The sequence below is a fragment of the Nomascus leucogenys genome, chromosome 16 (genome assembly GCF_006542625.1).
Source record: "Nomascus leucogenys isolate Asia chromosome 16, Asia_NLE_v1, whole genome shotgun sequence".
Lineage (NCBI taxonomy): Eukaryota > Metazoa > Chordata > Mammalia > Primates > Hylobatidae > Nomascus > Nomascus leucogenys.
This window is the reverse complement of record NC_044396.1, coordinates 2885807-2957895: the sequence shown is the minus strand read 5'-3', so window position 1 is coordinate 2957895 and position 72089 is coordinate 2885807. Positions and strand designations below refer to the sequence as shown.

Below are 72089 nucleotides of genomic sequence, written 5' to 3'. Positions count from 1 at the left end.
CAGAATAGATGAAACCATATTCCAGGTAGACCAACACCAAGGACCAGGAACAGAGAAATAAGTGAGCATTGTGTTCAAAAAACCTGTTGGGGTCCATGGGAAGACAGATTCCATGACTTATATTTACCCTTATTATGTCATTCTGTTATTCTGGTTTTTTGTTTGTTTGTTTTTGTCTTGAGACAGGGTCACATTATGTTGTCCAGGCTGGTCTCAAACTCCTGGGTTCAAGTAAGTGATGCTCCTGCCTTGGTCATCCAAAACAGGTGTGAACCACTACTCCCGACCTCATATGATTCTAATATCAGCAAACATGAAATTGACACCATTTTGAAACATTCAAATTTGCGGGCTTTCCCAAAGCATTGTATTTAGGGCTAACATCCTTCTGTATTCTACTCTTTAAGTCTCACCTCCCAGGTCTCATTTTGTAAAGGACGGAACTACTGCCGTTCATGAAAGTTAGTTAATGTCTAAGCAGAAGTTGCTAAGAAGATTTCTTTGTCGATTTGTCTGTCATTTTTATTGCACAGTTGTGTACAAAATGGTTGACAACATGATTGAGCACAAGCCAGGCAAAAACAAAAATATTTGTTGAATGGGTGAATAAATGATGCGATTTTACAGTGTTTGCATAAGAAAGTGTTTGCCCCTAAAGCTTCAAATCCCCCTAAATAAATATCATCAAAACACAATAGCAATTATCTAGTATCATTCCTTGTTATTTGAAGGATTAATTAGCTACAAAATGCTACACTGATGTTTCAAATACAGGAAAAATACTGTGCATCCGATTATGGTTTGCAGTGCTCTTTTCCAGCTTAAAAAATAGTATTTTTAACTGGCCTTTAAAATCATATTTTGCAGGCCACAGATTGGTGTTAGTTTACATACAAGCCAGACATCCAATGCTGACTTCAGAGGTTAACTATTGAAGGGTCAGTCAATAGAAGCCTGCATGTAAGAACATTATAATAAAAAGCAAGTCACGGAGATCATATTCTCATTAGGAAAACTTCCATCTCTTTAAAACTTCTGTGAAACATTGTTTGAAGTAACCTGTGAAGTCATAATGGGGAAAAACAAACCAGGCTTTGGCTGACATTTACAGCAAAATCGAATTCTTCATCATAACTGGAGGGTGTATAATGAGTGGGTGTTTTAGGGTAGACAATGGAGGGAGTTCTTCAAGTCTGTTTTACATGAGTTAATGTTGGCCGGTAATGTCCTTATTGCTGCCACTGTTTTGTTAAGAAGGAAGAATGTGGTGTAAATCCCCTTAAAATTAAAAATAAGGCACCAACCCTCCCACCGCCCACCATGAGTTCATTCCACTAAAATGACTTCTTTTAGAATAGTTAAAGAAGGTCTGAGACCCATACCTTTCTCTACCCAATTACTGGAAGTCTTTCATTTTTTTCCTCTGTGGGCTTCATGGTGACAGCCCTAGAGTGGAATGTGGATGACTTTGCTATAACCTAAGTAATGAATCATACCAACTTTGTGAATAATGCCTACACTTAATATGAGGCAGAGGCAAACAAGTCAAGAAAACTAGTGTAAAGATAATTTTGACTAAATCAGACGAGGTTATTTACCATGAGTATTTGAAATCAAATGCATCCCAGAATCCAAGGTGAAAAGTGTGTGCCGTCCCCAGATCTGCAGTTAGAGTTGGAATCCAAAACGAGTCCTTGTATTTCTAAATCAATGCAGTTGTTATGTACTTCATTTTAGCAAGTGTCATGTTAGTTCCAATTAGGAGATCATAAGCTGGTACTGAAAACATGAGAGACAGTGATCAATGGTTTTTGGAGTGAAAAACAAAATCCTTTATACCGCAAGCTGCCATTTGAAAGCCACCCCTGAAGAAGCAGCCAAAGGACACAGTAAAGAAAAGCAACTGCCTTTCAAAACAAATGCAATAAATCTCATCCAGTGCATTTTAAAGAGCTAAAAAAGCTTAATAATGATCTCTGCAGTAATTCAAATTTTACCAATTTTAGGCAAAAATACTTTGATGCTAAAGTAAATAGTGTATTACATTTACAAAACTTATGTAACAAAACCAGCGATATGTGCATCCTGGCCTTCATCTGAAATGTAGTCTCTAGGGGCAACTCTGGCTTTAAATACTTAGCCCACTCTACTTTCAATAATGATTATAAAAATACAAAGTAAATGTCTGGAGATGAACAGTAATTTATTTCTGGTTTCTAGTTTTCATCTTTTTCAGACTTGGATGGGTTTATTGATTCTTGAGCTCTTATAATTCTAGGAACTATAAAGAACACGAAAAAGTGGTCAAGAAGCCAAAGGAGAGAATGTAAGCTACTCCCTCTGTGCCGTGTTCTCTGTTTCACTCTGTCCTTGTGGGCATTTTTATCAACCTGAAGGGGGTATTTGCATGTTAGGTTGTCTTAGGGAGCCTTAGACCATCTCATTTAATAGGTTCATAAGTCCTCTACAACAGCAGTCCCCAACCTTTTTGGCACCAGAGACTGGTTTTGTGGAAGACAATTTTTTCATGGATGCTGGGTTGGGAATGGTTTCAGGATGAAACTGTTCCACCTCTGATCATCAGGAATTAGATTCTCATAAAGAGTGTGCAACGTAGATCCCTCACATGCACAGTTCACAATATGGTTTGCCCTCCTGTGAGAATCTAATACCACTGCTGATCTGACCAGGGGCGGAGCTCAGGCAGTAATGCTTGGCTGCCACTCACCTCCTGCTGTGTGGCCTGGTTCCTAACAGGCTACCTAACTGGTACCAGTCTGTGGCCTGGGATTTGGGGACCCCTGCTCCAGAACAACCATCACTAACAATGATGATCATTTATTGGGCCCTTAATCTGTTCCAAGAAACGTCTAAGCAGTATATATGCATTGTTGCATTTATTTTTGTAAGAACTCTAAGATGTGGATCTTATTATTATCCTCAGTTGATGATAAGAAAATAGTATTAGAAATCCTGGCCGGGCGTGGTGGCTCACGCCTGTAATCCCAGCACTTTGGGGGGCCGAGGCGGGTGGATCACGAGGTCAGGAGATGGAGACCATCCTGGCTAACATGGTGAAACCCCGTCTCTACTAAAAATACAAAAACTTAGCCAGGCGTGGTGGCGGGCACCTGTAATCCCAGCTACTCGGGAGGCTGAGGCAGGAGAATGGTGTGAACCCAGGAGGCAGAGCTTGCAGTGAGCCGAGATCCTGCCACTGCACTCCAGCTTGGGCGACAGAGCAAGACTCTGTCAACAACGACAACAAAAAAATCCTAAGTAAATTATCCAAGTAAATAACCTAGGTGATGAACTCAAACCCAGGTCCATCTGATTTGAGAGTCCACAGCTTTAACTACTACAAGATATTGTCTACATACTGCTACAGTATTTGATTGCTAAAGGTAAACACAAGAATGATGCATGAGAAAAGTTTAATTTAAACCCAAGGCTGTATTTGGGGAGATAAAGATAATCGACTTGACTAGGGTGAAAGTGGTATGTAGTAATATCTAGAAGAAAGAGCAAAAGGAAAAAGAAAAGCGTTGGCATCTAAGATAGAAAATGATTAATTTAACATGTAGGACTGTAAAAACTGGTCATAATTTGCACTGGAAATCACCACAAGGAACATAATGAGGAATCTAACGAAGTTACTTCCTGATCTGCTGGCCCCAGGCTCCAGAAGATAATGAGCTAATGCCTTTGGAGGCTGATACCCCAATCCCCCCAGGGAGAAACCACTTCTAAATGTGAAGTGGGATGCAGGTAGCCTCCACCTAAAGGATATTAGATTAGAAAAAAGACACTAAAAGCAAAGATAATCAGTACAAATAGGACTAGATGAATTCAAGTGTGAATGGAATTGAGAACTAGAGCAAGTTGCTGGAGAGAGAGCAGCTTAAAGTGGAAATCACTGTGAAATAGTCAAATCCCGGGACTCAGAAATGCTAGAAAAATGTGTTACAGATTGTCATTTAGCCACTTCTATTAAAGCTGAAGAGTAGTTCTAGGGATTAGAACAGAGTCATTTCTATGCTGTTTAAACTAATTTATTCTTTATACGAACCAGAATAAGTAAGAAAGTGGATTGGAAAGAATGGTTTCGAGAAACTTCCTGAGTGAGCACATTTCTCAGCACTGTGGGCTATGATAAAATGAATGAGTCATAGTCTATCTTCAAGAGGTTCCCACTCCAGTGAGAAAGATATGGCCAGATACACAAATCACTCTTCAGGACATAATGGAGAAAGGCACAGAGAGGCAAAAGGTGTAACAGATGTTCAGAATTCCTTGCCAAGGTGATAGGAAGGTGACATTAAAGGACTGATATTTTAGGTGTGCTTGAAAGAGAGTGAAGGATTCAGGTGATGGAGATAACAAGAGAACTTCCAGGAAGAATAAATCAATAAAGACTGGAACACCAGAAAGTGCAGGTATCTTGAGGGAATTGGAGACTGTCTGTGTGTGTTGGGGGTGACAGCGGAGTGGGGAGGTTAGACAGGGTCTCACTCTGTCACCCAGGCTGCAGTGTGGTGGCACGATCTTGACTCACTGCAGCCTCAACCTCCCTGGGCACAGGTGATTCTCCCTCTTCAGCCTCCCGGGTAGTTGGGACTACAGGCACGCACCACCACACCTGGCTAATTTTTGTATTTTTTTTGTAGAGACAGGATTTTGCCATATTACCCAGGCTGGTCTGCAACTCCTGGCCTCAAACGATCTGCCTGCCTTGGCCTCCCAAAGTGCTGGGATTACAGGCATGAGCCACTGTGCCCAGCCAGGAATGGAGATTCTAAGAATATAAAATACATGTGGGAAAAAGCAATTAAGATTGAAAAAGCAGAATGGGAATTATCTGAAAGGGTCTTAAATGCTAACTTAAGGAATTTGGACTTCCTCTGGCAAATAATAGTCTGAAATCTTTCCATAGAAGCAACAAGTTTTGCAGAGAACAGCAGAATACAAATCATACTTGCAGCTAATTAAAGTAACAAAGACTTGTGCTTTTCAAATAAAAAACTCAATGTTGGATATTTTGATCTGCATGAGTGTGAGAAATTTAAACATATCTCAGTGTATGAAAAGTAGGGAATACTGAGCAGCAACCAGGTTAGGTTTTTTAGAAATTTAAGTTGAAAAATACATCAGTGAAACCTGAAATGCGTTACATAATATGTAAAATTCAGTGTCATGTAAAGTGTAGGTTTAGAGAATGATGAAAAATATTTGGTAATGAATGCCCCCCCCAAAAAAAGGTGAAGGAATTTGTTTTTCATTTAGTTATAGGAAACTAGGATATATTATTGAGTAGCAAGAATGTCAAAGTAAACACAAGTAAAGTTGTAGCCCAAATTGGATCTTCACAGTGTATGTGAAGAAAAAACAAGCAGCTCTATTTTAGAAGCGTCTATGAGTGTATGGGGGTGTTCATATGTGTATGTAAATATACACACCCACAAAGCACATTTCTCCATATGCCGGGATTGCTTTATTATGTAATAATCATCTTTCTGCAGACAAACAGCATGCAGGAAATGGAAGTCAGATGTTTAAATTAAGTCCAGCCAAGGAAAGACTTCCATAAGCAATTATTTTGACCAATTATACATAAGACAATATTGTCACCTACAAGATAAGACTTGAAGTTCAGTGATTTAAAAAATTATATACTCATACAAGTCAAGAAACTAACTTGAGAGTTTTCTTCATCATTGCCCTAAGGAAACTATCATCAGTATTGTCATTTAAAATTTTATGTAGTAACAACTGTAAATAAACATTTTTTATTTATATTGAAGATGTAATGTGAGCTTTGCAATAACCACTTTATAGTTTAAAACCAGGGACCTATAATTGAATTTAAACCTGAACTAACATTCTTCAAATTGAAGTTCAAATCTTGCAAATGCTTAATTCAGAAATAGCTCAATTTCCTTCTTCAGATTTGTTAGGAATGCAAAAGATGAGAGTATGTATAAATTCCCATCAGTAGCACCTTATTTTTCTGTAGCAATATTATATTGTCCTCATGTATCCTCAAGAACTGTAACTTAAGCTAATGCAACTCAGTCTTTAGCCAAGCAACTTGAGATGTGAAAGGTACATTGGTTTCATGTATAACTCATTGTCTCCATACGTTAGGGGACACTGTTCTGTCCTAGTCCATATAGAGAGAAAGTAGACAGACCAAAGCCTAGGCATGGCAGACCACAGACCACTAGAAAGTGGCAATGTCAACTAGCAAGAAAAGCTGCGGTTGAGCAGTCAAGGGACCTATCTTATGAGAAGGAAAACCAGTATAATACAGTGAAAGACAATGTGACTCTGATCTAGAGTCAGTGTGAGTACCTGTTCTGGTTTACTCAACACAGTCTCAGTTTTAACCCTAAGTACCCACGCCCCTGAAAAAAAAACCCCTTCCTGGATTTCAGCAATAGGTGTGGAAGTTTGGGAGAAAAACGTAATACATATAAAAAGGTGCAAATGATAGGGGCTGCAGCATAAGAGTTTATAGTATCAAATGGACAAAAGCACATGTAGAAAAGAATCTGGGCATAAGCATAGTGAAAAAGGGATGTGAAAGCACACATGGAGACTGAATTTTGAAAGCTCAAAATGAGTCAGGCAAATACTTTTAAATTAACATTTTTTTGTCTCCCCCAAAGATACAATACTAAGTCAAAAATGGCTTGGGCATAACATCCCAATGAACAGAGATTGTCATAGCATTCCCTTGATTGCTCTATGAAATTGCGTAAAGTTATGTTTACTGATTCAGAGATTGCAATGAAAATATCTTATGAGCAAGGCTGGGCGCGATGGCTCATGCCTGTAATCCCAGTGTGTTGGGAGGCAGAGGCAGGAGGATGGTTTGAGTCCAGGAGTTCAAAACCAACCTAGTCAACATAGCAAGACCCCCATCTCTACAAAAATTAAAAAATTAGCTAAGCATGGTGGCACATACCTGCAGTCTTAGCTACTGGAGGAGCTGCAGCAGGAGGATGACTTGATCCCAGGGTTTCGAGGCTGCAGTGAGCTATATTCACGCCACTGCACTCCAGCCTGGGTGATAGGGCAAGACCCTGTTGCAAAATAAATACATAAATAATATAAAAATCTTATGAGCAAACTGAAGGGCATATTTCAACAATGGATGTGTTGGCCCCTTACAGCACAGCTCAGATTGTGTCATACCAACAATCAATTGTCTTACCAACAATCAGGTTTTCTGCAGTTACACCAAGTGATATGTTAGATCACAGCAACAAACAACAAGAAAAAATGTTTCTTTTAGTTATTTTACTTTGATTTGAACAATGGAGTTTCTAATCATCTTGATTTCTGTAAAGATTTTAGTGAAGTAGCAGAAAAGCTAAAACAACTGATAGTTCATCCAAATACAAACTAAACTTTGCTCATCTACCCGCATATTTGACAGATACTGCAAACAAAAATTTTGGCAGTTTCCATGTAGTTTATAAAGTTTTCTTGCCAAAGAAAATTAAATCTTAATTAATTACAAAATTTAATCTATGAAGTGTTGTATGCAAGATACACAGAACATTGCAGGTAAAATCTGCAGTGCTAATACAACACTTTAAAAGGGTTGTGATTTGCTTACCTGTGATATTAAAGTTTACATAATGAAAATTTCCCATCATTTCTTTAAACTGCATAGAAACAATACAATTTTGACTCAATAGAAATGGAAGGAGATAGCCTCGCTGTTCATGGGCTTACCGGAAGGCTTGTGGCTAGACATAGAGAAGATGTTAAAATGTGGACATGCTGTAAAATTATATTTTCAAAATATGAGCAAGAATAATGTCATTCGCTAATTTAGAAACACATTGAGAGTGAGAACGCAGAAAAAGATTGTAGTGAAAAGTCAATTTATACGCTATATCTTCAAAGCCATGTGTTGATATCTGAAGACAGCATAAGGAGCTTAAAGCAGACTTCACCTGTGTTATTCAATATTGCCTGTAGGTTGCTAAAGTCATGCAGTAAAGCATTGCTTGTTTCGAGGAAAAATAGACTGCTTCAGAACACATACAAAAAATATCTATCACTAGCAAAGGGCAGCCAAAATAAATAGAACTCTCAATTTCTTTACTAAAACTCCAACTTCAATTTTACAAGTTCAAATCATCGATATAATTTTAAACCATTTTCCCTGAGAAAGAAAAGTCTAACTTAGGATGACATTCAGTGTGGCTCCTAGTGTTTAAAAATAACGAACGTTTTAGAAAGAGAGAGCCTATGTGATGAGTTTGTAAATGCAAAGGACCAACAAAAGCTGATCCCAAAACGAGCTGGAGACACAAAGTAGAAGGACATTTTTGGAGACCTGGGAACTAATTTTAGGCAAGTCTAAATACCTGCTGATGCTATTAGGTCAGCTCCTAAGTATTTCATGCTCAAATACTTTTTTGAGAGGCTATTTAACTTGATGTCATCACATTGGAAGCACATCAGGAATCAGTGTAATCAGGGCTTGATAAGAACAGAGCTGCAAGTCAAAGGGCATTTTATTTTTTATTGGATTCAATTTTACCATTACATGAAAGATAATAAAAATGTCCTGGGCTGCAAGCAGTTCACAGAGGCAATATTAAGAGAGAAAACTGAAATAGAAATATCCTATTGTATCATGAGTTTAAAAAGTTATTAAATATTATTATACTTTTCTCATACATATTATTTACTAGTAAATCCTACTACTAATTACTACCCATTGCCACTGTTAACTACTATAATTGTTGCTTTGTTTAAATCATAGCATTAATATAATAGAAAAGAAAATAATAAGACATAATATATAATTTCAAATAAATACCCATTTTAATAACACACATGGGCATAATTCCTTATTATATATTATATTGTTATGTTCTTTTTGTTTGGTATGGCCAGGTCTCAGACCAGCTCTCTAAGAAGTTAGTCACCCTATACCTAAGTCTGAATTCTGGTTCTCCCAAGCAGTGTAGCCTTGGGTACGTCACTTAACATTCTTCAGCCCAATACGCCTCATCTTACAAAATAATTATAAACAGTAATAAGCTTTGAGACACTGTCATGATGGAAATGATCAGTGCATGTTAGCTCTTTCACTATGCTTGTCCCACCTGAAACTGTCAATCCATGGTCAGGTCTTCGAATAGATTCTATTTTCCTTTATAAGTTCTTGTCTTTTGTTGGTTCTGTGGCCTCAGGATCCTGTTACTTGGACCTATTGCAGCCCTTCTTTCTCAAGGCCTTATAAGGCCCTGGGTGCAGGATGTAAGTGTAAGCTAAGTCATTTCTGAATCCTTCTCTGGTCAATTCTTGAGTCCATTTGCACAGTTAAATTGCCTAATTCAAGAGATTCTTTATTTAAAAAAAAAAAATTTCAGAGTACTTTTCATTCATTATCAGTTGCTTTCAGGAAAATCCCTATAATCTACTTCTGATTCCACCACTGCTGTAAACCAAAGCCGGGTACGAGGGCTACCTACACATCACAAGAGAGAGAGCACTGAGGCCTGGGAGGTGCTGAATGGCTTCTCTTCAGGAAAAGCAGTGATTTGAAGGAAGACTTTTTGAAATACGGCCTTTTGTTTCTTGCCCTAAGTCAGCCAGCAAGAAATATTTCTAAGAGGAGAAACAGGAAAATACCAAATAGAGAGCTTGTCAGTTTGTTTCCTAAAGGGATAATTTTCTAGTGGCGTCATGCCAGGAAGCTGGTTGTTCCCATAGTCCTTTCCCACCCCCCTAAACACAGTTACAGACTATGTGTAGGGTCAGTACAAACTGTGTGATCAGACACAGAAGCCAAACTGGAGAGAATGTGATGTTCGGTTTGTGGTCAGTGTGACCATGAGGCCAGACTGATTGCTGGTGCCAGGAGGCTCAATGTGGTGTAATCAGAGGGAGACAAGGATGTGACCAATATAATCATCTGCTTTATGACTCTCAGGCCAACATGGGGTCTGTAGAGGATGAGGTGGCCTGAAACCTCTCTGCAGGGAGGATGTGGACAGAAAAAAACAACCAAACTTTGGACATCAGAGTGCACTGCATAATAATAGAATCCACAGAAAAAATAACCGGAACAAAAAAATATAATGCAAAAAATGGCTAGAAAGAAAAGAGTACCTTATACATTACCAACACATGCACTCCTCCAAATTTAGACATGAACACGTAAATGGAAAATCCTGGGATGCAGGGATGTAGGGAAATCCTTAGATGTAAGTCACCCTTCAGTAAGAAAAGGCACTTTCCTCCGGAAGCCTTGGCACAAGGTTTCATGAGACCAATAGTTACAAGGCTCACTGGCCAGGAAATGAACATATGTTAAATTATGTGTCCTTGATGACTTAAATCCTGAGGCCTTAGGATGTGAAGTTTTGAGATGGGAAATAAGGATGTAGAGTCTCAGTCTATGACAGACAAGATGATTACTCTTGGCTCCTGGCGCAAGCCGCTGCCTTAAGTATTCTGTTGGTGGTGGGGAGGGTAGGGGACAAGGATGGGGAGGTATGTAGGGGATTTTAAAAAGTCAAACATCAGGAGTTGGGATTTAAGGAATCCAAGCATGGAACACCTTTGTTTGAATTTAGTCATGAAAAAGAAGAGTTATGTTTGAATAAAATCTTGTAATGGAGTTTCAAACTCCAGAGGACTAACATTGTCAGATAGTGTAGGGTGAGCGATATGGTTTGGCTCTGTGTCCCTAACCAAATCTAATCTTGTAGCTCCCACAATTCCCACATGTTGTGGGAGGGACCTGGTGGGAGATGATTGAATCATGGGGGTGGGTCTTTCTCGTGCTGTTCTCATGATAGTGAATGGGTCTCATGAGATCTGATGGTTTTAAAAATGGGGGTTTCCCTGCACAAACTCTCTCTTTGCCTGCTGTCATCTATGTAAGATGTGACTTGCTACTCCTTGCCTTCCACCATGATTGTGAGGCCTCCCTAGCCATGTGGGACTGTAAGTCCAATAAACCTTTTTCCTGCACAAATTACCCAGTCTCGGGTATGTCTTTATCAGCAGCATGAAAACGGACTAATACAGTGAGTTTCTGAAAGTGACAACATGTGGCAGCAGCAAGAGGCAGGTGTAGTAATAGGTTAATAAACAACCACAACGCTAGCCTGAACTGAGTGTGGAAGGCAGTTGACTACTTCATTTTCCAATTTGGGACGTATAAGACTTTAGGCTTCATGAAAACTCCAGGGAGACAGGGAGCGACTGGAATTCTTGCCATCAAGGTTAGGTATTGAATCAATGAATTAAACTGCAAATTAGTAGAGGCAAAACTATACTTTCACCCCATGTTATAGAGTATACATTCAGCTTGCAACAAGAATTACTTATTTATAGAGGAATGTACATTTCTATCAAGCTAGGTTTTAGATATTCCTAGAACCTCCTAGTACATTCCACTAGAATATAATTTCCAGGAGGGTAAAGAATTCCATGCCATATTCTCAAAACTTGAGAATGTCACAGGCTGTTAATGAGTATTTATTGTATAAGTGAATAAAAGGTATATTGATTATAATATTTTGAGCTTCTTAAATACTGATTAAATTGATGGATCATTACAAGGTATGGAGAAAAATGCAAACACATGACTTATTTTGTTTTCATAGCAGAAATAGTTAAATATTTTAGATTCATCTAGGTGTAAGTTAGAAAATTAAACATAAATGAATTGAATTTATATAAACATTCCTTGGGTGCTTATATCATGTGAGATACTGGGCTAAGAATTTAATTGAATGAGCAAGTTTCTGTTCTTAAGCAATCTTGTGAAGAAATGCAACCTAAGGAGACTTTACTGTTCACTTAAACAGAGAGGTATCCGGACAGTGTTCTGCAGAGACTGATGTAAAGCACATGTAAATGAAGGAGCCTAGGACAGGCTCCATGGAAATATGACTTAGCTGACTTTTTTTTTTTTTTTTTTTTGAGATGGAGTCTCGCTCTGTCCCCCAGGCTGGAGTGCATTGGCACAATCTAGGATCACTGCAACCTCCACCTCCCAGGTTCATGCCATTCCCCTGCTTCAGCCTCCCGAGTAGCTGGGACTACAGGTGCCCACCACCACGCCCGACTTAGCTGACTTTTAAACCATGTGACAAAAAATAGTCAGCAAAGAACAGAAAAAGATTTAAGCAAGGACAAGATATATTCAAATCATAGATAGACCGAGCACCTAGTGTTTTAGTTTGATGTGGCTAGAGAAAAGTGTGCAAGAAGGGCATCAGTCAGAAGAGAACCCTTGGAGATTCCATGTCTGTATAATCATATATCTATATATGATTACATATAAGTTGTACATCATGTAGATGTTGTACATCATATATATTATACATCATTACATCATATATATATGTTGCATATCATTACATCATACATATATATCAGTCGTTCCTCAGTACCTGTGGGGGATCTGTTTTAGAACCACCACCACCCCACCTTGGATATCAAAATCCTCAGATGCTCAAGTCCCTTATATAAAAGGGCAAAGTGTTTGCATATAACCTACACACATCCTGTCGTATACTTCATTATCTCTACATTACATATAATACCTAATACAATGTAAATGCTATGTAAATAGTTGTTATACTGTATTGTTTAGGGAGTAATGACAAGGAAAAAGGCATATATATGTTCAGTACAGATGCAACCATCCATTTTTTTCCTCAATATTTTCAATTCATGGTTGTTTGAATTCACAGATATAGAGGACTTGTGTGTGTGTGAGCACAATTTATTATAGAGATTTGACCTTATGCACGTGTGGACAATAATGAAGTCATGTCTGCAGTGCTGCTGTCTTTACTGGCAGAGGGTTTTTTATCTTTTCTGTCACTGGAGCCCCACTGTTCCATCCTGCGAACTGTGCAAAGGGCTGCACTTGTGTGTAGGAGTGCACAGGTGACCTTGTACATGCCCACCCAGGCCACATGCACTGAGGCTTGCACCACAGCTTATGTGAGGCTTTGCAGGAATCCCTGTATCCTGAACACAAGAGGATAAGAGGCTTGTGAGGAGCTGCTCTGTGGCCCTCTCCCCATCACTGCCGTTTCTTCCCTGGGAGGCTGCCATGAAATGCTTTCTCAGCACCTCTGGCGGCCTGAAGGTATGCACCATTCTTTTTCACCTTCTCAGGATATAGCTGCACACCACACAACAACTCAGCTGTAGCCAAGAATTGGCTCCTCCATGAGGAAGTATGCCCCACCTTTGTGTGGCACTCATCAGCTCTTTTTGTTTTGGTGTCATCCTTTTCTGTATGTAGGACAAGGACCAGGGAGCTGGCACCTTTGGCTACTCTTCTTGCTACTTGCTACATATGTAAGTAGTAGACAATCTAAATCTGAAAGTGCCTTCTTGTATCTTTACTAGCCAAATCAATCAGCTCATATTAACTCATTTAATCCTGAAAATTAAATAGTGCTTTTTATACACGTGAGTAAACTGAGATCCAAATGTTGCATAGGTCATCCTGCTAAGTGGTAGAACCCCAATTTAAACCAAGATAGTCTTACCATGGAGCCTGCACTCAACCCCTGCACTAAGCTGCCTTTTATGGTTATGCAAATATTATAAAAAAGAAAGGAAATCCACGAGGCTATCATCAAAGACACAGATAATAACAAGCATTGACAAGGATGTGGAGAAGCTGGAATCTTCATACACTGTTGGGAGGAAGTTAAAATGGTGCAGCCACTTTGTAAAAGAGCTAGGCGATTCCTTAAAAGAACTTGACAATTCCACTCCTAGGTATCTACCCAAAGGAAATGAAAATGTATGCTCACATGAAAATTTGTATGTGAATATTTATAGCAGCATTATTCATAACAGCCTAAAAAGTGGACAGCCTAAATGTCCATCAGCTGACAAATGGATAAATAAAATATGGTATATCCATGTAACAAAATATTATTCAGCCATAAAAAGAATAAAGTACTGACACGTGCTACAACAAGGATGGACGTTGAAAACACTATCCTTAAGTGAAAAAAGATCCCATATTGTGTAATGCCACTAATATAAAATGTTCAAAACAGGCAAATTTACAGAAACAGAAAATAGGTAATAGTTTGTGTAGGCTTGGGAGAAAAGCTGTTAGGGGAAATGGAGGTTGACTGCTACGGGGTGTGGGAGTTTTTCTTAGAAAGATGAAAATGAAAGTGTGAAAGTTGATTGTGGTGATGGTTGTACACTCTGTGAATATACTAAAAATAAATTGTACATTTTCAATGAATGAATTGTATGGTATGTGAATTATATCTCATAAAGCTGTTACAAAAAAGAAGTCTACGTGAGATTTAATACCTTAACATTTTTACTTTTTACATTTAAATATTATATCCATTTGGAATTTATTTTGATGTAAAATGTGATATAAGGAGTTTGCCTTTGTCTAGCCAGTTTTTCTTACATCATGTATTGAATAATACAATTTTATCATGCAGATTTGAAATTCCACTTTTATTGTTTTGTAAACTACCAGACCTGTATATTGACTCAATGTTGTAGCTTGATGTGTTTGTCTATTCCTGTGTCAGTACCATATGTTTCAATAACGACCATTTTCTGATATATTTAAACTTCTCTCTCTTTACTCCTTTTTCAGATTTATTGACTTTTTAAATATTTTCTTTTTAACATTTTCAAATTTTAAAAGATAATATTTAGTTTGCATCAAAAATAGTATTTGTATTAGGTTCACACTGAATTGAGAGAATTAATAAACTATAAAATTTGCATTTATGCTCATTTTATTTATTCCAGTTTTCATTTATATCCCTTAGTAGAATCTTTTAATACTAAATAATCTATCTTTGTTATTTCTGAGGCTTTGATGTATGACATCTTTTCTTCCATTAGTCTGATTCCATTTGTGTACAAAACAATGCTGCCTAATTTGGGTGTTTTAATTTGATAAACAACCACTCTACTGAATTATCTTATTTCTTTTTTTTTGAGACGCAGTCTTGCTCTGTCGCCCAGGCTGGAGTGCAGCACGCGATCTCGGCTCACTGCAAGCTCCGCCTCCTGGGTTCACACCATTCTCCTGCCTCAGCCTCTGGAGTAGCTGGGACTACAGGTGCCCGCCACCACGGCTGGCTAATTTTTTGTATTTTTAGTAGAGACGGGGTTTTATCGTGTTAGCCAGGATGGTCTCGATCGCCTGACCTCGTGATCCGCTTGCCTCGGCCTCCCAAAGTGCTAGGATTACAGGCGTGAGCCACCACGCCCAGCCTATCTTACTTCTTAATGTTTCTAGTTGTTTATTTTTAATTATAGTCAAACCATCTGCAAAAAATGGTATTTTGATTATTCCTTTCCAATATTTGTGCTCTTATTTCTTCTCTCATTTATTTCCATTGGCCAGCAGTTTTATTTTTGTAATGTGGTATCCTTGTCTTATCCCTCCCATTAATAAAAGTCTTTGTCATATCATTGTATTCTCACTTCAGTTTTTGGGATGAGATATACAAGTTTTTAGTTACATCAAGGAAACATATTCCTGTTTTTCTCTATCACTATTGTGGGTGTGGAGAGGCACAAAGGTACTTTTAACATATTGTTGAATTGTATCTGTATTTCTTTATTTGTGTTGATACTTACAGTATATTTGCCTATAATTTTCCACTGTTGTGGAATCTTTTTTAATGTCTTTGTATTTCATATTGGCCAACCCTTAGAAAATGATTTGAACTTATTTATTCCTTTATTCTTTCAGCAGAAATGATTTTACCACTTAGCATAAAGTATGCCAAACTTTATTGTAGGTGCTAAGGATATGGACAGAGGTTAACAAAACAGTCATGCCCTCTCTTGTGGTTGAAATAGACAATTAACAATCAAATGTGTGCATATATATTTACATGTATATAGTCACGTGTCTCTTAACGACAGGGATATGTTCTGAGAAATGCATCGTTAAGTGATTTTGTCATTATGCAAACATCATAGAGTGTACTGACACACAAACCTAGATGGTCTGGGCTACTGTACACACCTAGGCTACGTGGCATGGCCTATTGCTCCTAGGTCACAAACCTGCACAGCATATCACTGTACTGAATACTGTAGGCAACTGTAACACAATGGTAAGTATTTGTGCATCTAAATTTATCAAAACACAGAAAAGAAACAATAAAAATACAGTATAAAATATTGAAAGATACACCTGTATAGAGCACTTACCATGAATGGAGCTTGCAAGACTGGAAGTTGCTCTGGGTGAGTGAGTGGGTGAGTGAGTGAGTGAGTGAGTGAGTGGGTGAGTGAGTGGGTGAGTGAGTGAGTGGGTGAGTGAGTGGGTGAGTGAGTGAGTGAGTGGGTGAGTGAGTGAGTGAGTGGGTGAGTGGGTGAGTGAGTGAGTGAGTGGGTGAGTGAGTGAGTGAGTGGGTGAGTGGTGAGTGAGTGAGTGGGTGAGGGTGAGTGAGTGAGTGAGTGGTGAGTGGGTGAGTGAGTGGGTGGGTGAGTGAGTGAGTGGTGAGTAATGTGAAGGCCTAGGACACGACTGTGCACTGCTGTAGTCTTCACGAACACTGTACACTTAGGCTATGCTAAATTTAGAAAATATTTTTCTTTCTTTAATAAGAAATTAACCTTAGCTTATTGTAACTTTTTAACTTTATAAGCTTATTAACTTTTTCCAACTTTTGACTCTTGTAATAACTTAAAACATGAAAACATTGTACAGCTACACAAAAATATCTCCTTTCTTTATATCCTTATTTCATAAGCAGTTTATTTTTTAATTTTTTTTTTTTTTTTACTTTTTAAACATTGTTGTTAAAAACTAAGATGCAAACACACCCATTAGCCTAGGCCTACCCAGGGCCAGGATCATCAATGTCACTGTCTTCCACCTCCACATCCTGTCTCACTGGAAGGTCTCTAGGAGCAATAATATGGATGAGCTGTCCTCTCCTGGGGTAACGATGCCTTCTTCTGGAACACGTTCTGAAGGACCTGCCTGAGGCTGTTTTTCAGTTAATTTTTTTAAAAGAACATTTTTTGAGATTTTGTGATTTTCCCCACAAAATTCCCTCTGTGATTTCCCCACTCTATCAGGGCTCCTCGAGACCCTTTTACCTGGCCCTCTGCTAAAAAGCTGAGGTTCTGACTTCTCCATGCTTTTGGAGTCTGCCAAACTGGGTCTACCTTGGGAGTAGAGAGGCTAGAGAACGGGGAGCAAGAAAAATAATGAGGATTGTTTTCTTCACTCTTTGGAACACAGGGTCCCCTGGTGAGAGGAAAGGGTTTTTTTTCTCACAGTTTCAGGTGACTGTATGGTGACAATGGTGTAAGAGTGCCCCTGATCATGACTGGGGTTTGCCTGGAGCCAGACAAGAGAGTTTTTATCGAAAATTTTAAAAAGTTTCCCTGCACACACCCTGCCATCTCTGTCCCACAGAGGTCCTTCTTTCTGACATATGGCCAAAACAAGGAGGGTGGGGTTCTCTTGAATTTTGTCTGCTCATTACCACTGTACAGTTCAGAGATTTGAGCTGCTCAGCCAGAAGATAACAGTGAAAATAGATAACTGAAACAGGAAATTCACCACTGCATAGGTAATTATTCTAGTGTTTATTTTGGTCCCCAATTTACTTGTTACTATTTATTTTCAGGGCCCTCAGATAGTTGCTCTGTGTATTCTACCTTGGGTTTTTATTTGTAATTAGTGGCATAGGTAGAAGCAGTGTGCTTAGACCATTTTAGCCAGAACTAGAGCTGCACTGAGACGGAGCCCACACTCATCCCCAGCCAATAACTTTTTATTGAAGAGGGTTTTTTTTATTATTATTATACTTTAAGTTCTTGGGTACATGTGCACAATGTGCAGGTTTGTTACATAATTATACATGTGCCATGTTGGTTTGCTACACCCATCAACTCGTCATTTACATTAGCTATTTCTCCTAATGCTATCCCTTCCCCAGCCCCCCACCTGCAACAGGCCCCAGTGTGTGATGTTCCCCTCCTTGTGTCCATGTGTTCTCATTCTTCAACTCCCACTTATGAGTGAAAACATGCGGTGTTTGGTTTTCCCTTCTTGTGTTACTTTGCTGAGAATGATGGTTTCCAGTTTCATCCATGTCCCTACAAAGGACATGAACTCATCATTTTTTATGGCTGCATAGTATTCCATGGTATATATGTGCCACATTTTCTTAATCCAGTCTATCGTTGGACATTTGGGTTGGTTCCAATACTTTGCTATTGTGAATAGTGCTGCAATAAACATGTGTGTGCATGTGTCTTTATAGTAGAATGATTTATAATCCTTTGGGTATATACCCAGTAATGGGATTGGTGGGTCAAATGGTATTTCTAGTTCTAGATCCTTGAGGAATCGCCACACTGACTTCCACAATGGTTGAACTAGTTTACAGTCCCACTAACAGTGTAAAAGTGTTCCTATTTCTCCACATCCTCTCCAGCACCTGTTGTTTCCTGACTTTTTAATGATCACCATTCTAACTGGTGTGAGATGGTATCTCATTGTGGTTTTGATTTGCATTTCTAAAGAGGTTATTTTATAACAAGAGGGCAGAATCATAATGCCTTTTCAGGTATGTTTCTGTTATACCTCATAGATGGTGTTGCTTGCTGGGCTATAACCTCCAGCAAGCAAGTACTCGTAGAGTGCCACACACGAAAATGCCATTTGGTAACTGCATTTTCATAAGAATCACATAATGGTCCTCTGTCAAGACAGACATATCACTAGTTTGAGCCTCCTTCCATTTTTGTGTGGCCATGCATAAACTGCTTTCTAGTCTTCTATTTTCTCTACAGGTAACAAAGAAATGGTTGTGTGGAAGAAGATGAGTAATTTCAAATAAAAAAGAAAAAATACCATTAACCCAACTTTTACACTATTTTTATTCGGTATCCTAATATGTTACCTGTAGATAAGTTGGAAATTTTTAATGGTAACCAAACTTTCAAAGGCAAAACTAAAATATGTAGCACCATAAAAAATAGTAAGAAATTACTTCCATTATAATTTGTCCATGAAACTTTTGTAAACAGAATATCATTTTTGTATATATCTATTCTGAATGGATGTGTGCATACACTCATTAATGCTAGGGTTGCAACTTGTGAGCCTGAGGGCAAGAAAAAAATCTCAGATCAACAATAGAAATGAACAACCATATCTTTGGTGTGGAAAGTAGAGAATAAGAAGTTAATCAGAGAGGAGACAGAGAGTGAAGAAGATAACTCAATTTTCTTTAGAAGCTGAAAAAAATACGAAGATTTTGGGAAAATTAGGTAAAAATAGCAGCATATAAGAACCAGAGATGGGAAATGAAAAATCAGCCTTAGCAACAATTTTCTTGAGATCAAGAGGAACTCAATCAAAACTTGCCATTATACCTGAGGTGGAATAAGTGTGGCATTAGGGGACAAAGCTTTCTTAGAGATCTTTGGAGAGAAGGACCAATGGTAGGGAAAACATAAAATCATGAAAATATGTTGGCAATCTGAACCAGGTAAGTACTTCAATGTTCTTCTAGGCTCTGACTATGTAGAGTACAATAATGTTTTCTGCATAAGGCAAGTGGCCTAAGATGATGTTTCAACTCCAGACATATTACATACGGTATAGGGGTAGTGGGGTGGAAAGGATGGAGGAGGGAGCTGGGCTGTAATTTCCAGCAAGCGAGTACTCAAAGGGTGGTGGCTGCAGAGGGGCAGGAAAAACAGGGGCCCTGGATTCCTTGTACCTGCACATCTTCCTTTAAAATGTTTATGAATAATAGAACAGTAGTGGGAGATTATAAACACTTTCTACTTTCATCTTGCTTTTAAGTGTTACTTCTTCTTTTAAATTTAAAACTCTAGCATTAACTGGGAGAGGATGATCAGAGAACTCTGTGTAACTTTGGTTATATCTATAACACTATGTTTTTCAAATTATACACATTTTACAAGAAGATCAATGACTGAAAATAGGCTATAGGTAGTCTTCCACATATAACACTTTATTAACTATTACAGGAATGCTTTCCACTTTGATAATGGAATATTAAATAATGTAATTGTTAGTAATTATTAGTAACAATAGCTGTTAGGATTTAGAATTTGAGGTCTTATTAAAAGATTTTCTAAAAATGGAGGCTCTAAGAGATGAATCTGTAGCCATAAGCTAAAGCAAAAAGAGTATGATGGGATGGCCATATATTGGGAAATTCATGGTAAATTACTACCAAGCAAAATAGTGCAACTAGGAAGATGCGTTATTTTTTTCTATCAAAACTATGCTTTGTTCTGCATTGCAACATGGAATATCTCATTGTCAAGAAAACAAAGGCCACTGGGTTTGTCCCAGCTGTGTACTTAACAAAGCCCCACAGCTGCTTTTTTAAAAGATCTTTTGTGGTAAACCATTTAGAAGGGAGTGAAGGAGAGAGAGAAAGAGAGAGAGAGATATTTTTACAAAACATTCTGATTCATGCTCTCCCCAATCCTTTCTCCACCTCAGACAATCTTAGTCCATTATCAGAAGGTAAAGAAACCAAAGTTTTGCAACTAGAATTTTAATAAAGGTTGTGGACTTTTGAGTCCATCAGTAAGGCAAAGATAGAGCCAGAAGGGAAGGAACAGAAGTGAAGCACCTGAGCAGTCCTTCTCCTGGACTTCCTCCACATCCCTCCTCCCACAGTCAGAAACTTGGTTTGTCAGCACTGATAACTGTTAGAGCGGCCACTGTGACCCAGCCTGGTGGTGGAGGGGGGTGAGGTGGGGTCAAAAGAGCCCACTCATGTGTCAGTGGGAATTGATACAGTGACCGCTGCCTCATTCCTATGATCTTGGCTACCAGAGATATCCCAGAATTTTTGGGCTATTCAAGATTGTTGACCACACAACATCCAAAGAGTAATAAAACAAAAAAAATAAATACCCTAAGAGTTTCAAAATGTTGATGAGAAGATCCATAGAAATGTTAGACAATTACCTTGTCACTAACACTGGCATTGCTATATAGCTTTTAATATAAACCAAAAGCCAGTAATATTCCAGAATATTCCAAATGGTCCTGACAGTTTGGTCCCCCACCCCGCATCCCCCAAGAGAACCCCTTGAAGCAGGTTTCCTGTTGCTGCTCCTTTCGCTCTTTGACTAAACTGTGAAATATGAGCTCAGTGATTTCTGGTCCATGCTGTTTATTTCATGCTTTCACATTGAAAACAATAATTTCCTGACCCTCTCTCTCCTCTTTCATCCTTATGTGAGGGTGAATAAAATAAAGACTTTGGCAATCTTGGATCTGAATCTACCTCCAGAAGACCAAGAGTACTAGATTTTATAAAATATGCAGGAGCTTTACCTCTGCTTTTTGCAAACAGCTTTGCTAGTCCTATTGAAAAATGTGGCTGACATCATCTTTTGCCTTATATTTATGCTAGGCAGTACTTTCTTTGAAGGACCTAGAAACTTAAATAGTCAGAACATGGGGATTTCAAATAAACCTGATTATTTCCCCCACATACTGGTAGCTCCTTCTGGCCTGTATAGCACCCTACTGAACCTCCAGTAGAAGGTGGTCAAAATCTTGAAGACAGGTGCAACAAATCACAGAACCTCTCTCTTTTTGCTATGTAGGCAACTCTGTTTGGCAAATGGCAATGGCAGAGGAGTAAAAGTGGGAGAAAAATGAAAGTAATGGCTGAAATACGTCAAAAAAATTGTTCGTGTCCTTTTCCTCCTCACTTTCCTTGACAATCAAAATGTGGGCTCATGTAACTTCTTTTTAATCTCAATAGCAATTGTATAATGTCTCAAGACAGAGTTTAAAATTCCTTTTTACATGAAGGAACATAAATTAATTAACAGATATCCTATTCTCAGAGGAATCAAAAATATTAATACCTGGTGCTGGGAAAACTGGCTAGCCATATGTAGAAAGCTGAAACTGGATCCCTTCCTTACACCTTATACAAAAATTAATTCAAGATGGATTAAAGACTTACATGTTAGACCTAAAACCATAAAAACCCTAGAAGAAAGCCTAGGCAATACCATTCAGGACATAGGCATGGGCAAGGACTTCATGTCTAAAACACCAAAAGCAATGGCAACAAAAGCCAAAATTGACAAATGGGATCTAATTAAACTAAAGAGCTTCTGCACAGCAAAAGAAACTACCATCAGAGTGAACAGGCAACCTACAAAATGGGAGAAAATTTTTGCAACCTACTCATCTGACAAAGGGCTAATATCCAGAATCTACAATGAACTCAAACAAATTTACAAGTAAAAAACAAACAACCCCATCAAAAAGTGGGCAAAGGACATGAATAGACACTTCTCAAAAGAAGACATTTATGCAGCCAAAAAACACATGAAAAAACGCTCATCATCACTGGCCATCAGAGAAATGCAAATCAAAACTACAATGAGATACCATCTCACACCAGTTAGAATAGTGATCATTAAAAAGTCAGGAAACAACAGGTGCTGGAGAGGATGTGGAGAAATAGGAACACTTTTACACTGTTGGTGGGACTGTAAACTAGTTGAACCATTGGGGAAGTCAGTGTGGCGATTCCTCAGGGATCTAGAACTAGAAATACCATTTGGCCCAGCCATCCCATTACTGGGTATATACCCAAAGGACTATAAACCATGCTACTATAAAGACACATGCACATGTGTGTTTATTGTGGCACTACTCACAATAGCAAAGACTTGGAACCAAACCAAATGTCCAACAACAACAGACTGGATTAAGAAAATGTGGCACATACACACCATGGGATACTATGCAGCCATAAAAAATGATGAGTTCATGTCCTTTGTAGGGACATGGATGAAACTGGAAATCATCATTCTCAGTCAACTATCGCAAGGACAAAAAACCAAACACCGCATGTTCTCACTCATAGGTGGGAATTGAACAATGAGAACACATGGACACAGGAAGGGGAACATCACACTCCGGGGACTGTTGTGGAGTGGAGGGAGTGGGGAGGGATAGCATTAGGAGATATACCTAATGCTAAATGACGAGTTAATGGGTGCAACACACCAGCATGGCACATGGATACATATGTAACAAACCTGCACATTGTGCACATGTACCCTAAAACTTAAAGTATAATAATAATAAAAAAAAACACCATTCCAAATATTTTGTATGTTTATTTTAGAACCTTATCCATAAAGTAATACGATAGCAAAATTCACAGAAAAATTACTTACAAATGTATGACTGAATTTATTTTAAAATGAGGCTTGTAAAAAATAGAATATTACTTCTTTACCGAATTAGTTTGATTTCTTTCTAGATGGAGAAAGTTGGCATGTGTTTCCTGCTTATATTTAAAATTGTGGAAGCTAAATAGAATTTTCTAAATTACTTACCAATGTGAGTTATCCATTTTTTATCATCAAAAACACTTTTGTTTTGCACAGTTTTTGTCTTGCATGATATAACTACCTAAGCTTTATATAGACTTTAAATTGGAAAGGTGACAACAATGACTTATAAGATTGATTGAGCCATTATTTTACTCACAATTTATGTAACATTATGTATACAGAATTTCAGGAAACTGCAGAGGAATCGGGCATACATCCTTTCTTCAACAAACTAAGAGACTAGTAAAGGAGAAGACATTTACGTAAATAACTTTGGTAGAAAATGAAAGAATACATGACTAGAAAAATGATACACACACTGTTATATTTGTGAAGGGCTCATAAGCAAATGGTTTCTTTTAAATGGTTTTCACATGTGATTTATTGAGGAAAGGCCACTTTAAAATAGAATTATATAATTGGAAAAGAAGAGTTAGTCATGTTCACTCCGTAGGGAGGTAATTTGAACGACTAAATCTTTTAAACCATATATAGAACCTCAATAACATATGTGCCCATCTAAAGTTTTATATAAAAACCATATCTATATTTTATAAACAACTCTAAAACTTACAAATAAAATTCCTCAAAGAAGAGTTTCAACAAAATATATCTTTTAGATATCTATAAGAAAAAAATTGTATTAATTTGAATAGATATATATTATAGGAGAGAAGGTTTTTTAATTGCAAAACACTTAGGATAAAGAAAGACTTCATATGGGAGCAATACTTTCAGTGAGTGGTAAAATTGTGTACAATCTAAGCATAAAAAGATAGAGAAAGGTAGTCCTGAAGAACGTAAACAGCGAAGACATGGTGCAAGGAAGTATGGGCGTGTGTGGAAATGCTGTATACGTGTGTTTGTACCTGAAGGGGAATATAATAGATTCAGTATAAAGGTTGAGATCACATTGTAGAAGGGGTATGCTATTCCTGGGATGGCAGTGGTAAACCATTAAAGTGTTTGCACAGATGAGTACATGATATTGGAGTTGTTCCTTAGGGAATAGTAAACTAACTGCAGTATTTTAAATGCAGGAGAGTGTGGGGACTTATGAAAACGTTACTATACTAGTCCAGGTGGAGACTGATGAGTAAACATTGAGTGACTAAATAAAAGTCATAGCAGTAGGAAGAGAAAGAAATGGATGATTACATGACTGTATCCTAGTGACAAAAGTACATGAGACCATGGGAAAAACTTTACCTCCTCCACTTATTTTCCCTAGAAATATAAAAACGATCCCTGTTTTGGAAGACGTTTGAACAAATACTGAGCCACCTCGAATGATGGACCAAGTGAATCTCGAAAACAGCTGTCATGATCATACCACATTGATTTGAGTTTCTTCTTGTTCTTGCAGAAAAAGTTCAAAGTCATGTACTCAGAGTACTTTCAACAGTATTGTGCAAGTGTCAAGTTGACTAAATGCACATATTTCCATCTGATGTCAAACATGCTGCCAAACCTTAATTTTACAATGAGACTACAGTTTGCCAGACAGAAAATCAGAGCACCACAGCTCCTCTGAATTCCAGGGTGCCAGTTGACCTGGGGACACTTACTTGTCCCAGTGCTGGAATTACAGAGTGCTCCACTAGGGCCATTTGGTTCACATAAGCCTGTGTATGTGACCTGATATTTTTATGTCAGTGATTTACTTCACTGTCTCTTCAAATTAAGTTTCAGGGAACCTACTTTTCTTTATGTCAGTTGTTCTTGCTGAAGTCTAAATAAAGGAAATTTAACCTAGTCAAACTATAGACTGAAAATAAACAAGAAAGGGGAGAAGCAAGCAGCCTACGTTATTGGAATTCCAAGGGCTTTTTTAGTTTGGCCAACACTACTTCTATTAGGGAGCCTCCACTGGGATCGTTGGTAAATGTATAAACAAAAGCCAAGTACTATCAAGTAATTGTCTGGCAATATCAGAATATTTCCATCTTATTTAAGAAGAAAGCACCCATTGGTGTCAGTGAGCATAACAGAACAGTGAGGAAATTCACATTGGCATGGAATGGCTTTTCCCCATTAAGCCATAAAGAGCAGGCTGAGTTACGCTCATGTCTTGCCAAACACGTTTCAGCTGAAGTTAAGAAAGTGGAAAATGCTTCGGTATTTCATTGTTTAATGAAGAACACCAGATATACAGAGAGACATGCAAAAGGCAGGAATTTATTGACTGACAAACATGCTCAAATGGAAATAGGGAACCAGAGGACTGGCCAGAGAATAGATTTTCCTGTAATAGTTTGCAACTGAAAGTTCCTGGAAAAGACCACCCTCCCAGAGAATGGAGAGCTACTCATGTGTGCATGGCAGAGGTAATCTGAATAGCCCAAATTTTCAAACAAGACAATTTAGGAAATTATATGACTGGAATTTTAAAGCCTGTGATTCTACTCCTTATATCACAAAGCAGTATATTTCTTATCCTGTAATCTTTTATGTATGAAGTTCCACAAAAAATGTTTAATGAAAATTGTTCTTTTTTTAACTTTTGAGATCTTCTCATTAATTTGAAGTAACTGGGAGGTTTGTGAATTATCAAACTGTCTGCATCATAGAATGTTTCTAAACCAGTTATCATATAGAAAGAAAGAGAGACAGAGAGAGAATCCCTCACTTGAGGGAAGAAAAAAGAGAACTAATTTAGCAGTATTTTTCAAATATAATTAATTTACATCTCAGAGTAGTCCATTGTGGTTGACTTTTTTTCACCCCATTTTGTATATGGGAAAGAGAGACTGAGAGGGTTAAATAAATCATCCAAGGTCACACAGATAGAAGAAGCTCAAAAGTGAGCTATTTTTCACTCAGAGATCTCTGACTTTTCTGGACCCCTAGTGTTCCCCACCACAAGGTCAGCATGCCAAAAGCTGATAAGAAAAGCTTATCAATTCAAATTAGCCTAATGATTGGATGCGATTTATTTCTTGCGTTATTCCAATGGTTATATGCAAGTGGACAGCATGTTTCACAATTTATATTATTCTGTGTTTGAAGATATCTTTTCCAGTCCTGTCACAGCTTAGCTTTGTGACCTTAGTCAAGTTACTTAATCTCTCTGAGATTCACTTTCTTCACGTGTGAAATGGAGGCAATAAAATCGACCTCATGGATGATTATATTCAGTGAGCTAATCTACGTAAACAGTAAGCATGGTGTCTGTCATATAGTGATGATCAGCCAAGGCTAGTGATTATAACCAGCTAGGTTATACGACCTTAACAAACAGCCACCAAAATATCAGAGTTTAATTTATCATTGACTTTGATATCAATCATTGGTCAGCTAAGCTCTAAATTCAGCTTACTCAAGGTCCCAAGATGAAGGAAATTTCATTTCAATATGACACATGCTTCCTTGGTCAGTAAGGGAAATAAAAATAATGACTCATACACTGGTTCTTAAAACTTTCACCTGAAAATGAAACATGATACTTCTGCTCACATTTCACTAGTCAAAGAAGGTTATATGACTCTACCAAATTCACAGGCGGTCGATGTGCCCAATCACAATAATGATTTAAAATAATTTATACCATTAGCTTGCAAAAAGGAATGCAAACCTAAATCCTCTTTAGTAAGCATTATTTAGTCAAATCATTATTAATAAAATCTTATCATCTTAGCAAATGCAAAATCTTTTACTATCCAAATTTATTCATTTCCAAGTTCAATTACCAAAGGATTAGAACTGAAACATCAGTACTGGAAATCAAAAGAGACACTGCCCTAAAGTGAAAACATTCTTTCTCCTACATACTCTTCATGCAGATATCCCAGGTATAAGAATTTTTCTATATTTCCCTCTCTCCCTCTCTCTCTACCTCTTCCATTTCTATCTCTTCCCTCTTCTTCTCTCCCCTTGCATACATTATACATACATATGTGTGTGCATATATATATATACACATTTTTTCATTTTTTAATTGTTCAAAAGTTGGAGATATAATGCCCCATTACCTCTAACTATTTTAGTATACATTTTTACACACACAAAAGCATGCTCTTATATAATTAAAGTATAATCATAAACATGAGGAAATCAACACCAATAAAATAATACCATCCAGTTCATAGAGCCCATTCAGATTATGTGGATTGCATCAATGATATTATTTATAAGCTCTTTCCCTTCTGGTTCAGGATCCAATCATTTAGTTGTCACATCCCTTTAACCTCCTAAATTGTAACAGTTCCTCAGGTTTTATTTTTTCCCTGAATTTCATGATGTGAACATTTTCTGAGGCATATAAACCAGTTACTTTGTAGAACATTCCTCATTTGGGGTTTGCTTGATATTTCCTAGATTCAGATTATGCATTTTTTGGCAGGAGCACTGCAGAAGATCCTGTATTCTTCTCATTATATTATTCCAATAGATGCATGTGAAGTTGGTTTTACCACTTGGTTAGCCAAGTGTCTGCCAGATTTCTACAATTTAAGAATAATTAATGATGTTTTTGCATTTCAAATATTTTAATAAGTACTTAATGAAAAGATACTTTATAACTATTTAATTATTCTACTCCCTATCAAACATTCACAAGAGGGTTTGACTATATTTTGATAATTTTTGTCTGAATCAGTTGTTACCATGAGGTAGTCAAAGCCAGTCGTTTTTCAAATCAATCATTTCTTATTAGTTGGCATACTACCCTCAGATAGAGCTTTTTCCTTCACTTATTCATTCATTCACTCAGATCAGCATGTACTTATAGACTCCTATTTTCCAATTGGTTATAATCCTTTACTATCTTACTTTTTTCAATGCTAATTTTTTTCTAGATTTGGCTAATAAAAGCACCCCTTAGCTGGTTTCTTGATATATCCCCATCATTCTTTAAGCAATTCCTGGTTTTTTCACACAAAAAGGTGTTCAAGGTTCTTGTACATTTTTTTTTTTTTGCTCTGAATCTGAGATCAGTTGTTTCTCCAGGAGTCCCTGGTTCCTTTTGTGGGGAAATAATATTTAGAAAACAACATCTGGCTTCTCAGTTTGCTCACTGCTACTGTGGTGTCATTGCTTTCTAGTCTGTCTCCGAGAATAGAGGATAGAACCAGGAAACACGCTCCACACCCACACACATACACACAGACACATATACCCACATACACACTTACAAATTTACTCACCTGTGCATCTTTTTCTATATCCACTTTATCTATCTATCTATCTATCTAATAAAAATTGTGAATTCACACCAATACCATCAATTCCAGCTCAACTTCAAATAGTCTATCCTGTTTCCTTCACCTCACTTCTTCTTATATATTGTACACCAGGGTCCATTATTCCTGCCCCAGATCCTTGAGGTGCCTAAAGACTCTGTTTTTATCATAAAACAATTTGCAAATTATAGTAAGAATTGAAATATTTCTTTCATGGTATGGTCTAACTTTATTCACAACAAAAACAAGTAATAAATTTATGGAATAACCACTGAGCTGGAGATGGCAGAAGACTTTCAGGTATAAATAATGATTTTTGTGCCCACAAATTTACAAAATAGCACAGGAAGTAGTTTCTTAGTAAAACTTTTGGTCCTTTTGTTCCAGAGTTACACATAATAAGGTCTACATTAAAATGTGGAGAATATATGAAGTTTTCTTATCAGCACTGAATTGATTTCACTAATTTTTTATATTTGTATGTATGTAAAACAAATCTACAATGGGACTTTTGATTCCAGTCAAGATGGAGTAGACTTCACTCCTCCCAGGTTCTCTCTTGAAAAATTACAAAAACTCCAGATATACTACAACAAGCAAGTATAGAAAGACACTGAAAAGTGAAAAGACAATAAACTAGGGACCTCAGGACTTGAGGAGCAACACAGTGGTGAGTCATCTCAGTTTTCATAATTGCCTCCTATATATCCTAGACAGAACACTGCAGAAGCCTTCGACTGCAAACTGCCAACAGACACTCAAAACAACACACAGGATTTCTAGAGTATTCTATTCCCCCTCACCAAGGTGTAAGGAAAAGGTAACCTATCAGCAGAAAACATTTTTGGCCCAACTACATCCAACCATTAACAGGAAATCCTTCTTCAATCCGCATGATTTCAGTGGGAATAAGCAAGGAAGTCATCTTCCACCTTTCCCCTCCACCCTGTGAAAACAAGCAGTGATGCAACCTTTCCTCCACTGGGTGATACCACTCTTTCTATGCAGGGACCTGAACCTCCACCCCCACTCAACATAAGAGTGGAAAACGTGTTGCAAGTCAGGACTAGTTAACATTCCTGGCGTCAGCCAACTCAGGAGGGAGCTGACCACCTGTGCATATCCAGCAGCAACAAGACTGAATGCAGAGGTACAGTGCCATGCTACTCCACTTTCCCCCACCATGGTGTCAGCAGGGCATGGTGGGAAGCTGAGCCTTCATCTCCATCAGGTATCAATGAGGCAGAACAAAGTGGTGGGAGGCAGGATCAATTAGCACTCCACTTACCACTGGTGTGATCAGAAACTAGTGGTGAGCTAAATTTCTAACCCACTTCTGCAGCAACAAACGGGTAAAGCTAAGTATAAATATCTATCTGACTCTCACATGCACACTACACATCAACAGGGCAATTGCTTCAAAAAAAAAAAAGGATAAATAGAATCCTTAGTTTCATAATCTAATACCCAAAATGTCCAGCATACAGTAAGAAACTCACAGGAAAATTGCAACTTGAATGAGAAAAGACAACAGACACCTGCACCCAAGTGAATCAGATGTTGGAATTAAGTGACAAGGATTTTAAAGCAGTAATTACAAAAATACTTCATGTAGCAATGACAAATTCCCCTGACACAAATTTAAGAAACAAAAAGTCTGAGTGGAGAAATAACAGTTATACAGAAAGAACCAAATGGAAATTATAGAACTAAAAAATTAAACAATAATACAACCTGATGGTTGGGCTTAGTCATAGAATGGAGATGACAGATCGAATCAGTGAATTTGAAAACAGATCTATAGAATTTTTCCACTCTTAACTATAGAGAGAAAACAGACTGAGAAAAAATTAACAGAATATCAAGAACCTGTGAAACAATACCAAAAGATCTAGCATGCATATTATCAAAGGCCCAGAAGGAGATTTAAAAAAAGAACATTATTGAAAAAGTATTCCATGAAATGATGACTGAAAAGTTCTCAAATTTGCAGAGTAGAGTTTTGCAGTCCTTGGGTTTTCAGAAATTAAGTATAGTCTACTTACTAAGGGCTTTGAAGGCTCTTGCTCTTGTTTAACCTAAATTTCTAGAAGATAAGCAGGGTAAGTGGGGAGATTGGTAGGAGGAAGATGGCGAGGACGGTAAGTGGGGGGAGAAGTAGTATGGGCTTTGTGTTTTCAAACTGTCACTTTATTTTTACATTATTGGATATGGGGAATAATGTGACTGAAGTAGAATAGATTAGGCATATATAAAAGTATAGGTTGAGTAGGGTTATAATATCTATAATCGTAGGAATGACAAGGTTGTTATTTTTTGTAAATTCTTGAATGATAATTCATTTAGGTAGAAAACTGGTTAATGTGGGTAGGCACTTCAGGATTTACACTTCAGGAAATTTAGCAAACTTCAAATAGGATAAAGTTAGACAAATATGCCAAGATACGTCACAATTAAATTTTCAAAATGTAAAAACCAAGAAAAACCTTGAAAGCACCCAGAGAGAAACAACACGTTACCTATTACAGAACAAAAGACAACAGATTTCTCATCTAAAACCATGGAGGCTAAAAGGAAGTGGTACAACATCTTTCAAGTACAAAAAGAGAAACATTGTCAGCTAAGACTTCTAAATCAGGAGAAAATACCCTTCAGGAATGTGGAAAAATCAAAACATTCTAAGAAGAAAAACCAAGGTAATGTATTTCTAATACGTCTACCCTAAAATAGCTAATGTAAGTTCTTTAAACAGGCAATAATGGCTACTGTGGACCATTGCTTCTTTTTGCCCTGTAGAAAGATTCATTGGAAGAATAATACACATACACTTTGTATTGAATAATGATGTTATTTGGAAATCCTGGCTAAGATTTTTTTTGGGGGGATCAATGCTGAACATTTCAAAGGATGATACACCAAGCTGGAAAGTATGAGTTGTAGGTCTAGTCCTGGTTTCCCACTGCTGGTCTGTGACAGAAATGTGGTCCTACGGTGGAGCCTCAGCATAAATGCTCACAGAAGGAGATCCAAAGACAGATGACAGAGCCTCTCAGTATTTAACTCTATCCTTGAGTTGATATGGCACCAGGTAGAAATCTTCTCTAATTTCCCCCAACAAGAGAAGGAATATTACTTAAAAATATATCTTGGAGTACTCTTCTAGACAGAATGTCAGTGATCTGAGATCTTCTGAAGGTCAGTCCAGGACTATTCTCCTGGCAAGAAAAGGAGAGTTTGATCCATCAATTTTGTTCAAAAAGTTCAGGGGTGAGGGTGGAAGAATAGTAGTTTGGGGTGTGGAGGTGTGATTTAAGGGGAAAAAATAACTTTTCCATTATTCTTCTGTCTGAATATTCAAAGTCTGGAACACATCAAAAGCAGTTAAAAATAAAATGGATTGTTATACTTATCTGTCATCCCAATGCAGTTTCCATATTATTTAAAATAGCAAGTTATCTTTGGGTGACATTAGCCTTAGTGATGTGAATTGCAGTTTTCTTTATGATGTCAGGGCTTAACTATTTAGTAAGTAGGAGGAAAACTATCTAACAGAATGCACCTTAATAGGAAGAAAATCAGCTGAACTGAATAAACTGACGTTTACATTCCCTCAGTCTCTATTTTTCATCTAATATTACTATCATGCTATTAGAGCCTCAGCCAAAAATTGGGTTTTATTCTTTCTGGCCGTGTGATTTCCTTTCAGTAAGAAATGTTCAGACTAAGACACATTAATAAGTGCAAATAAATTTAGCTGGCATTTGCTTGGCTGATTCTCAAAGAGGATCAAGAAAGGAAATGGAGAACACCAATGATAAACTATTCAACAGAGCATTTTGAAATTGGCAATGTTGCAAGAATAGTATTTTATGGTGGTTAAGATACATAATATGTTTTATAGAATGTTCAGAAAAAAAATAAAATGATCAAACCACACCCTTTCAGGTATAGATGGAATGGCAAGAGATTTATTTGATACATAGTAAATATATGAAAATGATTTCAATTTATTTCAAGAAGAGTGCAGATAAGATTTGTTGAGGAAAAGATCTTTATAAGGCACGTTAAAATATTTGGAGTTAGATTAGATTTCATTTGTGATGTAAGAAAAAAATACATAGTATCTTTTTCATATTTAAAGGAGTTATTTAATATCAGTAGGTCGACTGCTGCTCTAGTGTCTCACAATTGTCAAACTTGTATTATGCATGGGGATTGCAAGTGCTTTATTAAATGACTTGTTAATATTATCCTCCCTCAAAAAGGATTTGTGGTGAGAAACGACTGCCACTGCAAGTGAACTAGAAGACACCCGCCCTGAAATTCTGCTGCTCATTAGTATGACGAGGCTTGCATTAGAATAAGCACACTAAGAAAAATTAACAAATTCCAATTTCGTATTTCTCATCCATGTGGAAAAAATAAAATATAAGCCTGAATTTCAAATGTGTTTGGTGGAGGGATGTTTTAGAATGACCAGTATTTTTATTTGTTTTGATTTTTAATTTGATATGGCTTTTCCACTTTGTTTTGTTCTGTTTAAATTCCTTAGGTCTTCTGCCAGTCACAATACTAGAGTCCTAAATAAGCTAACTGACATGATTTCCAGGTTGCCCAAATAGGGAATTAGGGTTAGGGTTGCCCAAACAGGGAAATAGGGAAAAAGTGAGATGCTTAAATAATTTGATTAGTGTAGGTTATTTTCCATATCAAGTAACTTAGGTCAAGTTAAGGAAATTTCACAAGCATGAACTACTAGAATTTTAGAGGAAGTGAATGCAGTGAACCACCAAATCTCAAGGGTCTGTTTTAACCTCAGAAGTAATTCTATCTTGATAATTAATCAGTGACATAGTTTAGAATTCAAAAGAAAATAGCCTGTTTTGCCAGGAGTGTCTGTAGATGTTTAAATTCAAATAAACAGAAATAGCAAATGACCCAAAGACAGTAGTCTTCAAGAGCTTCTTTGGAATTCAGAAAAATATTTCCTTTAAACAGTGCTGTATTTAGACTAGCCATTTCACCTTGGAATTTGAGTTAATGAAGAAATGATGAGTTTAACTGTTCTCCTGGTTTATCTGAGTCCTTTGGATTTTCTGAACTAGAAAGAAACAATGTGATGTGGTACTGGACCCAAAGGTTTACTCTTTTCTCTATTTAATGTGACTCAGCCTGTTTTCAGGAAGAGTGATCTTGGATATGGAAAGCCTATCTTCAGGTCAGGTATTGTGAGCTACTCGCTTCATGACTTTACAAGTCTTTTAACATATTCTGTTTTCTTTTTATAACATTAAAGTGAACTAAATTATTACCATCCCAGTTATACAAATTGGTCAAACATGGCCCAGCAGTGCTATCTGGTCATTTTTCACACTTGCAAATGAAAAACTCATTGTTAATAGATCAATATCATGACCAAATCAATGGTTTTGAGGTCTTAGAAGAAAATTACAGGCTATGGAGTGGGTTGCCCGTGGGGTTTGAATAATGTACTCTATGGAATTACTAATTGTGTGGGGAATATTTGCTGAATGAAGTAATGAATGAACAACTCTTGTCCACAGAAGTAAATCCAACTATAGATGCCAGAGCTGCAAGGAAAGCTACTCACCCGAAGGTCAATGTCTTTTTTACACAAAATGCCAGTTAGAAGTGAACTTGTGTTTCCAATATTAGAGAACTTTATATAAGTTATGGCATTATCTCCTTAAGATCTTATTAACATAGATATTAGAGATAATAGACTTAGTTTATTTCTTATGCTTACTTTTTTAATATTGCAAACAGGAAAAAGTGAATGAGGTATTACAAGGGATCAACCATTCTAATGCCTGGGTTTTGATAACATAGATTGTATGTTCAAGTGGATTCTTAAAGGTCATACAAGAGCTACATAGGATATTTCTTATTTCTCTTAAAACAAACTTTTTTCATAGAAAATTGTTAGCTTTAAATACTATCCATACACCAGTCAACACTTGTGTGCGAAGAATCCAAAATGAATGTAATTATGCTCTGACTTTATCATTCTTACTAATGGAATACTAAGGAAATCTGTTAAGTAGGAAGATTTAGTAAAAGATTTCACAGTATGAGAGCTACAGTAAAGCTGACTTTTTAAATGTGAAGAAACTATTCCAGTAGATGACTAAAAATATTCAGAAAAGTCTTAGTACACTCTATTCTGCCGGCTCTGCAAAATAGCATACTATTCTGGCTTGGAGTCTAAAAAAAAAAAAAACTGGGTTATTCTTAAAGAACATAAACTTTGGAAAAGTTGAAATTCAGTATAATTTAGTTCAAAATACTTAAATACATACTATATTTATATTTATGTGCATCTAGTTTCAAAGTTTGGTCCTATTGCTTATTGTCTGTGACAGCAATCAGTTTGGCAAAGCCTTGAGAACATTTTTGCTAATAACTTACTTTTTTCCTCTCTCTGTATCACAAGATTTCATTATGTCACAAACCAGGTTAAGTTCAGAGTACATGGTGTAGGAATCAATTATTTGATACCCTTTAGTGAGCAACATTTTGAGCAGCCCATTTTCCCTATTATATAGCCTTAGTATCTGAGATTATGGTAGTTAGCATCCTGGAAACATCACCATGCCCTGTGAACAGAAACCCTTGACTGCAAAGAATCCCTGCTTCCTATCTCTTGTGACTCGGCTTTTTACTTTTCCATGTGTCTCTGTTCCGTGAGCTATTTCTTTACCAATCTCCATTTGAAACCGTCTGTACCACCATGGTTGTCCTCTACTGGTATGTTGAACTGACTAGCCATCTTGGTTGAGAACTGAACAAATTTTTTTCAACTAGGTTAGAATTTTTTTTTCCAAATTTAATTTTAAGTTTAGGGGGTACATGCACAGGTTTGTTGCATGGGTAAATTGTGTGTCACACTGGTTTGAAGTATAGATTATTTTGTAGCCCAGGTAACGAGCATAGTACTGAATAGGTAATTTCTCAATCCTTACTCTCCTCCCACCCTCCACCCTTAAGTAGGCCCTGGTGTCTATTGTTCCTTTCTTTGTGTCCATGTGTACTCAGTGTTTAGCTCCCACTGATAAGTGAGAACACGTGGTATTTGGCTTTCTGTTCCTGGGTTAATTCACGTAGGATAATGGCCTTCAGCTCCATTCATGTTTTTTCAAAGGACATTATTTCATTCTTTTTTATGGCTGCATAGTATTCCATGGTGTATATGTACCATATTTTCTTTATGCAGTCCACCACTGATTGGCATCTAGGTTGATTCCATGTCTTTGCTACTGTGAATAGTGCTACATTTAACATACATGTGCATGCGTTTTTATGGTAGAACGATTTATATTCCTTTGGGTATATACCCAGTAATGGAATTGCTAGCTCGAATGGTAGTTCCATTTTAAGTTCCTTGAGAAATCTCCAAACTGCTTTTCATAGTGGCTGAACTAATTTACATTCCAAGGAGCAGCATAAGAGCATTTCTTTTTCTTTGCAACCTCACTAGCATCTGCTATTTTTTGACTTTTTAATATTAGCCATTCTGACTGGTGTAAGATGGTATCTCATTGTGGTTTTTGCATTTCTCTAATTATTAGTGAAGTTGACCTTTTTTTTTTTTTTTTTTTTTGAGACGGAGTCTCACTTTGTCACCAGGCTGGAGTGCAGTGGCACAAACTCGGCTCACTGCAACCTCCACCTCCCGGGTTCAAGTGATTCTCCTGCCTTAGCCTCCCGAATAGCTAGGACTACAGGCACACAACACCATGTCCAGCTAATTTTTGTATTTTTAGTAAAGATGGCTTTCACCATGTTGGCCAGGATTGTCTCAATCTCTTGACCTCGTGATCCACCTGACTTGGCCTCCCAAAGTTCTGGATTACAGGTATGAGCCACCTTGCCCAATTGCATTTTTTTCATATCTTCTTGGATGCACGTATGTCTCCTTTTGAGAAGTGTCTGTTCATATTCTTTGCCCATTTTTTAATGAGTTGTTTGTTTTTTGCATGTTAATTTAAGTTCTTCATAGATTCTGGGAATTGAACCTTTGTTATATGCATAGTTTGCAAATATTTTCTCCCATTCTGTAAGCTGTATGTTTACTCTGTTGATAGTTTCTTTTGCTATGTAGAAACTCTTTAGTTTAATTAGGCTCCATTGTCAATTTTTGTTTTTGTTGCAATTGTTTTTGGAGTCTTTGTCATGAAATCTTTGCCAGTTCCAATGCCCCAAATGGTATCTCCTAGCTTATCTTCCAGGATTTCTATAATTTTAGGTTTTACATTTAAGTCTTTAATCAACCTTTAAGTTGATTTTTGTATATGGTGAAAGGAAGGAGTCATTTCAATATTCTGCCTATGGCTAGCCAGTTATCCCAGCACCATTTATTAAGTAAGGAGTCCTTTCCTCATTGCTTGTTATTGTTGACTTTGTTGTAGATCAGATGATTAAAAGTGTATGGCATTATTTCTGAGTTCTCGAGCCTGTTTAATTGGTCTATGTGTCTGTTTTTGTACCAGTACCATCCTATTTTGGTTACTGTAGCCTTGTAGTATAGTTTGAAGTTGGGTAGTGTGATGTCTCCAGCATTGTTCTTTTTGCTTAGAATTGCTTTAGCTGTTTGAGCTCTTTTTTGCTTCCATATGAATTTCAGACTAGTTTTTTCTAATTTTATGAAAAATGCCATTGGTAGTTTGATAGGAATAGCATTGAACCTGTAAATTGCTTTGGGCAGTGTGGCCATTTTAACAATATTGATTCTTCCTATCTATAAGCATGGAATGTTTTTTTCATTTGTTTGTGTCATCTCTGATTACTTTGAGCAGTGTTTTATAATTCTCATTGTAGAGATCTTTCACCTATCTGGTTAGCTGTATTCCTAAGTATTTTATTCTTTTTATGGCTATTACTAATAGGATTGTGCTCTTTATTTGACTTTTAGCTTGGGCATTGTTGGTGTAGAGATACACTTCTGATTTTTGTACACTGATTTTGTATCTTGAAACTTTGTTGAAGTTGCTTATCAGATCTAAGAGCCTTTGAGGCTATGGGGATTTCAAGCCATAGAATCATATCATCTGCAAAGAGAGATAGTTTGACTTCCTTCCTATTTGGATGCCTTTTATTTCTTTCTCTTGCCTTGTTACTCTAGATAGGACTTCAAGTATTATGTTGAATAGGAGTGGTGAGACTGGGCATCCTTGTCTTGTTCTGATTTTCAAGGGGAATTCTTCTAGCTTTTGCCTGTTCAGTGTGATGTTGACTGTGCGTTTGTCATAGATAGCTCTTGTTATTTTGAGGTATGCTCCTTTGGTGTCTAGTTTGCTGAAGGTTTTTAACATGAAGGGTTGTTGAATTTTATTGAAAGCATATTCTGTGTCTATTGAGGTGATCATATGGTTTTTGGTTTTAGTTTTGTTTATGTGATTAATCACATTTACAAATTTGCATATGTTGAAGCACAGGTTGGAATTATTGAGAGGTTCTTTACAAGCAAATAAAGGAAAAATATGACACCTCTCCTCGTATTTACCATCATCTCTATCTCTCTAGCATGTGCTGCTTCTTTTTGTATTGGCAAATTTTGCCCCTGATTTCAAAAGTGTGCATGTAACCAAGGGTGAAACAACCGTCTCTGACTGATTCAGGAGCAGACACAGACCTCAAGCTAGACTGCACAAATGCTTCCTAGAATTTTATATCTAGAGCTTGTGAGAAAGAACATCTTTCATCTCTGGGGACAGAAATATTAGAGTATAAGGGCAACATTGCCATATGGTCATGTTCTCCTTCTGGTGGGTACAAAAAGGGAAAAAAAAATCTAGAGAAATAGAGTAGGAAACCAAATAGAAAACACAGAAAGAGACAGAGAACTCTGATTTGGTTTAAGGCCCAAGTGTAGCTCTTCCACCATCCTTTTGTGAGACAATATATTTCTCCTTTTAACTGAACCTTGTTTGAGACGGTTTCTGTTGCTTGCAACCGAAAGTATTGACCAATAACTACATACTCCCCAAATAGAAAACCTTTGAAATAGAAAAGACTACAAAGCAAATGTCTTTATGTGAGAATAACAAAAGTATGCCTATGTGCTTACTTGAAAATTATATTTACCAGGTTTATAAGTTTTGTTTTGTTTTAATCTCTCTAATTCACTTAGACTCGGATATTTAACCAGACCACTCAGTGTTTAATTAATGATGACTTAGGTTGCTACTTTTTGTAAGCATATGGAGAGATTCTCAGTACATTGCAGATCTTTTTATTCATTCATTTTTTCAACAAATGTTGAAACTTATTCAATAAGCAATGATTGACAGACTTGCCATGTCATGATCAATGTCCTATGCATTACAGTTGCAGATAAGAACAGCCCATTCTCAGAGCTCACTGTAGTAAGGGAAGGATACCTGGGGAGGATTACAGGAACTCTGAGGAGAATACAGCTAGTATTCTGGAAGGGGTGGAGAAGTCTGGGTAGACTTTATATAGGCAATAACCTTTGAGATGTGTCTTAAAGAATGAGTGGAAAGTTTCTTGCAGTGCCTTTCCCCGCTTGTCAATTTCATACCTTTCTCATATCTGCCTTAGAAAGTAAAGATACTTAGAACATTAAATGATAACCCTAGTGCCAATAATTGGAGTTAATAAAATTTTGACTTAAAACACAAGAACAGGTGAGAAAGACAGTAATGCTGTAAAACAGATTTTATAATACAAAAATTGGCAACAGATAAAACAATATGAAAAGCAAGATGAACAGAAAAAAGGTCTGTTTCATATTTCTGGGTAGAATTTAAACTTTTTTGGTTCCAGAACCACTTTTTAAACATTATTAATAGTTCTTAAAGTTTTGCATAGGTCCAGGAACATTGCCAGGATTTCAGGGGATGAAACTATGAATCCCTTTACTATAGATTTTTAAAATCACTTCAGTTCTGAAATTAACTTTCCACAGACTGTTTGAATTACTGATTAGTAATTCATATTATTTGATCAAAGAAAGCCAAGTTTTCAGATGATGGCATTGTTTTCAAGTGCTAGCTTTTCCCGAGGAAATAATCATTCTCATACCATCAACATGAACTAGTAATAAAAAACAATCTCTAATCATTGGGAGTTTTAGAATTTGTGTTTTGACTGTTTCTCAGCCTCTCTCCACATGGGGAGAGTTTCCAGTTAAAAACCCGAAGACCTGCTAGACCAATTCTAAAAGAGCTCCAACACTTTGTTTCTTTTAAATTCAGAAAAATACATACACATTCAAGTGAATATTATTACCTTCAATTTCTTTTATTGGATTCCACTTTCTATAGAACAGAATTTAAATAATTTCATTTGAGCATGTGTAATATTTCTTAGGGCTGTATATTTATGAAATGAAGTCTAGATTTTAAAGTGACTTAGGGGATGAGGGTGGCATGGGCACAATGGCTCACTCCTATAATCTCAGCACTTTGGGGGGCCAAGGTGGCCAGATCGCTTTAGCCCAGGAATTGAAGACCATCTTGAACAACCTGGTGAAAACCCATCTCTAATAAAAATGCAAAAATTAACCTTTCATGGTGGTGCCCACCTGTGGTCCCGCTACTCAGCAGGCTAAGGGGAAAGGATTGCTTGAGCCCATGAGGTCAAGGCAACCTCACAGAGATTGAGCTCACAGGGATCATGTGAGCCATGATCACATCACTTTATTCCAGCCTGGGCAGCAGAGCAAGACCCGTCTTAAAAAAAAAAATACATAAAAATAAAATGACTTGGGTCTCTGCTAATTATTAACATTGTTCATATATTCATGTTTTCTTCATTGTCAAAGATAGGATAATTACTGTGCCTTGCTGAGTGAATTTCCAGATAAATTCTGTATGAATAAATTATGTTATGACATCATTTGGATTAAGAATGGGAAGAAAGTGGTAGAATGGAACTGGATACTATTCAGACACACCAAAGAGGTGGAAGGTAGGTTGCAGAGGAGTGACAAAAAAGCAATACTGGTAAGCAAAGTAAATAACAGAATAATAGCAGCACACATTTGTACTTATATACAAATGCACAGGGAAAATCTAAGCCCTAGAAGTCATTGTATTTCTATGGACAGAGGTAGCAAAAGAAGTCCTGAACTTATGACCAGCTACTCTTAAAATAGAAACCCTCACTTTCCAATATCACCCCCAACTTATTTTGTGACACAAACCTGTATTTTAGTAAAGCATTCTGCATGGTACTGATTTTGTCTGAATACATTGTGACCATCTTTTCACAGACTATAAATCACACAAACACACCAAAAGAATTTGTATTAGTGTAGTAGATTCTGTTCATACTCATTTCCCACCCAGTCTCATATGATCTCTCTTTTCCACACTACCTACTTATTTTCTGGAACACCCAGTTCACTGTTAAAGGGTTGTATAAGGTCAGCAGTTCTTCCAGCAAGTGGTTAAGGCCAGCATGACCTTGCCCTGTTTCTTCCATCATAGAATTACATGGCATATTTGGCAGACTGCTAAACTAAATAATGTGACATACACATATTTTTCTAATTGTCAACTGTCTGTAGACAAATTACTGAAATTTTGATGTATTGGGTAATCTTCCATCAAGATTAAACTGAAACACTCTCAATAAAGTATTATAGCCAACTGTGGCTTCTGGAAAATCAACCAATATTTGCCTTTGCTTGACAACTAGTAAGCCCATAATTTTTTTAAGATGAATAAGGCCCAATAACTTCTTATTTTTCAGGGTAAAAATAGCTTCAAATATTATACCTGCTATAGTTTATAATACAAATGAAAATAATGATTTCATGTATATTTGGACCTCTACTTTTTACTTCTGTTTATTGTCAAGGTTTGAGTGTTTAAGTGTAGCCACACAAAATTAAGGATTCATTAAAATAATTTTTACCATATTAGTAAATAAGTTTTTGATAGCTTATTGTCAATTAACTTTTAAATATATTTTTGTGTGGATTTAAAAAATAACTATCTCAAGAATACTTATTCTTCAAAAAAACATAAAAGTATAAGATAAATGATTCATTAAGAAGAAAAAGGGACAACGGAAGATAAATTTTTGAAGATTCTGTTTGCTTTGGAGATTCTGAAGATATCTGAGAATTTTTAACTTGGGATTTCTTTAGTTTCTACAAGGATGCCTTAAATTATCACAAGATTATTACTTCCACATGTATGGCTAGTATTTCTGAAATAATATTTTAAGGGTCTTGAAAGAGGCTCATTTCAGAAAACAATAGTGATTCTGAGTTAATGAAAGTCTTCAACGGTTGGAAGGTAGGGAATTTTTACTCGTCCCTCCAACTCTATTATTGATCTGGTATGCAACCTTCAGAAAATTGGTTTATCCTTTCACCTTCTTACTGGTAAAAATGACTGCCTTAGAGGTCTTGTAAAAACAAACGTTGGCTTGATAGTGCTAAATAAAAGCAGAACTGTGTTGGCAGTTCATACCATCATGTTCTTATATGCAATTCCTTATAATTACTGCCGGTCACATGAGAATAGTTCACATATTGTTTCTGGCAATATTCACTGGTAAAGCCATCCTCCCATTTCTCCAAAACCTTATGTAGAAATGTTGGCATATCAGTTCTTCAGAAAGGAGATAAATCTTGCCACCATGCCAACCAAAACTAACGTTATCTGTGATAAGCATGGCGGTTTCCATACTTCTTTCTTTAAAGGTCACTTTAGTTTATCTTAGTATCTGATATGTTGTGCACACTGGAAATAAAATAATCATTGGACTACCACCTCTTTTCTCCCAAAAGCAATAATGTCGTTGCTCTTGGCTGCCACAAAGTGGCAGTGTGCCCACTAACTTCTCCACTAGAAAACCCAGTGTTGGCCTTTAGCACAAACCAGGACAGAACTACTCAAGATTAGGGTTGCCAGACAAAACACAAGAAGCCCAGTAAAATTTAAATTTCAGATAAACAACACCATACTTTTACAAAAAAACTTTTTTGTTGTCTATCTGAAATTCACATTTAACTGAGTGGCCCATATTTTCATTTGCTAAGTCTACCAATGCTACCCAAGATAGATTTGACTCTTGCAATCATGTAAACTTTTAAGTTGAAATACACCTGTCCTTAATGGCTTATTTACTTATCTATATTTATTGATTGAATTATAGAACTCTTTATTTAGGGGAATCCATATTTCCCCCTTCTAGCAGATTTCTATTTACCATATAGGACTAGATTCACATGTTTAGTCTTTCATAAAAATGAATGTGTTTGAAGGCATATTTATAGTACATTTTGAATGCGGTTTCCGTCATTGATATTAAACTAACAAATTATTGGTCATCTACTATGTGCAAGGCCTTGTGCCAAAGGGGTCACAAAAGGTTCTACAGAAGGGGCTAGATATAATTAACCTGAGTGTTTAAAATAAAACAAAAAAAATCAGGTAGGCAGAATGGAGAACATTCAAGAGCATTCTGGAACATTCTAGATGGGTGGTCAAGTATTTTCTATGCAAAAATAAACGTTTTATGAAAATCTGAAAGGCTTAGTTCAAAGAACTAGTTAGAATATTGAACTATTAACATCCATGCATTCATTCTAGTGTCCAAAACAATCTTGGCACACATTATAGGCACTCATTAATGAATTAATTGAATTATTTTAAAAAATAAGAATGACACTGGGATAGAGTCATTTAAAAATTTTTAATATACTTGAAATTTTCTCTTCCACTTTTAATGTAATCTCGCCAAGTTTTATCAAATTTCAACAAAACTCAATTCGGACTTCTATTATACTGATATAATGTCACTTTATGGTGTAATATTACGCATATTAGTTGTTCACTCCAACATACTGAGTTTAAAATGGAAAGTTTCTTTTTATGTTGTCTAATATATTCAAATGTCAGTTAAAATGTAAAACTTCTAAAGTTATACAAAGTGTTTCATTAAATTTTGCCCTTCAATTCTACCAGAAATGTTGCAACGACATTATGATTTGTGAGCTTTCCCTTCCACTTCTCAGAAAGCTGAGATTTCTGAACTTGTATATGACTATACTCACCTATGCTTCTCATTCACAAGCACATTATGTGTAAGGGACTCTGTTTGTATAATTTTGCAATTTAAGTAATCTATTTCTTATTATAAGGAGAAGACAGTAAAAGAAAATCTACAATTGCTACATTTGAAATAGCAAATCTGGAATTAAATCTACCCTGAACTGCAGATATTATCTAATACAACTTAACATTAAACAGACACTTTGCATGTTATTCACTTATGTTAGAGCTGGGAGCTATGTACAGTTGCTAATCATTTTATTATTTTTTGAAAAATTATGCTATATTTTACTGTTTCAACAACCTTCTATATATAAGATTTTTCTTAATTTGAGAAAAGTTGGAGCTGGAGGCCATCATCCTTAGCAAAGACATACCTGCAGCTAACTAGCATATGAAAAAAGCTCAATATCACTGATCATTAGAGAAATGCAAATCAAAACCACAATGATACACCATCACACACAGGTCAGAATCCCTATTATTAAAAAGTCCAAAAATAACAGATGCTGGTGAGGTTGTAGAGAAAAAAAAAACACGTATATACATTGGTGATGGGAGTGTAAATTAGTTCAACCATTATGGAAAGCAGTATGGCAATTCCTCAAAGAGCTTAAAGGAGAAATAACATTCGACCCAGCAATTCCATCACTGGGTATATACCCAGAGGAATATAAATTATTCTACCATAAAAGCACATGGATGTGAATGTTCACTGCAGCACTATTCACAATAGCAAAGACATGGAATCAACCTAAATGCCCATCAACAACAGATTGGATTAAGAAAATGTGGTACATATACACCATGGAATACTATGCAGCCATAAAAAGGAACAAGATCATGTCCTTTGCAGGGACTTGAATGGCGTTGGAAGCCATTATTTTCAGCAAACTAACACTGGAACAGAAAACCAAATACCACATGTTCTCACTTATAACTGGGAGCTAAATGATGAGACCACATGGACACATAGAGGGGAGCAGCACACACTGGGGCCTACTGGAGGTTGGAAGGTGAGAGGAGGGAGAGGATCGGGAAAAATAACTAATGAGTACTAGACTTAATACCTGTCTGATGAAGTAATCCATATAACAATCTCCCCATGACACACGTTTACCTATGTATTATGACAAACCTGCACATCCTGCACATGTACCCATGAACTTAAAAGTTAAGAAAAGAAAAAAGTATTATACAGAATTTATTCTTTAATCATAAGAATATCATTATTCTTTTTTTAATATATGTGCCAGGTACTCCACTGGATGCTATACAAATTTTTTTATATGCCACTTCTAAAAGATTTTAAAATATATATAAAAATATATATATATTTAAAGGAAGTTATGGCTATTAATAGAGATACAATTATATTATCACCCAAAGGTCTCCGAAAGTTGCTAAATGGGATTAGCTAATTTGGATCAAAGCTCTCTGGTGAAAAAAGCCAAATAGGATACATGAGTGGTTGCAGAAAGGGCAGAGAGGTGAACTTATATTTTCTGGCAATAAATCTGATTTATAAATATTCCAAGTTGCTGACTGGTGGCAAACTTATATGTTTTGATTATATGCAGTATAGAAGATAGGACTAACATTTTCTTATGGAAATTGAGCATCCGTACTAGTAACTGACTAAATGGTAAATCCACTTTGGCATGAAGGTGGGCAAGGGAAGACAACGTGGGGACAATGATGCCTGCACCTAATTTATGAACTCTGTAATAGAAGGACAGGGTATTTCAAAAGCATGGAAATTGGAGCGAGCTTGAAAAGCAAAGAATATTTAAATCCAAATGAGGCCAGCTGAGGAATGAAAGGAGGGACTATGGTATCGTGGTGAAGAGCAGGTCAGAGGAAAAAAACCCGAATTTTCTTGATATATAAAAGTCCTATAAATCAGTGAGAATAAAACCAAGACCTAATTAAAAATAAAGAATATGTACAGATAGTACAGATAGCACATTCAAACAAAAATAGAAATAACTCATAAACATCTGAAAAGGTGATCACCCTCACTCAAGAGAAGTGTAAATTAAAACTACAAGATACTATTTTTCATCATCAAATTGCTGCTGGGAGTAAAATAGCTACTAAGACAATTAATGCCCCTGCACTTGTGGAGCTTACATTCTAGTTGAGAGACAACCAATTAACAAATATACATTAATTATCATGATTAATAGGAGGAAGTGGCATGTAGGAAGACAGGGTAAGTGACAGTGACAGTGGTGCAGGGGATCACTATTGGATGGTGGAGGCAATTCCAGTGCAGTGGGGTGGGGGTCGGCAAGGGGGAGGATGAAGTGAGTCAAAGGGAACAATGTGGAGAGAAGACTTGCTGGAGGTGTTTTGATAAAAAGAAGCTGAAGAAATAGGACAGTACCTAAAAGAGAATAAGGGGTAAAAAGTGAGTTTTGTTTATTAAGTGAAAGAGAATGGTGCAGAATGTGGATACTACGCTACGATTTGTGTGTTGTGATTTTTTAATAGACAGATAATAGAGATAGATAAAAGATTAGATAGATACATACATACATACATACATAGCTTGTATGTGCAAAAAAAATTTCTGGAAAAAATCACAAAGTACTGATACCATAACTGCTTCTAGGGAAGGAAATGGCTGGAAGAAGGATGAAAGATTATTTCTTTTTGTGCTTTTCAAATATGTATCATATACAGGAATCATCCATGCAGAAGTAAACAAGTCCTTCATTATTCAAAATACTACGTAAATTATACTCAACTGTGACATGACTTAATTTTTCTCTATTCAAGTTGACATATCCCTGTAAGTGTAAAAAGCTGAAAATCGTGTATATTTTCTCAGTTACTTTAATTACATTAAGAAAACTATAATCAGAAAAATATTTTATTAATTAATCTTAGAGTTGCATGTGAACACTATTAACTAACACATATCTTTCTTATCATAATCCACTAGCATGAGTTCAGATATAACTTCTGAATTGTTTGGGTTCAATTGCACTCCCCCAAAAATTATGTTCAAGTCCTAACTTGATATGTTAGGTATGTTCAGTATGTGTGAATATTACTTTACTTGGCAGTAGGGTCATTACAGATGTAATTAAATTAAAATCAGGACATACTGAATTAGGGTGGACTCAAATCTAATAACTAATGTCCTTATAAGAAGAGGAAAAACTGAACACAGATTCACGGAGAGAATCCATACAACAATGGAAGCAAAGAGTGGAGTCATGCATCTGCCACCAAGAACTGCCAGCAACCACTGGAAGACAGAAAAGGCAAGGAAAGGCTTCTCCCAGGAGGCTTCAGGAGGAGCATGGCCCTGCCAAGACCTTGACTTTGGAGCCACTAGACTCCAGATCTGTGAGAGAACAAATTTCTGCCACTTTAAACCTCCCAGTTTGCCCTATTTGCTACAGCAGCCTTAGCAAACTAATACAACAATAGTGATATTTAATGAATGACATAGGAAAATGTTTATTGGAAAAGTAATTGAGACTTCAGGAATATGGGATTATATGTTTTCATAGGAAACAGATTAGGGCATTAGAAAATGTTTCTTTAAGGGAACAAGATAAATTAGGCCAAATCAGACCAAACTTTGACTCAGATAGATGAACAAAGAGATACTTGATATAGGCCTAGTCTCTACATAAAAGTGAAGTGGATATAAATGTGAATAGTTAATTTATCACATGACAAAGATGCTAAAAGGAGGGAAAAGAAAAAAAAAATGTTCCATAGACACATGCCTTTTTGATTAAGACTGATGATTCTTAGAGTTTGTCTACCAAGCAATCTGGCTTAAAGAAAGCACTGATGGATTTTTTCGTGTAGATGTGTATTCATGTTGGAAAAGGTGTTGTAAGCGTAATACTGAATATATTGGAATTTTTGAAAAACCCATGCAGCTGTAATCGCTCATTGTTTTATGCAGGGCAATGTGCAATTGCTGTCTTTTGTTTATTTTTAGATAAAAGATCTGCAGCTATGGAATTCTTCTCCATGACATTTTCACAGAACATACTACTTGTGATTTATATCATGTCCTTACTCAAGGTAATTTTATTTTGTAAGAATACCATAAAATCTATTTAAGTCACATCCTGTCTCCCAGTGAAATGAAAGACATCTCAGAAGGGATTTCATTGTATCCTTCTGGGTGTGTGTGTTTTGTATTTTTGCATTTTCCCAGGAAGAAATGGAGACAGTGACTCAGTTAATTCATTATGCTCATCCTCTCATTGCTCCATTCTTGGTTTTGGTGATCATTTGAAATACATGGAGATTGTTTGCTCAACTCTCTCAGGCTGCTGCCTATTAAATAACAGCACTTGTCTGCCCTATGTCTTTTTGTAGTACAGTTATGAATAAACAGGACTCCAGGTCTCACCAGTCAAAGTCACCCTTTGGAAACTAATTTCTCCCTCTTCCCTCTTTACTTCTGCTACCATTGAGAGAGAGAGAGAGAGAGAGAGAGAGAGAGAAAGAGAGAGAGAATATTTTGGCACTAATAAAATAATGAAAGTTCACGCAGTCTTAATATACGGATGTGGATGCTCAAGTATTTATTTAAAGATGAAGAACTGTCAACACATCAGAAACGCTGGACTGGGACCAATGAGTTATATGACTCCTTGATTGAATTGTTAAGCATACTTGACTAAGATACTCAAAACATCTTGGTATTAACACTCTTAATTTAAATTTTACTTTTTAGGTTTTTGTAGATTCACATACAGTTGTAAAAAATAATACAGAGATATCATCTGTATCCTTTACCTAGTTTTTCTCAATGGTAATATTGCACAATATTGTAGTATAATATCACAACTCGTATATTGGCATTGATATAATCAGCCATCTTATACACACTTCTCCAGTTTTACAAGTACTCATTTGTGTGCATATGTCTAAGTAGTTGTATACAATTTTATCACATGTGTAGGCTCATGTATTTACCATTACAGTCAAGATGCTGAACCACTGCAAGAATCCTTCATGTGGCTCTTTAATAAACAAACCCACCTCCCTCCCATTCCACATCCAGCTACTCCCTGACCCCTGTATCCTAATCTCTTACAATCATAAATCCGTTCTCCATTTGGAAAAATTTGTCATTTCAAAATGCTATGTTGTTGGAATTATAGAGTATGTAAACTTTAGAGATTAACTGTTTCATCCTAGACATTCATGCAAGTTGTTGCATGTATCAGTAGTCTGTTCCCTTTCTTTGCTGAGTAGTGTTCTGTGGTATGGGTGTACCACAGTTTCTTTAACCATTCATCTGTTGTAGAACATCTGAGCTGCTTCCAGTTCGGGGCAATTATGGATAAAAAAAATTTGCTATGAACAATTATATGTGAACATGTAAAATGCATAGGAGTGCAATTGCTGGATTATAGATGATTACATGTTGAATTTTTTAAGAAACTTCCGATTTCAACTTTATATAAAACTATTTGTTTTCTTTCCTCTCTCTCTCTCACTCCTTATGATACATTACTTGAACATTTCTTCGGATTCTATCTTGGCTTTTTTATATTGTTTTTTGTGTATTTTTTATAGTGGTTGCTCTGTGTGTTACTGTATATATGTATGACAAATAATTCCTCTACTGATATCAACATTTTAACACTTTATTTTACCTTTGCCATTTTAAGTACCATTGTCTTGAGTCTGAGATGATGTTAAACTTTTTGTTTCATTCATAAAATGTGATTTATAAAACTCATGAGGGAAAGGATAGACTATTACGTGTAGCTATACTTCTTTTTAGTCCTCCTCCTTTCCTAGTGCTCTAAGGTTCTTTCTCTTATCATTTCCTTTTCGTTTTAAGAATTTCCTTTCATAAACCTTTAACAGTAGACCTGCTGGCAACACATTCTTTTAGTTTTCCTTCATCTGAAAAAGTATTTATTTTGCCTTAATTTTTGAAGTACACTTTTGTTGAATGTAGAATTGACAGTTGAAAGTTATTTTCTTTTAGCCCTTTTGTTCTCTGTGCTTTCAGATGAAAGTTCACCATCACTTGAATTGGTGTCCCTATAGGAAATGCATTGTTTCTTTATGGCTGCTTCCAATATATATTTTTTTGTCTTCAGTTATTTTTAGAAGTTTATTTATGATATGTCTTGGCATAGGTTTCTTTGAGTTCATTCTATTTGAGATCACTCAGCTTCTTGAATCTGCAAGATTATGTCTTTTGCCCAGTTTGGGAAGTTTTTAGCCATTATTTCCTTGAATACTCTTTCAGGTTCACTTTCTCCCACCCTGTGGGCTTCTCATACAACACATGATGGATCTTTTGATTTTGTCCCACAGGTGTTGGAAGCGCTATTTTTGTTTTTTGTCTGTTTGTTTATTTTACAGTCTGCATTCTCCCTGTTGTTTGGATTGGGATAAATTATATTGATATATCTTTAAATTCACTGATTCCTTTGTCATATCCACTCTAATATTAACTCCATTCGGCAAATTTATTTTTCCATTATGTTTTTTGGTTCTTTAATTTCTATTTGGTTCTTTTTATAATTTCTATTTCGTGACTGGGTTTATTTTTATTTGTTTCAAAAGAATTTATAATTGATTACTGCAGCATGTTTATGTGGGCTGCTTTAAAATCCTTTTCAAATAATCCAAGATCTGACTCATCTCAGTATTAGCCTTACCTTTTGGTGTTGATTGCCTTTTCTCCTTCAGGTTGATTTTCTTGTATGAGACATGATTTCTTTGTATTTTGTATGTTATGTTAGCCTCTGGATCTTATTTATATCTTGTATTTTAGCAGGCAGTCACCCTGTTTATGTTGATTACAAGGTCCTGGCCTCCTTTTGTAGACTATGATTTCAAGAGCAGTTCAGTTTTCAGACCCTTTGCTTTGTTATTCTCATCTGCTTTATCTGATGCTACTATCGCTTCTGGTGCTGCCTAACAGAGTAGAAGAAGTAGCTTTACCAGTCTGGAACGCTAGGTGTTTCCAAGTAGGAGAGGGGAATCCCAGACCCATGAGAGCAAGTCAGTTCTCGCTTTATTTTACTAGCCTTTCCAACAATGTTTCATGCAGTTGATAATGCCATCCTTTAGAACTCTTTCATAACTTGGCTTCTGAGATAATACTTTCTTTTGTTTTTTCTCACTGCTCGCTTCTTTTAGTCTTGTCTGATAACTTTCCTTCTTCTCTTCAACTTTTAAATAATAAATAGCATTCAGAATCAGGATCGAAAAATTTTCCTTCACTTTATAGGTGATCACCCAAAGGTTAACATTTTTTTTTCCAATGGTTTGTGGGGAAAGGTGGTGTTTCGTTACATGGATAGGTTCTTTAGTGGTGATTTCTAGATTTTGGTGCACCCATCACCCAAGCAGCGTGCACTACACCCAATGTGTAGTCTTTTATCCCTCGCTCCCTCCCCGACTCCCCCCAGTCCCCAAAGTCCATTATGTCATTCTTATGCCTTTACATCCTCATAGCTTAGCTTCCACTTATAAGTGAAAACATATGACATTTGGTTTTCCATTCCTGAGTTACTTCACTTAGAATGATGGTGTCCAACTCCATCCAGGTTGCTGCAAATGCAACCATATTTTCTTTATCCACTTGTTGGTTGATGAGCAGCTAGGCTGGTTCCATATTTTGGCAATTGCAAATTGTGCTGCTATAAACATGTGTGTGCAAGTGACTTTTCCATATAATGACTTCTTTTCCTCTGGGTGATTACCCAGTAGTGGGGTTGCTGGATCAAATGGTAGTTCTACTTTTACTTCTTTAAGGAGTCTCCATACTGTTTTTCATAGTGGTTGTACTAGTTTACTTTCCCACCAACAGCGTAAAAGTGTTCCCTTTTCACTACATCCATGCCATCATCTATTATTTTTTTCATTTTTTAATTATGGCCTTTCTCTCAGGAGTAAGGTGGCATCACATTGTGGTTTTGATTTGCATCTCCCTGATAATTAGTGATGTTGAGCATTTTTTCATGTTTGTGGCCATTTGTATATTTTCTTTTGAGAATTGTCTATTCACGTCCTTAGCTCACTTTTTGATGGGATTATTTGGTTTTTCTGATTTGTTTGAGTTCTTTGTAGATTCTGGATATTAGTCCTTGGTCAGATGCATAGTTTGCAAATATTTTCTCCCATTCTGTGATTTCTCTGCTTACTTCGCAGATTATTTCTTTTGCTGTGCAGAAGCTTTTTAGTTTAATTAAGTTCCATCCATTTATCTTTGTTTTTCTTGCATTTGCTTTTGGGTTCTTGGTCATGAAATCTTTGCCTAAGCCAATGTCTAGAAGATTTTTTTATGATGTTATCTTCTAAAATTTTTATGGTTTCAGGTCTCAGATTCATCTTGAGTTGATTTTTGTATAAGGTGAAAGATGGGAGCTAGTTTCATTCTTCTACATGTGGCTTGCCAATTATCCCAGCACCATTTGTTGAATAGGGTGTCATTTCCCCACTTTAGGTTTTGTTTTGATTTGTCAAAGGTCAGTTGGCTGTAAGTATTTGGCTTTATTTCTGGGTTCTCTATTCTGTTCCATTGGTCTACTTGCCTATTTTTATACCAGTACCATGCTGTTTTGGTAACTGTAGACTTATAGTATCCTTTGAAGTCAGGTGATGTGATGCCTCCAGATTTGCTATTTTTGCTTAGTCTTACTTTGAATATACAGGCTCTTTTTTTTGGTTCTGTATGAATTTTAGGATTTTTCTTAGTTATGTGAAAAAGGATGATGGTATTTTCATAGGAATTACATTGAATTTATAGATTGATGCTGGCAGTATGGTCATTTTCACAACATTGATTCTACCCATCCGTGAGCATGGGATGTGTTTTCATTTGTTTGTGTCATCTGTAATTTTTTTTTTTTTTTGAGACAGGGTCTCCCTCTGTCACCTAGACTGGAGGGCAGTGGCTCAATCTCTGCTCACTGCAACCTCCACCTCTTGGGTTCAAGCAATTCTCCTGTCTCAGTCTCCTGAGTAGCTGGGGTTACAGGTGCATGCCACCACACCCAGCTAACTTTTTTTTGTTTTGTTTTAAGTAGAGATGGGGTTTCAGCATGTTGGTCAGGCTGGTCTCGAACTCCTGACCTTGTGATCCACCCGCCTCGGCCTCCCAAAGTGCTGGGATTACAGGCGTGAGCCACTGCATCTGACCATCTATGATTCCTTTCAGCACTGTTTTTGTTGTAGAGGTCTTTCACGTCCTTAGTTAGATATAGTCCTAAGTATTTTATTTTATTTTATTATTTTATTTTATTTTATTTTATTTTATTTTATTTTATTTTATTTGCAGCTATGGTAAAGGGATTGAGTTCTTGATTTGATTCTCAGCTTGCTTGCTGTTGGTGTATAGCAGTGCTACTGATTTGTGTACATTGATACTGTATCCTGAAACTTTACTAAATTCATTTAACAGATCTAGGAGCTTTTTGGATGAGTATTTAGGGTTTTCTAAGTATACGATTATATCATTGGTGAACAGGAACAGTTTGACTTCCTCTTTACAGATTTGGATGTCTTTCATTTCTTTCTCTTGTCTGATTGCTCTGGCTAGGACTTCCAGTACTAGGTTGAATAGAAGTGGTGAAAGTGGGCATCCTTGTCTTGTTCCAGTTCTCAGTTAAAATGCTTTCAACTCTTTCCCATTCAGTATAATGTTGGCTATGGGTTCGTCATAGATGGCTTTTTAACATTAAGGTATGTCCCTTCTATTGCTGAGGGTTTTAGTTTTAAAGTGATGCTGGATTTTGTCAAATGCTTTTCCTGCATCTGTTGAGATGATCATGTAATTTTTTATTTTAATGCTATTTATGTAGTGTATCACATTTATTGACTTGCTTATGTTAAACCATCCCTGCATCCCTGGTATGAAACCCACTTGATCATTGTGGATTATCTTTTTGATATGCTGTTGGGTTTGGTTAGCTAGTAATTTGTTGAGGATTTTTGCATCTATTTTCATATTGGGCTATGGTTTGTTGTTGTTGTTGTTGTTGTTATGTCTTTTCCTGGTTTTGATATTAGGGTGATAGTGCCTTCATAAAATGATTTAGGGAGGATTCCCTCTTTGACTTTTGGAATATTTTCCATAAGATTGGTAACAATTTTTCTTTGAATGTCTGATAGAATTCAACTGTGAATTCCTCTGGTCCAGGACCTTTTGTTGGCAATTTTTTAAATTACTGTTTCAATCTTGCTACTTCTTATTGGTCTATTCAGAGTTTCTATTTCTTCCTGGTTTAATCTAGCAGTGTTGTATTTTTCCAGGAATTTATCCATCTCCTCTAGATTTTCTAGTTTGTGTGCATAAAGGTATTCATAGTGGCCTTGAATAATCTTTTGTATTTCTGTGGTATGGTTGTAGTATCTCCTGTTTCATTTCTAATTGGCCTTATTTGGACCTTCTCTCTTCTTTTCTTGGCCAAGTTTACTAATGGTGTATTGATTTTGTTTACGTTTTCAAAGAACCAGCTTTTTGTTTTATTTATCTTTTGTATATAATTATTTCAATTTCATTTAGTTCTGCTCTGATCTTTGTCATTTCTTTTTTTCTGCTAGGTTTGGGTTTGGTTTGTTCTTGTTTCTCTAGTTCCTTGAAGTGTGAGCTTAGATTGTCTATTTGTGCTCTTTCAGACTTTTTGACATAGGCATTTAATGCTATGAACTTCCTCTTAGCACTGTGTTTTGCTGTACCCCAGAGGTTCTGATAGGTTGTGTCACTATTATCATTCTGTTCAAAGAATTTTTAAATTTCCATCTTGATTTTATTGTTGACTCGAAGATATTTTAGGAGCAGATTATTTAATCTTCGTATGTTTTTATAGTTTTTGAGGGTTTCTTTTGGATTTAATTTTCAATTTTATTATACAGTAGTCTGAGAGAATATTTGATATAATTTTGATTTTCTTAAATTTATTGAGACTTGTTTTGTGGCTTATGATATGGTCAATCTTGGAGAATGTTTCCTGTGCTGATGAAAAGAATGTATGTTCTGTATTTGTTGTGTAGACTATTCTGTAATGTCTGTTAACTCCAATTGTTCTAGGGTGGAGTTTAAGTCCACTTTTTTGTGTTGACTTTCTGTCTTGATGACCTCTCTAGTGCTGCCAGTGGAGTATTTAAGTTCCCCACTATTATTGTGTTGCCATCCATCTCATTTCTTAGGTCTGGTAGTAATTGTTTTATAAATTTGGGAACTCCAGTGTTAGATGCATATATATTTAGGATTGTGACGTTTTCCTGTTGGACTAATCCTTTTATCATTGTATAACATCCCTCCTTATCTTTTTTTATCTTGTTGTCTTAAAGTCTGTTTTGTCTGATAGAATAGCTACTCTTGCTTGCTTTTGGTTTTGATTTACATGGAATATACTTTTTTCATCTTTTTACCTTAAGGTTATGTGAGTCTTTATGTGTTAGGTGAGTCTCTTGAAGATGACAGATACTTGGTTGGTGGATTTTTATTCATTCTGCAATTTTGTGTCTTTTAAGAGGAGCATTTAGGCCATTTACATTCAATGTTAGTATTGAAATGTGAGATACTGTTCTATTCATCATGCTAGATGCTGCCTGAATATGGTTTTTTTCATTGTGTTATTGTTATATAGATCCTGTGAAATTTATGCTTTAAGGATGTTCTATTTTGGTGTATTTCAAGATTTTGTTTCAAGATTTAGAAATCTTTTCAGCATTTTTTTTGTGTGTGATGCCGGCTTGGTAGTGGTGAATTCTCTCAGGATTTGTTTGTCAGAAAAGGGTTTTATCTCTTCTTCCTTTATAAAGCTTAATTTCACAGGATACAAAATTCTTAGCTGATAATTATTTTTGTTTAAGAAAGCTGTATTAGTCTGTTTTCACACTGCTGATAAAGATATACTCCAATTAAAAGACACAGACTGGCAAATTGGATAAAGAGTCAAGACCCGTCAGTGTGCTATATTCAGGAGACCCATCTCACGTGCAGAGACACACATAGGCTCAAAATAAAGAGATGGAGGAAGATCTACCAAGCAAATGGAAAACAAAAAAAAAAAGCAGGGGTTGCAATCCTAGTCTCTGATAAAACAGACTTTAAACCAGCAAAGATCAAAAGAGACAAAGAAGGCCATTATATAATGGTAAAGGGATCAATCCAACAAGAAGAGCTAACTATCCTAAACTTATATGCACCCGATACAGGAGCACCCAGATTCATAAAGCAAGTCCTGAGAGACTTACAAAGAGACTTAGACTCCCACACAATAATAATGGGAGACTTTAACACCCCACTGTCAACATTAGACAGATCAACGAGACAGAAGGTTAACAAGGATATCCAGGAATTGAACTCAGCTCTGCACCAAGCAGACCTAATAGACATCTACAGAACTCTCCACCCCAAGTCAACAGAATATACATTCTTCTTAGCACCACATCACACTTATTCCAAAATTGACCACATAGTTGGAAGTAAAGCACTCCTCAGCAAATATAAAAGAACAGAAATTATAACAAACTGTCTCTCAGACCACAGTGCAATCAAACTAGAACTCAAGATTAAGAAACTCACTCAAAACTGCTCAACTACATGGAAACTGAACAACATGCTCCTGAATGACCACTGGGTCAAGCTGAACCCACTTCAAGCAAGCTGAACTAAAGAAAGGCAGAAATAAAGATGTTCTTTGAAACCAGTGAGAACAAAGACACAACATACCAGAATATCTGGGACACATTTAAAGCAGTGTGTAGATGGAAATTTATAGCACTAAATGCCCACAAGAGAAAGAAGAGATCTAAAACTGACACCCTAACATCACAATTAAAAGAACTAGAGAAGCAAGAGCAAACACATTCAAAAGCTAGCAGGAGGCAGGAAATAACTAAGATCAGAGCAGAACTGAAGGAGATAGAGACACAAAAAACCCTTCAAAAAATTAATGAATCCAGGAGCTGGTTTTTTGAAAAGATCAACAAAATCGATAGACGGCTAGCAAGACTAATAAAGAAGAAAAGAGAGAAGAATCAAATAGACACAAAAAAATGATAAAGGGGATATCACCACCAATCCCACAGAAATACAAACTACGATCAGAGAATACTATAAACACCTCTACGCAAATAAACTAGAAAATCTAGAAGAAATGGATAAATTCCTGGACACATACACTCTCCCAAGACTAAACCAGGAAGAAGTTGAATCCCTGAATAGACCAATAACAGGCTCTGAAATTGAGGCAATAATTAATAGCCTACCAACCAAAAAAAGTCCAGGATCAGACGGATTCACAGCCGAATTCTACCAGAGGTACAAACAGGAGCTGGTACCTTTTCTTCTGAAACTATTCCAATCAATAGAAAAAGAAGGCTTCCTCCCTAATTCATTTTATGAGGCCAACATCATCCTGATACCAAAGCCTGGCAGAGACACAACAAAAAAAAGAGAATTTTAGACCAATATCCCTAATGAACATTGACGCAAAAATCCTCAATGAAATACTGGCAAACCGAATCCAACAGCACATCAAAAAGCTTATCCACCACGGTCAAGTTGGCTTCATCCCTGGGATGCGAGGCTGGTTCAACATACAGAAATCAATAAACGTAATCCATCATATAAACAGAACCAAAGACAACAACCACATGACTATCTCAATAGTTGCAGAAAAGGCCTTTGACAGAATTCAACAGCCCTTCGTGCTAAAAACTCTCAATAAACTAGGTATTGATGGGATGTATCTCAAAATAATGAGAGCTATCTATGACAAACCCACAGCCAATATCATACTGAATGGGCAAAAATTGGAAGCATTCCCTTTGAAAACTGGCACAAGACAGGGATGCCCTCTCTCACCACTCCTATTCAATACAGTGTTGGAAGTTCTGGCCAGGGCAATCAGGCAGGAGAAAGAAATATAGCATATTCAATTAGGAAAAGAGGAAGTCAAATTGTCCCTGTTTGCAGATGACATGATTGTATATTTAGAAAACCCATCATCTCAGCCCAAAATCTCCTTAAGCTGATAAGCAACTTCAGCAAAGACTCAGGATACAAAATCAGTATGCAAAAATCACAACCATTCTTATACACCAATAACAGACAAAGAGAGAGCCAAATCATGAGTGAACTCCCATTCGCAATTGCTTCAAAGAGAATAAAATACCTAGGAATCCAACTTACAAGGGATGTGAAGGACCTCTTCAAGGGGCACCACAAACCACTGCTCAGCAAAATAAAAGAGATCACAAACAAATGGAAGAACATTCCATGCTCATGGATAGGAAGAATCAATATTGTGAAAATGGCCACACTGCCCAAGGTAATTTATAGATTCAATGCCATCCCCATCAAGCTACCAATGACTTTCTTCACAGAACTGAAAAAACTACTTTAAAGTTCATATGGAACCAAAAGAGAGCCTGCATTGCCAAGACAATCCTAAGCAAAAAGAACAAAGCTGGAGGCATCACACTACCTGACTTCAAACTATACTACAAGGCTACAGTAACCAAAACAGCATGGTACTGGTACCAAAACAGAGATGTAGACCAATATAACAGAATAGAGCCCTCAGAAATAATACCACACATCTACAGCCATCTGATCTTTGACAAACCTGACAAAAACAAGAAATGGGGAAAGGATTCCCTATTTAATAAATGGTGCTGGGAAAACTGGCTAGCCATATGTAGAAAGCTGAAACTGGATCCCTTCCTTACACCTTATACAAAAATCAATTCAAGATGGATTAAAGACTTAAATGTTAGACCTAAAACCATAAAAACCCTAGAAGAAAACCTAGGCAATACCATTCAGGCCACAGGTATGGGCAAGGACTTCATGACTAAAACACCGAAAGCAATGGCAACAAAAGCCAAAACTGACAAATGGGATCTAATTAAACTAAAGAGCTTCTGCACAGCAAAAGAAACTACATCAGAGTGAACAGGCAACCTACAGAATGGGAGAAAATTTTTACAATCTACCCATCTGAAAAAGGGCTAATATCCAGAATCTACAAAGAACTCAAACAAATTTACAAGAAGAAATCAAACAACCCCATCAAAAAGTGGGCAAAGGATATCAACAGACACTTCTCAAAAGAAGACATTTATGCAGCCAACAGACAAATGAAAAAATGCTCATCATCACTGGCCATCAGAGAAATGCAAATCAAAATCACAGTGAGATACCATCTCACACCAGTTAGAATGGTGATCATTAAAAAGTCAGAAAACAACAGGTGCTGGAGAGGAGGTGGAGAAATAGGAAAGTTTGTACACTGTTGGTGGGACTGTAAACTAATTCAACCATTGTGGAAGACAGTGTGGTGATTCCTCAAGGATCTAGAACTAGAAATACCATTTGACTCAGCCATCCCATTACTGGGCATATACCCAAAGGATTATAAATCATGCTGCTATAAAGACACATGCACACGTATGTTTACTGCAGCACTATTCACAATAGCAAAGACTTGGAACCAACCTAAATGTCCAAGAATGATAGACTGGATTAAGAAAATGTGGCGGGGTGGGGGGTGGGGAGAGGCGGGGGCGGCCCCCGGGCAGGCAAACGCTTGGGGGGCCGGGTGCAGCCCTGCAGCTCTCGCCAGAGCCCAACCCAGCCGAGGTCCACCACTGCCCCTGCGCCTCTGTGCCTCTGCGCCTCTGCGCCTCCGCACCTCCGCACCGCCTCAACTCCCTGGAGGTGGTGAAACGCAAGATCCAGGCCCTGCAGCAGCAGGCGGACGAGGCAGAAGACCGCGTGCAGGGCCTGCAGCAGGAGCTGGATGGCGAGTGCGAGTGGCGCGAGAAAGCTGAAGGTGACGTGGCCGCCCTCAACGGATGCATCCAGCTCCTTGAGGAGGAGTTGGGCAGGGCTCAGGAATGACCAGCCACAGCCCTGCAGAAGCTGGAGGAGGCAGAAAAAGCTGCAGATGAGAGTGAGGGAGGAATAAAGGTGATAGAAAACTGGGCCATGAAGGATGAGGAGAAGATGGAGATTCAGGAGATGCAGCTCAAAGAGGCCAAGCACATTGTGGAAGAGGCTGACTGCAAATACGAGGAGGTAGCTCGTAAGCTGGTCATCCTGTAGGGTGAGCTGTAGAGGGCAGAAGAGCGTGCGGAGGTGCGTGCGGAGGTGTCTGAACTAAAATGTGGTGACGTGGAAGAAGAACTCAAGAATGTTACTAACAATCTGAAATCGCTGGAAGCTGCATCTGAAAAGTATTCTGAAAAGGAGGACAAATATGAAGAAGAAATTAAACTTCTGTCTGACAAACTGAAAGAGGTTGAGACCCATGCTGAATTTGCAGAGAAAACGGTTGCAAAACTGGAAAAGACAACTGATGACCTGGAAGAGAAACTTGCCCAGGCCAAAGGAGAACGTGGGCTTACATCAGACACTGGATCAGACACTAAACCAACTTAACTGTATATAAGCAAAACAGAACAGTCTTGTTCCAACAGAAACTCCAGAGCTCCGTGGGTCTTTCTCGTCTCTTGTAAGAAGTTCCTTTTGTTATTGCCATCTTTGCTTTGCTGGAAATGTCAAGCAAATTATGAATACATGACCAAATATTCTGTATCGGAGAAGCTTTGAGCACTAGTTAAATCTCATTCTTTCCCCTTTTTTTTCAAATGGCACCAGCTTTTTCAGCTCTCTTATTTTTTCCTTAAGTTGCATTTATTCCTCAGGTAGGCAGGGTATTTCCTAGTAAGCATAATTTCTTAAGAAGGAGGCCATTTGGTTCCTGGGAGAATAGGCAGCCCCACACTTTGAAGAATACAGACCCCAGTATCTAGTCGTGGATATAATTAAAACGCTGAAGACCATAACCTTTTGGGTCAACTGTTGGTCAAACTATAGGAGAGACCAGGGACCATCACATGGGTAGGGATTTTCCATCCAGAGCCAATAAAAGGGCTGGTGGGGGCCGGGGGTGGCTATTGTGGGAAGTCATAATCCACAGATAGATTAATCTAAGAATCCTGGCCCTTCTCCACACTCCACCATGCAGAACAAACATCCTCTCAAGCAGTCAACGTAGAATGCTTGGGAAATAGTCATAATTACCCACACATAGTAATTAATAGATGGTAAGTAATAGATCCTTAATGTGATGTTCTTTCGCATATTTCCTTCATTCTAAAGTTCCCTGGCCGGGCACGGTGGCTTTTGCCTGTAATCCCAACACTTTGGGAGGTCAGGACAGATCACTTGAGGTCAGGAGTTTGAGACCAGCCCAGCCAACATGGCGAAACCATTTCTCTACTAAAAATACAAAACTTATGGTGATGCCTGCCTGTAGTCCCAGCTACTCAGGAGGCTGAGGCAGAAGGATCGCTTGAAGCCAGGAAGTGGAGATTGCAGTGAGCCGAGATCGCACCACTGCACTCCAGCCTGGTCGACAGAGTGAGACTCCATCTCAAGAAAAAATAAAAATAAAGTTGTTCTCTGAAGAGCAAATGTCTCATTCCAATAATGACCCACTCAGCAGGAATATGGTGGAGTTCAGTCCAATTCAGATCAGCCATATCCAGAAGACTACAAGTCATTACTAAGTTGAGCAAAAGAGTTTTTATCTATTAGCAAAAAGGGCCTCTCTGGCAGCAGAGATTAAAAATTGGCCCAACTTCATTTCCATACTTCAGGGAATAGCAAATTGAAGATTTACTTATCTAGGACTTGAATTCCTTCTTTGGGACCAAGTTAATAGAAGACCAAGAAACTCCTGATTAAACTGGATGATGAAGGATTCTGTAGACAGGGCGGCACGTATCAGCTTTGTTTGACTTCTCTTTTCTCAGTTAACATCTCAGAAATGGAACATTCCACATTCCCCAGCAGCGTGTGGGGGCCGACTAAAGTCTACAATTCCAACTAAAAATCACCCTGCTTCTGGCTTATCTGACTTCTTTACCCACCCCACCCCACCACCCCACTCCTATTTATTCAGCACCACACTACCCAGGAAATACGCTAGCAAATTGTGCAATGGAATAAAATCCACACTTTACTTTAGATTCTTGCAACTGTATCATATGTAATAGTATCACTTTTTCTACATTTTGGTCAAATAAATTTTTAACTACAAAAAAAAAAAGAAAATGTGGCACATATACACCATGGAATACTATGCGTCCCTAAAAAAGGATGAGTTCATGTCCTTTATAGGGACATGGATGAAGCTGGAAACTATCCTTCTGAGCAAACTATTGCAAGGACAGAAAACCAAACACTGCATGTTCTCACTCATAGGTGGGAATTGAACAATAGGAACACATGGACACAGGAAGGGGAACATCACACACCAGGGCCTTCCAGAGGGTGGGGGGAAGGGGGAGGGATAGCATTAGGAGACATACCTAATGTAAATGACGAGTTAACAGGTGTGGCACACTAACATGGCACATGTATACATATGTAACAAACCTGCACGTTGTGCATGTGTACCCTAGAATTTAAAGTAAAATAAAAAAATAAAAAATAAAAAGACTTACTCAAGGCTGGGAAGAAAAAAAGGTTTAATTGGACTTACAGTTCCACATGGCTGAGGATGCCTCAGAATCACGGCAGGAGGCAAAAGGCACTTCTTACATGGTGGTGGCAAGAGAAAATGAGGAAGAAGCAAAACCAGAAACCCCTGATAAACCCATCAGATCTCTTGAGACTTAATCACTATCATGAGAATAGCACAGGAAAGACTGGCCCCCATGATTCAATTACCTACCCCTAGGTCCCTCCCATGACATGTGTGAATTATGTGAAACACAATTCAAGTTGAGATTTTGGTGGGGATACAGTCAAACTATATCATTCTGCTCCTGGCCCCTCCAAATCTCATGTCCTCATATTTCAAAACCAGTCACTCCTTCCCAACAGTCCCCCAAAGTCTTAACTCATTTCAGCATTAACCCAGAAGTCCACCATCCAAAGTCTCATCTGAGAAAAGGCAAGTCTCTTCTGCCTATGAGCCTGCAAAACCAAAAGCAAGCTAGTTACTTCCTAGATACAACGGAGGTACAGGTATTGGGTAAATACAGCCATTTCAAATGGGAGAAATTGACCAAAACAAAGAGATTACAGGACCCATGCAAGTCCAAAATCCAGCAGGGCAGTCAAAGTTTAAAGTTCCAAAATGATGTCCTTTGATGCCAGGTCTCACATCCAGATTACACTGATGCAAGAGATGGGTTTCTATAGTCTTGGTCAGCTCCATCTTTGTGGCTTTGGAGGGTACAACCTCCTTTCTGGCTGCTTTCATGGGCTGGTGTTGAGGCTTTTCTAGATGCACGGTGCAAGCTTTTGGTGGATCTACCATTCTGTGGTCCAGAGGACAGTCACCCTCTTCTCACAGCTCCACTAGGCAGCACCCCACTAGGGACTCTGTGTGGGGGCTCTGACCCCACATTTCTCTTCTGCAGTGCCCTGGCAGAGGTTCTCCATGAGGGCCCTGCTCCTGCAGCAATCTTTTGCCTGGGCATCCAGGTGTTTCCATACATCTTCTGAAATCTAAGCGGAGGTTCCCAAACCTCAATTCTTGACTTCCGTGCACCTGAAGGCTCAACACCACATGGAAGCTGCCAAGGCTAGGGGCTTCCACCTTCTGAAGCCACAGCCTGAGCTATATGTTGGCCCCTTTTCAGCCACAGCTGGAGTGGCTGGGACACAGGGCACCAAGTCCCTAGGCTGTACACAGCACGGGGACCCTGAGCCCAGCCCACTAGACCACTTTTTCCTCCTGGGCCTCCAGGCCTGTGATGGGAGGGGCTGCCAGGAAGGTCTCTGACTTGGCCTGAGACATTTTCCCCATGGTCTTGGGGATTAACATAAGGTTCCTTGCTACTTATGCACATTTCTGTAACCGGCTTGAATTTCTTCCCAGAAAATGGATTTTTCTTTTTTATCACATAGTTAGGCTGCAAATTTTCTGAACTTTTATGCTCTGTTTCCCTTTTAAAACTGAATATTTTAAACAGTACCCAAGTCACCTTTTGTATGCTTTGCTGCTTAGAAATTTCTTCCACAAGATACCCTAAATGGGTCAGGTGTGGTGGCTCAAGCCTGTAATCCCAGCACTTTGGGAGGCCGAGGCAGGTGGATCACGAGGTCAGGAGATCGAGACCATCCTGGCTAACACGGTGAAACCCCATCTCTAATAAAAATACAAAAAATTAGCTGGGGTGTGGTGGTGGTCGCCTGTAGTCCCAGCCACTCAGGAGGCTGCGGCGGGAGAATGGTGTGAACCCAGGAGGAGGAGCTTGCAGTGAGCCAAGATTGTGCCACTGCACCACTCCAGCCTGGGTGACAGAGTGAGACTCCGTCTTAAAAAAAGAAAAAATACCCTAAATCATCTCTCTCAAGTTCAAAGTTCCACGAATCTCTAGGTCAGGTAAAAAATGCTCCAGTCTCTGCTAAAACATAACAAGAGTCACCTTTGCTCCAGTTCCCAGTTCCCAACAAGTTCCTCATCTCCATCTGAGACCACCTCAGCCTGGGCCTTATTGTCCATATGGCTATCAGTATTTTGGGCAAAGCCATTCAACAAGTCTCCAGGAAGTTCTAAACTTTCCTACATTTTCCTGTCTTTTTCTGAGCCCTCCAAACTGTTCCAACTTCTGCCTGTTACCCAGTTCCAAAGTCACTTCCACATTTTTGGGTATCTTTTCAGCAACGCCCCACTCTGCTGGTACCAATTTACTGTATTAGTTCATTTTCACACTGCTGATAAAGACATATCCAAAACTGGAAAGAAAAAGAAGTCTAATTGGGCTTACAGGTCCACACGGCTGGGGAAGGTCTCACAATCATGGCAGAGGACAAGAGGCATTTCTTACATGGCAGTGGCAAAAGAGAATGAGGGAGAAGCAAAAGTGGAAACCCCTGATGAAACCATCAGATCTCGTGAGACTTATTCACTATCAAAAGAATAGCATGGGAAAGACAGGCTCCCATGATTCAATTACCTCTCCCTGGATCTCTCCCACAACATGTGGGAATTCTGGGAGATACAATTCAAATTGAGATTTGGTGGGGACACAGCCAAACCATATCAGAGGTTGAATATAGGACCCTAATCCCTTCTAGCTTGTAGGGTTTCTGCCTAGAAATCTGTTAATCTGATAGGTTTTCCTTTATAGGTTACCTGATGCTTTTGCTTCACAGCTCTTAAGATTCTTTTCTTTGTCTTGACTTTAGATAACCTGTTGACTATGTGCCTAGGTGATGATCTTTTTGCAGTGAATTTTCTGGGTATTCTTTGAGCTTCTGGTATTCGGAGTTCTAGATCTCTGGCAAGGCCAGGGAAGTTTTCCTCGATTATTCCCTCAAATATGTTTTCCAAACTTTTAGATTTATCTTCTTCCTGAGGAACACCAATTATTCTTATGCTTGCTTTTTAAACATAATCCCAAATTTCTTGGAGGCTTTTTTCATTTTTTAAAAAATTATTTTTTCTTTGTCTTTGTTGGATTGGGTTAATTCAAAAGCTTGTCTTCAAGCTGTGAAGTTGTTTTTTGTTTGTTTGTTTGTTTTCTACTTGTTTAGTCTATTGAAATTTTCCAGTGTATTTGGTATTTCTCTAAATGTTTTTCATTTCCAGAACTTGCGATTTTTTTTCTTTATGATATCTATTTCTGTGGAGACTTTTTCATTCATATACTGTATTTTGTTTAAGTTGATGTTCACCTTTCTTTGGTACCTCCTTGAGTAACTTACTAACAATTATCAACCTTTGGAATTCTTTATCTGGCAATTCAGAGATTTCTTCTTGGTTTGTATCTATTGCTGGGGAGCTAGTGTGATCTTTCAGGGGTGTCATAGAACCTTGTTTTGTCATATTACCAGAATTACTTTTCTGGTTCCTTCTTATTCGGGTAGACTGTTTCAGCGGAGGGATCTGGGATTCAAGGGCTGCTGTTCAGATTCTTTTGTCCCTCAGGGTGATCCATTGATGTGGTGCTCTCTCCCTTCCCCTAAGGATGGGGCTTCCTGAGAGCAGGACCTCAGAGGTTGTTATTGCCTTTCTGGGTCTAGCTACCCAGAGAGACTACCAAGCTCTGGGCTGGTGCTGGAAAATATCTGCAAAGAGTCTTGTAATACGCTCTATCTTCACATCTCCCAGCTGGGGACAACAGCACCTTCTCCAGTGGAGGTGGCAGGGAAGTGTAGTGGATTCTGTGAGAGTCCTTGGCTATAGTTTTGTTTAGTTTGCTGCTTTTCTCGAATGCTGGTTATGCTAACAGTGAAGTTGTCATGTGGACATATTCAGGACCTCTGGTTAGCCAGGATGTTGCAGGCAGCAGAAACAGCTGTTGTTTTCTCCTTCTTCGGAGCCAACTTGTTCTGTGAGTTGCTGTAATGGCTTGAGTTGGTTGGCCTCCAGCCAGGAGGTGGCGCTTTCAAGAGAGCACCAGCTGTGGTGGTAGAAGGGGAATATAAGCTTGCCCTAAATTGGCCAGGGTAAGTATTCAAGTTTCTCAGGTGATGGGTGGGGCCATAGAGCTTCCAAGAGATTATCCCTTTTGTAGCCCTTCAGCTACCAGGATGGGTAGAGAAAAACCATCATGTGGGGACAGGGTTAGGTGGGTTTGAGCTGCCAGACTCTCCTCACTGGGGCTTGCAGAAACCATTGTGGGAGACAGCAGGGTGGTTCTCAGGCCAATGGAGCTATGGTCCAAAGGGGATTATGGCTGCCTGTGCTGTGTCATACAGGTGGCATGGCAGGCAGGGCTGAGATCTTGCCCCAGGCTACAAGCTTCCCTGCCGAGAAAGCAAGCAGGGCTTTCAGGCAACTTCTACATTTGTATCTGCACTTCCTGTTTGCCCCTCACCTCCCCAGATTCAGCCCAGAAAAATTCATGGGATCTTTTTCTCCTGTAGATATTTGTATGGCTCTCTCTATATCTTCAGGCACCAACTCAAATGTCATCTATCGTGAAGTCTTTCCTGATTATTATACAGAACATAACCACATGCTCACACACAGCGTTCTCTGTCCTCCTATCCTGCTATAATTTTATCCATAGCATATAACATCAGATGTTTTCTGTATATATTTGTGTATTTATTACCTAAGGCTCCTAGTAACACAGAAGCACTAAGAAACCAGTGACTTAACTTGATCCATTCGTTTTCCACCCCTTTGGTGCCTAGAAGACTGGCTGGGATACAGAGGTATGTAAAAAGTATCTGTTAAATGAATAGTTATTGAATGTCTAAAGAAATAAATGGCCAAATGGGTACATGAGTGATGTATTTGAAAAAAAAAAAAAAAATCACAGACTATACAACAGGTTGTACCCTGTCACCAAAGAATGAATGACAAAACTTGATCATCCCTGCTGAGAATTTGGTCTCTCACTCCTACTCTGGGTCCTTTGCTTTCAGTAATTATTGTTCTTCTCTATAGGTACTGCTGGATATATGTATTCCTTTTCAGAACCCTTGTTACTTGTCATAAAGTGCCTTGAAAGATCAATTTGCTGAAAGTTAAATTTTTTAAAATTTATTGAAAACAATGCATTTCCTCCACCAATTTTCTTACCTTTCAATACTCATAGTTCATTTCTATCTGCCTGTTCATTTTCTTAATAGAGAATCCATGTATTCATTTATTTGAGAAATATTATTCATAATCTATTGTGAGCCAGGCAATGTTCAGTGAATGTATTCTCTTTAAGTTTAATGCTTTGTACCTTTTTCCCTGGCAACCGTGTTCTCTGTATGGGATCTATGTTTCCCCGAAACGTTAATACTTTCTACATACTCTATTGATGGAAGGCACTTCCAGCAGGCGAAAAAAAGCATTTTCAGCCCAGAGTATAAGATGAAAATAGATGCCCCACTTTTAGAAACATTAACAGCCTGACATTTCCTGTGTACACTGTTAAGTAAACTCCTAAAAACATCAAGTGATGTATATTACTGTTTCTTCATATTCAAGAAGACATCAGTTATAATATCATTAGTTCTGTTTAATAACAAATAGAAAATTATTAAATAAGCCAAATATTAGGAATGATTGGTTTAGAAATAATGAGAATTAAGAACTGGAAAAAATATTATTTATGTGGAAGTAAATGTGGAAAAAATACAAAAATAAAAACCAGGAGTTATTTCATAATGGCTCTTGGTCATCTTTCAGATGCCTTTTAGATCATCTGAGTTCTGTTTTTCCTAGAGAGATAGACTTTAGGTTACCAAGCTACCACTGGTTTCCTGATGCTGTAAAACTTAACTGTGCCTACTAAGCAACTTCTGAAGATAAAGAGAAATTTTCCCTTAGGGGATTAAACAGGGACTATATTAAGTTATAACAGATATTTAACTCCACCAATTGGTTGGTTGGTTGTTAACTAATACATTACAATTAATTTAACTTTATATGATCAAGATGTTGAATTGCAAGCCTCTCTGTTAGCCTCCTGCAGCAATAAAAGCTTTTCCTTCTGTTGTCCATATGCTGGAATTCAGGCTTAAGTGTGTGGATACGTTATTGGATGCCGGAGTGGTTCTTTATATCCTGAACTCACCAGGCAAGCTATGGATGTTTATTCTCTCCTATCTAACTCTGGGCAAATTTTGCTTCCTACTCCAAGTATAAATGGATTGCATAATTTATTGCATTGTTTATAAACAAGAACATGAGAATACACCCTACATTTCAATTTGTGATGCTTCCCTCATTATAACATTACTTACTGCAGATTTGTTAGACAGAAATAATATTTAGCTCTTTAATTATCTGGAATATGTGTTGGTGTAGAATGTATAGCTATCCCGCTCCTGTTGTGCCCCTCACTCATACTGTATTGCCACTATCCTCATATCTTAAACTCTTAGGAATAACATTCCAAGTTCTACTTCAATAAACTTTATTGTTATACTTAGAAATAAAGTTGTCTACTTTACTTTTCTGGATTGTATTTCTCCAGTTTTGGTCTCCGGGTTCTACTAACTTTATAACATCAATGGAGGAGATTTCTTTATTCTTCTAAATCCTGCAAATGTTTATTTACATACTATAGAAATCTTTGCCTTTAAAAAATAAGTTCATCAACAGTCTGACAGGAGACTTGTCTGAATGAAATTATTTTGAACATATTTTCTCTATTTCTTCTGTATTTATCAGTTAATTTAGCCTTCTAACCATTCTTGAGTTAGGTTTTTTTCTTCATTTTTAATTTTTTTTATTTTTCCATAAGTTATTGGGGTACAAGTGGTATTTGATTACACGAGTAAGTTCTTTAGTGGTGATTTGTGAGATTTTGGTGCACCCATCACCCGAGTAGTATACAATGTACCATATTTGTAGTCTTCTATCCCTTGCCCTCCTCCCACTCTTCCCCTCAAGTCCCCGAAATCCATTGCATCATTCTTATGCCTTTGTGTCTTCATAGTTCAGCTCCCACATATCAGTGAGAACATATGATGTTTAGTTTTCCATTCCTGAGTTACTTCACTTAGAATAATAGTCTCCAATCCCATCCAGGTCACTGCAAATGTTAATTCATTCTTTTTTATGGCTGAATAGAATCCCATCGACTGTATCTTTCCTTCATATATGATGCTTAGTTTCACTGGATTCAAAATTCTTGGCTAATAATTGTTTTGTTTGAGGAGGCTGAAGATAGAGCCCCAATCCCTTCTAGTTTGTGGGGTTTCTGCTAAGAAAGCTGCTGTTAATCTGGTAGGTTTTTCTTTATAGGTTACCTGATGCTTCTGTCTTACAGCTCTTAAGATTGTTTCCTTTGTCTTAACTTTGGAACTTTGGATAACCTGATGACAATGTGTCTGGGTGAAGATCTTTTTGCAATGAATTTCCTGGGTATTATTCGTGCTTCTTGTATTTAGAATGTCTAGGTCTCTAGCAAGGCCAGGGAAGTTTTCCTCGATTATTTCCCCAAATATCTTTTCCAAGCTTTTAGAATTCTCTTCTTCCTTGGGAATACTGATTATTCTTAAGTTTGGTCGTTTACCATAATCCCAGAGTTCTTGAAGGCTTTGTTCATATTTTCATATTCTTCTTTCTTTGTCTTTGTTGGATTGGGTTAATTCAAAGACCTTGTCTTCAAGATCTAATTTCTTTCTTCTGCTTGTTCAATTCTATTGCTAAGACTTTTCAGAGTATTTCACATTTCTAAAAGTGTATCCAAAGTTTCCTGAATTTTTTATTGTTTTTTCTTTGAGGTATCTATTTCCTTGAATGTTTCTCCCTTCACTTCTTGTATCATATTTTGGATTTCCTTGCATTGGGCTTCACCTTTATTGGGTGCCTCCCTGATTAGCTTAATAACTAACCTCCTGAATTCTTTTTCAGGTAAATCAGAGATTTCTTCTTGGTTTGGGTCCATTGCTAGTGAACTAGTGTGATTTTTTGGGGGGTGTTGAAGAGCCTCGTTTTGTCATATTACCAGGATTGGTTTTCTGGTTCCTTCTCATTTGGGTAGGCTCTGTCAGAGGGAAGGTCTAGGGCTAAAGGCTGTTTTTTTCAGATCTCTTTGTTCCATAGAGTATTCCCTTGATGTAGTACTCTCCCCCTTTTCCTATGAATGTGGCTTCCTGTGAGTTGAACTGCAGTGATTGTTTTCTCTCTTCTGCGTCTAGCCACCCAGTGAGTATACCCATCTCTGGGGTGGGTAATGGGGGTTGTCTGCACAGAGTTTTGTGATGTGAACCATCTACAGGTCTCTGCTGTGGACAGAGACCATGCCTGTTCCAGTGGAGGTGGGAGGGGGCAGGGAGGTGCAGTGGACTTTGTGAAAGTTCTTAGCTTTTGTGATTTAATGCTCTATTTTTGTGCTGGTTGGTCTCCTGCCAGGAGGTGGCACTTTCCAGAAAGCATCAACTGTAGTAATAAGGGGAGGAACTGCAGTGGGCGGGGCCCTAGAACTCCCAAGATTATATGCCCTTTGTCTTCCACTAGCAGGTCAGGTAGGGAAGGACCATCATGTAGGGATGGGGCTTGGCATGTCTGAGCTCAGAATCTCCTTGGGCAGGTCTTGCTGGGGCTGCTGTGGGGGGTGGGGGTGAGATTCACAGATCACTGGAGTTGTGTCCCTAGGAGGATTATGGCTGCCTCTGCTGAGACGTGCAGGTTGTCAGGGAAGTGGGGGAAAGCCGGCAGTCACAGGCCTCACCCAGCTCCCACACAAATCGAAGGGTCGGTCTCACTCCCACCGTGTCCCCCTGCAACAGCCCCCAGACCATTTCCAGGTGGAGAGCATAAGGGCTTGAAAACCTGCCCCAGGTTACCCACTCCCCAGCTGCAAAAGAAAGGGCTTGGTTCTTCCCCAGCCTGTGAAGTCTGCACACCAGATATGCACCCTCCCCCAAATTCTGGCCAGGTGGCTTCTCACCCGGTTCAAATCGTTACAGGGTTCAGCTAGAGGTTTCCTTCTCCCTGTGGAGTTTTACCCCCTGCTCCTCTCCTGTTGGATCCCTGTAGTGCCGGGCAGGCATGGGCTGCTTGGGGACTCAGTGAGCTCCCAGGGCCTTCCCGCTGCTTCGTCTACCCCTGTATTTCACTTGGCTCTCCAAATTGACTCAGCTCCAGGTAAAGTCGGAAACTTCCCCCACTAACAGACCTTCAGCTTCTCCAGTGGAGGGTGTGTGTTCAGGAGAAGAGTGTCTCCCTTTCCCAATTCTGCGGTAGGGGCACTCACAGTTTTGGGGGGGTCTACCGGGTCCTGCAGGAGCAGTCCACTTCCTTCAGAGGGTCTGTGGGTCCTCTTGGGATTGCTCTTGAGTTAGCTTTATTAATTTATATTTTTCTTAAAATATTCTATTTCCTCAAGACTTTCAAATATATCACCATAGAATTATATGCACTATAACTGCATATTTTGTCTCTTTTATTAGTCTCATTAAAATCTGCTCCTCAATTTTTATTGAGTATTTTTTTCCTTTTTCAAAGGATTGCCAGAAGGGGGATTTATCTGATCATTTTTTAATAAACAAGTTCCTGAATATATCTGTATTACTTTTCTATCATTGCTGTAACAAATTGCCACAAACTTGGTGGCTTAAAGAAACACAAATATGTCATTTTCTGTGAGTAAGAAATGTGACAGGAGTCTCACTATACTAAAATCAAGGCATCAAGGGTCTTCACTCCTCTCTGCGGGCTCTAGGTGATGTTCCATTTCCTTGCTTTTTCCAGGTTCTAGAGTTCACCCCCACTCCTTGGCTCACAGCCCCCTCCTCCACCTTCGAAGTCAGCAACAGGTGAGTACTTTTCACATCACGTCACTCTGACCTTCTGCAGTCACATCTGCCCCTGACTGTCCCCACTTCCATCTCCCTCTTCCACTTTTAAGGACCTTTGTGATTTCACTGGGCTCATCCAGACTAAACAGAATAATGTCTCTATTTTAAAGTCGGCTAATTAGTAACTTTAATTCTCCCTGCGACCTTAATTCTTCTTTGCAGTGTAACTTAACATGTTCACAGGTTTGGGGGTTAGAATAC

General features: G+C 37.8%; 1 non-coding gene and 1 pseudogene across 2 annotated transcripts; one reads left to right on the top strand and one right to left on the bottom strand.

Annotated features, from left to right (window-relative positions):
• The first annotated feature begins 30709 nt into the window (after window positions 1-30709).
• LOC100582772 lies at window positions 30710-60208 on the top strand (annotated as a pseudogene). The gene is made up of 2 exons (XR_004026258.1): window positions 30710-30721; window positions 59124-60208. The product of XR_004026258.1 is annotated as a tropomyosin alpha-4 chain-like (transcript).
• On the bottom strand, window positions 39738-39799 carry LOC115830718. Its single transcript, XR_004026270.1, has one exon. It is a non-coding gene; the product is annotated as a U7 small nuclear RNA (small nuclear RNA).
• Window positions 60209-72089: the final 11881 nt, after the last annotated feature.